Consider the following 60,948-nt stretch of genomic DNA (forward strand, 5'->3'; position numbering starts at 1 on the left):
TGTTTATTTAAAATGGAAATAGAAGTACAGGCCTCCTTTGGTGATGAGCCCTCTTTTTTATGTTGTTTCAGTTACTAGCTGTAACTGGAACAGGTAGTAACTGAAACAACACCCTGTAAGGAGGCTCCTGTAACACAAAATGCCCTATGAGGAGGCAGCTGAAGGACAGTGAGACAAGTGAAACATATCTGGCTATCACTCTGAACTTCTAGCCTCCTAGCCACACCTAAACATCATTTATGAAGATACCTTATCCCTTTTGCTGTGCTTTTGAAGATACCCAGAGACTCAGGAATAGCTCTGTAGATGGGGAATTGTGCCACAGGAAGGGCATCTAGCAGGGGAAAGCAGTTGATGCCATGTTGAAATCAGATTTCTGAACTTTAAGATTGCATCCTAAATAAATATCAGCCTCATTTGTGTATCAGCTTCTCAGTGTTCACACAGCAATAAAAAGTAGTAGAATATTCAGGGTTAATCTCACACCAGAGATAGGAAGCAAAGTACTTATGCACTGTCAAGGATGGAATTATTGCCTCCTGCTGGCTACATGTTATGCCTTTCTTTCTCTTCAATTTTCCTCTGATTTTCTTCAGTTCCTAGTCAGTTGTAAAATGCTAAATCTATTTGTTAAGTCACCAAAGTAGGATTCATCTGCTGATTTATAGCAAGACCTGTCATTGATAAAATGCTTCAAATACAATCTTACTCAGTTCCTCCATAATCTTATCCTCTGAGTCTTTTGCTTCTCGCAGAGTACAGATGCAGAAACAGGTTGTTTTAGCCCTCTGCCTATTCGTTTTATCCCCTGTGTGGATCTTTGCAACTAGTTTCCATTACAGTTCTATTTGTAACTATTCGATTTGGAAGTTTAGTTTCTCCAACTCATATTGAGACATAATTTCTGCAAGAGCCAAATGTATATTGAGATTCTTCACGTGTTCAGGTGAGTAAATGTGCTTTGGAGACACAGGCGCACAAGCACTATGATTATATATAACAACTGTTAGAACCTTGGTTGATGCATTTGTAATTAGATTATCTACACCCAAACCCCAGTGGTGCCATGCTCAATACTTGCCTCCAGGTGGTAAGGTGCTTTTGGTAAGTATTCTTTGGATATGGCCACCAAAGAGGAACACAGCCCAGCTCTCACATCACCAGCTTTTCTCCAAGAATTTCATGGGATGTTATTAAAAGTTCTTACTGAAATCAAAGTCATTCATCGTGTTCTAATCTAGCAAGTTTGCAATCTCATCAAAATAGAAAGGGAAAGGGAGGGGGGAAATTAGGCATAATTCATTCTTGCAAAATTCATGGTGTCTTGGTGATCAGAAATTGTTTTCTTGGTGATCAGAAATTGAATGCTTAATTATTGGTTCTAGAACCTTCCTGGTTTTTGATATCATGTTGATTTGTCAGTAATTGGTCAGTTTTTGAACAACATCTGCCTACTTCCAGTCTCTTGATATCTCACCTGGTCTTCAAGAATTATGAATAAATATAGGCACTGAAATTACATCTGCAGGTTCCTTGAGTACCTTAGGATGCAGTTCATCTGGCCCTGAAGACTTGAATTCATTTGGAGTAAATGTGCTCCTGTACCACCTCATTACCTGTGTTGAGCTGTGACTCCTTCCCTTCATCATTTGATCTATTTTTGCCAAGTCAAGCAGTCTGGCTTGTGAGAGAAGACTGGGGCAAAAATAGGAGCTAAGCAGTTCTGCCTTTTCTCTGTCAGCCACTAACAATTCTTCATCTTCTCCATGCAGCTAGCCTGTCAATGCTTTTTAAATTCCTCTTGCTCCAAATACAGTTTCAAAGGCCATTCTTAGTATTTTGGGGGGTTGGGGTGGGTTTTTTAGCAGCACATCCAAACCTTCAATTATCCTAAGTTTTTTTCCTGCAAACTTTGACTAGTAATTTGTCCCTTGCCATGGGCAGTTTACATTGCCTTCCATTTCCGGTACAGCTGGCCCTCTGTATCCACAGATTCTGTATCTATGGATTTAACCATCCATGGCAAGAAAAAAAAATTGTTTTAATTCCAAAAAGCAGATGTTGATTTTGCCATTTTATGTAAGGGACACTTTTTTTACTAAACCATTGTGTATAATGGAACTTGAGCATCCATGGATTTTGTTATCCACTGGTGGTCCTGCACCCAAGCCCCAGTGGATACCAAGAAGCCCACTGTATATCCATTTTAAAATATGAACTCAGAAAGTTCTTTGTATAGCTTTTTGTCTCCTTCACATAGTTTTGCTATCAATATCAGGCTTTTGAGACTTTCCCACTATGGTGTAATCCTGTCTTCTCAAATATTTGTAACCATAGGATTCCACATACTGCCTCCTTCTTGTATTTAATGAAACTATCATTCCTCTAGTGTGTGGTGCACATTTGACTTTGGGTGGTTTGTCATTCTGTATCACTCTTCAATAGAAACCAATATGACCATTATGTAGAATCATAGAATCATAAAATTGTAGAGTTGGGAGAGACCCCAAGGCCATCTAGTCCAACCCCCTGCCATGCAGGAACTCACAATCAAAGCATCCCTGACAGATGGCTACCCAGCCTCTGCTTAAAGACCTCCAAGGAGGGAGACTCCACTACACTCAGAAGGAGTGTATTCCACTGTTGAACAGCCTTTACTGTCAGGAAGTTCCTCCTAATGTTGAGGTGGAATCTCATGTAGTGTTACCACATCCTGCATAGCCTGCATTATTTGGAGATACAAATATATTGCAATATGTTCTAATAATAACAATTACAGAGACACTAAAAAGCATGAACCTGGAAAGGTCATAATGATCTCCAACTGGACTCCTAATGAGTGGTCACATAGACCTGAGGGCATGTGTAAGGGACCCCTGTAACTTTATGTCTGTGAATATTGTTGCTTCCCAACCCCCTGCCACATGCATTTCCTCTTGAAGATCACAGGACAAAGAAGTTTTTTAGCCTAAAGCAATAGGTCAATCTTTCTGTTAACCCCCATTATACTTTCCCACGTCTGATCCTATCCCAAACTCCCTGGACTTGTCCTAATCTTATTACTGTTTGATTAAATCAATGTCACTGCCATCAACCAAAATTTTTTTTTGTAATTCTGAAGTTAAAACCAGCAACCAGGTGGGGGCCCCATTGTTTCTGGGATTCCTGGCAAATCACCTTAACTGCCTCAAGTCATGTTTGGCCCATAAATATCCCTAGTTGGGCACTCCTGTTTAGGTCTGAGTTGGAATCAGGCAGACATGCTGCCTTGTTTCAGCTGAAACTGCTCAAATTACAATTTCAGTCCCAGGTAGTGACCTGAGTCCAGCCTACTCTACATCCGTTCCCCAGATTGGAGCCTGGCTCCTGGAACTGATAAGCATTGTCCATTGTAATCTTTCATTTGCTATCCACTACTACCTTTTATATCTTAACTTCTGTGTGTGTATAAGTGCCTTGTGTGAATGTTGACATCCCTCTAGTTGTTCAAATGATACAATTGATTTTTTACTTAGTACTCTGGAGTTCTAGTTTTTCAGAACTGATAAACATAGGCTGAAAAATCCCGGCTAGTGTTACTCTGGCCCTCTTACTGCTCCTTACTGAGCTAAATTAATTTCCCCATTGAATTAAATAAGTGGGTGGCCCTCTTGGGCCCCTTGCAATTTCGGTAACAGTACTATGTACCATCACAACTATGGTGCTATATAATAGATGCTGTCCAGATCTCCCCAGATTCCACTTACTGGTAAGCAGTCAATGGGATCAAAGTGTCCCTGTCCATCAAGAAATGGCTGCTTGACGTTCCCATCCCTTCCTGTCATGACATCCACTCCTGTCTGGCATGAGAGGCATCAAAAGGACCTCTGTTGCAAATCCTCCTCATGCTAGAGATCATCCACTTCCTTCTTTGGAGGTTTTTAAACAGAGTCTGGAAGGCCATGTGTTGGGGTTCTTTGATTCTGGGTTCCTGAATAGCAGGGAGTTGGACTGGATGGCCCTTGGGGTCTCTTCCAACTCTCTGGGAACATCAGGCAGCCATTTCTCAATCAACAGGGGAATGGACCACTTGCTCCAAATGCAGTTTCACCAAGTAGATTTACATGACCAAACTGGGATTTGAACCCCGGTCTCCAGAGTGATAGTCCATCACTCAAACCACTACACCATGCTGGTTCTTGTTTGTCAAGACATATAGATGCAGAATTATTTACAGTTTAGAGAAGAAACTAATCAAATATTTTCACCATAACAGCTAATGATCTGCTGTATTTCAAAATAGTTAGACAGTGTACCAAAGAATTGGAAGTACAGGGTTTTTTCTGAATTAATATATATGATAAGTTGTTTTACTGGTATAATGATTGCTAACATCAAACATACCTGAATATTGATGACTTGAGGTGGCATAAAAGAAGTACATATGTTGGACATTTTTTAAAATGACCCTAAATTCTGAGTTGCATAGCTTTAAAAAAGGAAAAGGAAAAGGAAAGTGCAGGAGTTGGAGAGGAAACAACACAAATGTCATTTAATTTACATGACAAAGTGCTGCCATTATTCCAGTATGACAGAATGCCACTAAGGGCAATTTCTGAAAATTATTTAAACAATGTAATGAGTTAAATGTCAGGCCTTAGCTAATTATGTTTATGCTAATTGTTAATTAGCTCTATAATGGAGACAGTCTTAATTAACAATAGTTCCATGTGTATATAAGCAGGAAAAGACTGTGTGCAAAGAAAGAGGAGGGGGGGAGAGAGATGTTGTTACAAAAAAGAATGTTGAAAGTAATTTAATTCCTTGTAATCATAAGTATTTCATGTTAGGCAGCAACATAAAATTTCCTAGACACATTAGAAAAAATGTGATTAGCTAATAATGTAAGAATTTCTTTCTCCATTAGCTGTTCTTTGTCATACTAATAACAAGACCCTTCTTTATTATTGTTAATTTCAGTATGTTATATTTGCTACTTTTTAATCATAGTTTTGATTTGCAAAGCAAGTTTATACTAAAACTATGTGCAGGATTCTTATTATTATTTTATTTCTTAACAGTATTTATACCCCGCCCTTCAGCCCTAAAGGCTCTCTTAGATTAAGGCAGATCAAATACAAAGAAAGCTCAGTAATTCCCTAGCTGTGACAATACGGCAGAAAAAGTAAAGAGAAAGTGTAACTACATTTTGTTGTTGTTGTGTGCCTTCCAGTCGTTTCCAATGTATGGTGATCCTAAAGTGAATCCTTCACAGGGGTTTCTGGGGCTGAGAATATGTGACTTGTCCATAGTCACCCAGTGGGCTTCCATGGCTGAGCAAAGAATCAAACCCTGATCTCTAGAGTTGTACCCAATGCTCAAACCACATTGAAACAGTGTGTGTGATAAATACTACACTACACTGGCTCTCATTACATTTGTACTAAAAGGCTATTTTAGATATGTTAATTACACTAGCATTGAAAGGGGGTGTTTATTAGCTTAATTCTTCTTCAGCATTTAGGGGTTGTTGTGTTTTTTACATTTTACTGTACTTAATGGAATGTAGGTGGAATATTTACTCCCTCCTTGTCTCTGTTTTGAGCTTTTATGAAACACCATCCCTTAAGGTGAATGAGTGAGGTTAGAAAGTACACATACACCGGAAAGATTCAAGAAACAATAGCCTTTCTCTAGAAACACGTATTGAGAGCCAGCCCCCTTCAACAATAATAATAAAAATTAAACTTTTACATATATGGTAAACAGATGTTATTTTTAAGAAATAGCAATGGAACAGAACAATCCTGTTATACTAAACCCAAAATACGTTGAAGAAACAGACAGTCCAGCAGTTGTAGTGCTCAATATCTGTTGCTTTGTTGGGAGAGGAGCACTCCTCTGCTGTTCAGTTTTTCTTAGCCCCTTTCTTCCTCCAATGACTTCCATGAATTCTCAGAATGTAATGAAAGAAGAGAAAGAGAAAGAAATCCTGGAACAAAATGGGGGAAAGGCACTTGGCATTCACAAAACATTCAAAACAACAAACTCATTCTTTTTTGTTATGTGAAAATGGAGAGCAAGCTGGGAAAAACTATCTCTAACTACCTTAAATTGTTCCCCTACATTGGCTAAGGAATTTATTTCTGTGCAGATGTATAGTTGTATTGGCTGTAATTCACACAGTGGGTCTTTCACCCACTGTTTATGAGGGTTATAGCTTTTTCATACCTGTACCACTGAAGATCATGAAAAACTATGGAAGTCTCTTAAAGATGTGGGAATACCACTACATCTGATAGTCCTGATAAGAAATCTATACTGACTACTACAGACAGCCCTCAGTATCCCTGGGGGATCCATTCCAGACGCACCCTGCAGATACCAAAATCCATGGATGGTTGAGTTCTGTTGTCCTCAATGGCAGCACATGCCCATGCCACTATTAGGGACAACAGGAATTCAATGGCAGGGCATGCACCCACATGCCACCATTAGGGACAGCCCCTGTTGTCCCCATTGGTGGTGTGTGCATGCAGCTGAGCTGCTAGGGCAGATAACGCAGGCTTGCCATCCAAAATAGGTTGAATCCATGGATGGGTCCCAATTGGCAAAGGGATCAAAAAGGCTGCATTCTACCACCTGTTCAACTTGTATATAATCAAAAAAGTAGGAAGGAATATCAACAATCTAAGATATGCAAATGATACCATACTGCTAGCAGAAAACATCACAGACTTGGAACAAGTATTAAGGAAGGTCAAAGAAGTAAGTGGAAAGGCAGGCTTACTACTTAACATAAAGAAAACAAAAATAATGACCACGCAGAAGATACATCCTTTCAGCCTAGACAATGAGGAAATCAAAATAGTAAAAGAGTTTCATAACCTTGGATCAAACATTGATCAGAATAGAGAATGCTGCCAAGGAATCAGAAGAAAACTAGGAATGGGGAGGACAGCTTTGATAGAACTAGAAAAGATCCTAAGGAGTAATGATCTGTAACTAAGCACTAAAGTTAAAATTGTATAAGCCATTGTATTCCCCATCAACATGTATGGATGTGAGAGCTGAACAATGAAGAAAGTGGATAAGAAGCAAATCAACTCATTTGACAAGAGGTGCTGGAGAAGAGTATTGCAGATACCTTGGACAGCAAAAAAAGACAAAGAAATGGGTCCTTGAACAGATCAAGCCTGAAAACTCTCTGGAAGCCAAGATGATCAATCTGAGGCTGTCATACTTTGGCCACATCATGACAAGGCATGACTCATTGGAAAAGACAATAATGCTAGAAAAGATAGAGGGCAGAAGGAAGAGATAAAGACTGCACACTAGATGGATAGACTCCATTATGGAAACCATGGGTCTGAATCTGCAGGACCTGAGCAGAACAGTGGAGGACTGCTAGTCTTGGAGATGTTTCATCCACAGGGTTGCCGTGAGTTGGGGTTGACTCAAGGACAGTTAACAACAACAAACCAATGAAGAGTGAATGGTAGTAGTCCTTACCTGGAACAACAGCAGCAACATCAATAACACTTGGAAGAATGTAAATACACCAGTTACTTTCTATTACATCCATTTATTTCTAACAAATGTACTCATAATCTATTCATGTACTAAAATAAAGACTCTCATCGTATAGTTTTTTGTGGGGTTTTCGGGTTATGTGGCCATGTTCTAGAAGAGTTTATTCCTGACGTTTCTCCAGCATCTGTGGCTGGCATCTTCAGAGAATGCTGGCCTGGAAGAGAGTGGGTAATGTGTGTGTGTGCGCGCGCGCGCGTGCGCATGCGCACACACACACACACACACACACACACACACACAATGTGTGACCCTGGGTGAGGAGGAGTGATTCCCATGTTAATCTGTGTATTCTTCTGTTGTTGATGGCCAGGCCTCAGGGTAGGAGGATATCAGGTCAGAATGCACAGGGAAGCCATTGAAATCCACAAACACTTGGACAGCTTCAACAGGAAAGAAGAAACCCTTAAAGTAAATAAAGTTTGGCTACCAGTCCTGAAGAACACCAAAACCAGGACTCAGCAAATGTAAATGAGAAAAATGAGAAATGCAAATGAGAGTCAGAGGCTCTCCCAGTAGACAATGATCACCAATTAGCAGACACTAATCTTCTTTTGCATATCCTCCTACCCTGAGGCCTGGCCATCGACAACAGAACAATACACATATTAACATGGGAATCACTCCTCCTCACCCAGGATCAAACAGTGTGTGTGTGTGTGTGTGTGTGTGTGTGTGTGTGTGTGTGTGTATATATATATACACACACACCCCCAATCCCTTCCAGGTCAGCATTCTCTGAAGATGCCAGCCACAGATGCTGGTGAAACGTCAGGAATAAACTCTTCTAGAACAGGGCCACATAGCCCAAAAAACCCACAAAAAACTATGCATGCCGGCCATGAAAGCCTTCGACTTCACTCTCATTATACTTATTAAAACAAACAATGATGAAATTGATAATTAGGTGTACATTCAATATACATGCATGGTTTTGTTTTTAATTTAATGGAGAGAAATTTCAACCTCGTCTACAGTGATGCTTTGCATAAGAGTAGTGTAACTGTTCCTTGTGAAAATCATGGACTGTTGCAAGGTAACTTGTTCCCAACACATATTCACATGCAAAGGTCATACACTCAGTTGGGGTGAGGGAGTGTTAGGAGAATTTTATTACCTTGTTTTTTTTCCAAATTTAAGTGATCTGTCATGATATCAGCAGTCTATCAACAGTTTATTAGATGAAAAAAATCCTCCAAACCAATCTGAAAAGCAATTGTATCCTTGAGTGAATAATGGTTAAACTGTCTGAAGGTTTCTTCATGGGAGACCATCAACCTAACCTATGTATGATGGTACTAGAGGTAGACCTTTTCATTAATAGCATCCAGTTTCTGACACTGCTTCTATATGCATATATCTCTGGTGCTATATTGCTGTCACTGGGAATCAAACTACATGTCTTAAAAATTATATTTTTAAAAAACTGTATTATGTAAGTAGGTTAATTTTTGATGGAAAGCTTCCCTGCTGAATCTACTTCTCCATATTGGAGCCCTGCACCACTATTCTGCTTAAAATTCAATACCACCACAATTAGTCTTTGATCCCATGGCCATATACAAACACATGAGCATAGAAACAGATTTTAATCTGGAAGGAGGTGTTGAACTGTGCAGCACTGAAACATGTATTTTTAAAAGCTTTATTAACATTTATTAACATCCAGCTCTTAAGCACTAATTTTCCACCTTGTCTTGGGCTTTTCGTTGAATCTGGCTTGCCTTTTGTTCAACAATGTCTTCATTTGTTCATTTTATTACAGTTGGCTATGTCTTCTGCTTGTTTCTGCTTTTATTATATGACTTCCTACCATAATCTTTGGTTGGTTGGCTGGACACATTGAAAAGTTAGGGGAAAGGTGATGCAAACTATGTGGGAATATAAGAATCAATGAAACTAACTTAACATAGAAGGTACTGCATAGATGACTATGACAGAAGAAAGATATGTGGTATATCCACTGGAGATGTAAGCCAGACTCACTCAGTCCCACTCACTGGCAGGTCAGTTCTTTGACAGGCAAAAATAAAGCTGCCTTGGGTAATTTTGGAGGTATGCTGTTTAAATGATGCATGCATCCTAAGAGGCCAGAAGCTGCGCCAAAGCTGCGCTCCAATCCTTAGGACTGGAGTGTGGCATTGGTGCGGCTTCCAGCCTCTTAGGAAGCATGCATCATTTAAACAGCATACCTCCAAAGTGACTCAAGACAGCTTTATTTTGGCCTGTCTGTTCAGGCCCAGAGTTTCTAAGAAAACTCTTTTGCAGTTGTTTCACTGGAGGGAAGCAAGCTAGTTTAAGGAGGCCCAGGACAGGCTGTGAGTTACACACAGCTTTATCCCCCCCAACCCTCCACTGACTGCCTCCACTCATCATGTTTGCTAGCTGAGATGGCTGCCTCAGTGGCTAAAGGTAGGTTGGTCCTAGCTAGAACAAAGGAGTAAGGGAAAACGAGGGGGAATTAAGATATATTAGCTATACAGCCATGTAATAGGAAACCAGTAAAGTAAACCATATGGAATCTCCTGATTTTGAAACCACTGTGATGCATGTCAGAGCTATAGCTGAACATGGGTATTATAAGTAGCTTTTCTAAGCAAGAAAATTGTAGCCTCTCATTCTGATTTAATCTTTCCATTACAGATCTTAATTACCTGGCGATGTATTCTAACGAAATCTATAAATAACGCAAGGTGGTATGCTATGTAGTGGTGAGGATGGAGGTAGGGAACAGGACAGTGAAGTCTCCCTACCCCCAATTGAATTGCCTTGGATGAGCTGTATAATAGGAATAAAATAAAATTAGATTTACCCAATCCATAACTAACATCTTCTTCACTAACAAATGTAAATTTAGAAGGCAATGCTTTGTCAACAAAAAGATACAAATGCATCAGCTTTGTAGGGCTTCATTAATTCAGTACTTTAAGATCTTATTAAACACCATTATTTTCTTGAAAGAATAAGGTCTGTTTTATGTGCTCTACCAGGCTGCCATAATGAAGGTGCCAGGCAAATCTTCCAGGGGAGGGCATTTCCAGACAAGGCCCTGTCTCTTGTAACAACTCCCCATATCACATTTGGCAAGGAGAACTGGATGAAACCTAATTTATTTATTCATTCATTTCATTTCATTTTTATGCCATCTTTCTCCCAAAAAGGAGACCCAAGGCAACTCACAAAACCTTAGGCTCTGGGTAAGCAGATATAATTATCTGGGAAGGAGGGGATAGTGTGATTTATTTTATTGTGTAACATGGTTTTATATTGATGTAAGGCACCTCGATCTATATTGAAGAGGTGGGATAGAAATTTATTATTATTATTATTATTATTATTATTATTATTATTATGTTTCAGATATGTGCAGAAATTCAGAGGTCCATGTACTAATGTGAACTTTCTACTAAAGAGGAATCTGGAAAAAAAAGTATAATGAACAGAAAGAGAGATCTTGGGAAGAAGAGGGAGGTATCTCACATGGTAGGACTAGCTCCTATACACTTATCTGGCCATGAACTTGCTGAGAAATCCCTCAAAGCTGGTATATAACATTGCACATGGAAAGAAATATCAAAAACTCCATAAATTGTCAGAAATATGGCAAAGGTGCCATCTGTGCCCATTAGGCCTCTATATCAAGTAATCAAGTAATCTTTGACCACAGCCACTATCAAACATATCTTGGATTCCAACCATCGAAAGAATTACTGGAAGCTTTGAAGCAGATTTGCCCATCCTAAGTGTAAGCCAAGTAGTAAAAGAGGCCTGAATAAGAGTGGCTTGGAGTTAACAGAAGATGTTGGCTGAAAAAGTGGTTTTGGGAATCAGCCCGGGAATCTTTGTGAACAAAAATATGAGTACAAAGACACCGTGAGCCTCCACTGCTTTCTCATCTGAAGGATGTAGACTCTCTATGCTCTGCTTGCAACATTCCAGCACTCAGGCAAAAGAAAAGAGCATTTTACATACACAGAGGCCTGTTACAGACAGCCAAAATAAAGCTGCTTCGAGTCACAGTGGAGGTATGGTATTTCAATGATACATGCGTCCTAAGAGTCCAGAAGCCACACCAAAGCCACACTCCAGGCTGGAGCGTGGCTTTGGTGCGACTTCTGGACTCAGGACGCATGCATCATTGAAACACCATACCTCCACTGTGACTCGAAGCAGCTTTATTTTGGCTGTCTGTAACAGGCCAGAGAGACATTCAGGATCTCCCTCCCTCTACCACTTAGTATGTTTTGTGAGTACAGTACATGAGAAGATAAGTTTTTTAAAAAAAATTTTGTCAATAAACCATAGCAGCAAATCAATATAGTCAGAATAGAAAACAAAAAATAGAAGGAAAATTAAAAACAACATATATACACACACAAACAACAACACAGTTGACTAAGCATCACAAACATTGATTTTAAATTTGCCTCTGTTCAAAAATGATCACACACTATCTCTTTAATTGCATGGTTAAATTTTTAAAAATGAGTCCCAACATGTTGGTTGATGCAACAGAAGTGTACACTACTAATATTGTTCCGTTATTGATGAAATAAAAGGAGACCAAACCTCAGCAAGCATATTTTTAGTTATCCTCTAGTCATTCAATTGTACAAGTGAGTTTTTCTGCAAGAGCAACTCCCCCCACACAGCCCAACAAGCAGCATAGAATCATAGAATTGTAGAGTTGGAAGAGACCACAAGGGCCATCCAGTCCAACCCCCTGCCATGCAGGAAATCTAAACCAAAGCATCCCCAACGGATGGCCATCCAGCCTCTGCTTAAGGACCTCCAAGGAAGGAGACTCCACTACACTCTGAAGGAGGGAGTGTGTGCTACTGTTGAACAGCCCTTACTGTCAAGAAGTTCCTCCTAATGTTGAGGTGGAATCTCTTTTCCTGGAGCTTGCATCCATTGTTCTGGGTCCTGTTCTCTGGAACAGCAGAAAACAAGCTTGCTCCCTCCTCAATATGACATCCCTTCAAATATTTAAACAGGGCTATCATATCACCTCTTAACCTTCTCTTCTCCAGGCTAAACATCCCCAGCTCCCTGAGTCGTTCCTCATAGGGCATGGTTTCCAGACCTTTCACCATTTTAGTCACCCTCCTTTGGACACGCTCTAGTTTCTCAATGTACTTTTTGAATTGTAGTGCCCAGAACTGGACACAATATTCCAGTCTCATTCAGCCAGGTGTCCCCCATCCTATATCTGTACATGTTGTTTTTCCGCCCTAAGTACAGGACCTTAACATTTCTCCGTATTGAATTTCATTTTGTTAGCTTTGGTCCAGCTTTCTAGTCTATTCAGGTCCTCTTGAATTTTGATCCTGTTCTCTGGAGTATTAGCTATTCCTCCTAATTTGGTGTCATGAGTATGCCCCCAATTCTGTCATCCAAGTCTTTGATAAAGATGTTGAATATCAGAATGAAAGATCTTACAATATTTTCCATGTTCTTGCCATTTCTAACTGTGCAGACCCCGCAATATAGTGATAAGCTCTTTATGTGAAACATTTGCATTTCTCCTCTTAAAAATGGTTAATAATAATAAAGCCCTCTGGGATGCTGTTCTTGATGAGTTATTTTATTCTAAAAAAATCAATTACTATATTCTCAAAAGCTTCCGCTTTCAGGCAATACAGCCACATATTGTGGTGTCCAGAAGTGGACACAATATTCCAGTCTCGTTCAGCCAGGTGTCCCCCAATCTGTGCATTTTGGCCCTATTTCACCACAATTCCACCAACAATACTGTGAAATATTGCTATTTATTTTGTGAAATTTAATTGGTGTCTTCAATAAACATTCCCTAAAAAAGAGTGATATTGATTTATAAGGTGGAATGGCACATCTTTTGGCTCACTGTACCTCTGGAATAGAAATATTGAAGTATAGCTTTTATGTTGTTGTTTGTATCCCTCTCTTTTCCCAGTACTGGGATGCAGAGGAGCTTCACAACATTAAAAATATGTACAATTAAAAACATAGAAAAAACTAGATTAAAAAGGAATTAATTTATTACAATATTAAAACAGATAGTTATTAAAAGAATAAAACACATTTTAAAAAGATAAAGCTATAAATACAGTGGAGCCTCCACATACGCTGCCTTTTTATAGGCGGCTTTGAGCATAGGCACTCAAAGCCGCCGGCGCGCACGGGGCGGAAGGGGCGGCGCATCCCATTCAATTGAATGGGCGTGCGCACCCGTTGTGCCTCGCGTGCCGCCGCGCCGCTGCGCACAAGCCCCATTGGAAACAATGGGGCTCGAGCATAGGCGGATTTTTTTATACGCGAAGGGATCCGGAACGGATCCCTCGCGTATAATAAGGTTCCACTGTATATAAAAAACCTACATCAAATATTCTTGTACCATTTCTTCTACCATATGTTTCTTCAATGACATATGATATTAGATACCAATCCTTTCATTATTGAAGAGAAGGAGATACATGCGGTCTCAAACTTAGTAAACACCTAGTCTATACAATTATGCCCAAATTCTGCCTTGTCCAATGTAACTATCATGACAGAGCTCCATCATTTCAGTTATGTCTGATAATGCCCCTGCCCCCCAAAAAATCTATTTTTAAGCCTGGTAGCATCCCAGCTGAAGATTTTCCATTGTGTTGGAGATCAGGGTACAGGGAAGTGACACCTGCAGCACTCTCCCAATCACAGGATACAGTAGAGTTTATCACATGGGAAGAATTACTCTTAATTTCAAATGAAAGGAAAGTGGGGCCAGAACGCATTCACGTGAATTCACTAGTTCAGCAAATTTACGTGAATTTGAATTGCGTTCGAACTGACTTCCGATTGCCCGAAAATAGCTTGCCATTGCCCGAAATTGCGTGTGGTAGTCTATCACGCAATAACGTTAAACCCCATGATTGCGTTCGGACTGACTTACCATTGCCCAAAATTGTGTGTGGTAGTCTATCATGCAATAACGTGAAACCCCATCATTGAGTTCAGATTACCATTGGATTATACTTCGAATTTCCCTTGTCTGATAAACTCCATTGAGAACAGACAGAGGAAGAGACCCCTAAAGGTCCTGTGTGCCACAACTGTTTGCCTCAATGTGTTCTATGACTAGGATAGCACTGAAGATACCCAGTGCTCTGATCCTCTGTACCTCAGAAAGCCTTTGGGTGGGGTGCTACAGGCTGAAAAGGTGGGTGGGGAGTCATATTCAGTTGTTAATGGCTATAAATGTGAATTCCTAGTAGTTACATCATAAATCCAGTTTATAATCACGTAACTATAAACAGGAGGGCAGCCATAATCAATAAAAGAACAAATTTGTGCTTTTTTAAACCACTCCCCTTTGAATATCAGATAGTTTTATCAAAATCTGTTCCAGTAACAATTGGGTTATTTACTTAAAAATAAGCCCTTAATTCTATACAATCTATCTGCCAAGGTTCCAAAGATGTGCTGGTACCTCCAAAGGTTATAGGGAGGCCTATGGGGCAAGTGCTCAAAAACTGTGAAACTGAAAGGAGGAATCTGCCAAGTGATTCAAGATCCCCAGAACATATTGGAACATGTTGGAACATATTGTGCTGCAAGCACTGAAGTATCATGCATCTGACCTGGTCCTTGACCCTGTGGGACTTAAAACTTTGAGAATAAACCACATGCATGACAGCCTTGTTATCACACCAAAAAAGTACCAATTTGTTGGTGAATTTATCTTCTCAGAGATGAACTGCTGGAATAGCAACATTCTATCCCCAGAATGGGGAACAGCTCCAGAAATGTGAGGTGCTTAGTCACACCTGAATTTACCCAAGCCAGTGACCAAGGTTCAGAACACTACTGGTTCTGTCAATATAGGTCAAAGCCATGCACCCAGGTGCATCTCAATAGAATCTGCCTGCAACAATACGTTCCTTCTCCAAAACGACTACCCATTATAGTTACAATTGGAAAATATGCCCAAGTCTTCCTTGATTCCCTTAGTGAAACTAATGTGGTGGTGTGGGGCAGTAGCCCCTATTGTGGCATCACATAGGCAGTGGGCCGAATACCCATCGAGGCACCACTACGCTGCATGTGAAATTTAAAAGACTGTCAAGGACCTAGAATTCATGCAAGGTACCTTTCTACTTACTGCTCATTGTGATTGTACTGAAGCTTATCGTCAGGAAGGTGAGAAATCCACTGTGTGGTGTTCACTTCTATCCCCAGGAAAGTGAGTTGAGGTGACTGTCCTTCAGACATTTTATGCACCAGAGGGACACCCAGTTTGGCTGCAAGATCCTGAAAGGCCTATAGGGTATCCTTGCAAGCCATAAAGTCCCTTCATAAAGTCATGTAGTCACTATCTTAGGTATACCATGTGTATAAGGTATGCAAATCCCTTCATAAAGTCATGCAGGTAGCACTATCTTGCCTATGATACATGGCTAACCAGGTAGTGACTGCTACTATGTTAATGGATATTAGTGCTCTTGTCTCCCTTCTGATTACTTGGTTGCCCCTGCTGGCAAGACCATTAGTGCCTCCCCATCCACCGCTTACCTCTGAAACATGAGGTGTTGGGACGCTGCCCAGAACAAGTGCTGCAAAGATGGTTGTACTTGCAGACCTGTGTTTTGCACTTTTATTGTAGCCCAGCAGACTGCCAAAGCCTTTTTCTCAGATGAGGCAGGCTTCATATAAGTCTTTTTTGTCTGGTTGCCCACCAGCACAAAGCTGCTTTCACAACAAATGTAAGGGGAAGCCCATGTCCCAACCATAATGTTGGACTACAATTCAGATTGCTTGCAATTCCAGGGAATAGCCGAGGTCAAGGCCACTCTCATATGCAACTGTTCATCATACTGGAGCCAGACAGACCCCCTGCAGGTAGTATAGACCCCAAGGATAATATCCTGATTCTTAATCAAGTCCCAGAACTAATGGAGTTGAACCTCCATGATATAACCTGGGTATAACCTGAATAATCACTGAAGACTATTGTTGTGGCTTGTTTTCAATTTTTGGTTTTGATTTGGCTTTGTTGCTTGGTTTTTGTAAATATATACATGCACACATAAAGAAAGGTGGTAAGCAGAGAAAAGAACAAGAATAAAGACTGTATCCATTGTTAGTCTTTTCTTTATCATTGTATTCACAAAACTTTTAGTTTAGAGACATATGCGTTTTCTGATAAGAACTTGATAAGATCAAAGAGAGAATTTTCTGTGTGTTCTATGACTAGAGTTGCAATGCTTTAATGGAAAGTAAGGCGTACTGAATACAGGGGATATTTTGTATGACTAAATATGCTTATAACCAGACTGTAGGCCTAATTTAAGCTTCCTTTGTCATTATTGCTGATTTTCTTCCGTTTTAATTTTCCTTCACCACTTAGAAATGTATCAAAGTATCCCAGACAGATGACCATCCAGCCTCTGTTTAAAGACCTCTAAGGAAGGAGGCTCCACTACACTCCGAGGAAGGAGTTTGTTCCACTGTCGAACAGCCCTTACTGTCAGATGAAGTTTCCTTCTTTGGAGATTTTTATACAGAGACTGGATGGTCATTAAGTATGTCAGGGATGCTTTGATTGTGTATTCCTTCATGGCAGGGGGTTGGACTGGATGGCCCTTATGGTCACTTCCAACTCTATGATTCTATGATTTTATGAATATAGCCAGAGTTTTAGCAGTGCTTCACCTGATGTGACCAGTGACACCTGGACCAGAGTTGGGCATGCCGAATTTTAAAAGTAAGTCATGCTATACAAGTCATGCCAGACTAATCCCAAGTCATACCAGGCCAATCTTATCTGGATATTTTTGACAGAGTTACAAGCTTGGTAGATGAAGGGCATGCTGTGGATATACCCTATTTGATTTCAGTAAGGCCTTTAACAAAGTCCCCCAATATATTTTTACAAAAAAGCTAATACAGTTTGGGCTAAACAATGTGACAATTAGGTGGATTTGTAGTTGGCTGACTGATCTAACCAAAGGGTATTCACCAATGTCTCCTCTTCATCTTGGAGGGACATGACTAGCAGGTTGCCACAGGCTTCTGTCCTGGACCCAGGGCTATTCGACACCTTTACTGATGATATGGATGATGGAACATGGGGCATGCTTATCAAATCTGCAGATGTTACCAAATTAAGAGGCGGGCAGGATCAGAAGTCAAAATGGTTTTAACAGATTAGAAAGCTGGGCCAATACTAACAATTGAATTTTAACAGAGGGAAATGCAAGGTACCACAATTAGGTAGAAAAAATGAAATGTACAAATACAGCTTGATGACAGTACATGTGAAGGGGATCTGGGAGTCTTAGTAGAGCTTAAGCTGAACATGAGTCAACAGTATGTTGCAACAGCCCAAAAAGCCAATGTGATTTCTAGGCTGCATCAATAGAAGCATAGTGTCTAGAAGGGAAGTAATAGTACCACTGTATTCTGCTTTGGTCTGACCTCATCTGGAATACTGTGTCCAGTTCGGATCACTATGATTCAAAAAGGATGTTGTCAAGCTGGAGCGTGTCCAGAGGAGGGCAAGCAAAATGGTGAAAGATCTATAAGTCATGACCTATGAGGAGCAGCTTAGGGTACATTTAGCCAGAGGAAGAGAAGGTAAAGAGGCGATATGATTGCCCCGTTTAAACATTTGAAGGGATGTCATTTTGAGGATAGAGCAAGCTTATTTTCTGCTGCTCCAGAGACTAGGACATGGAGCAATGGATGCAAACTACAAGAAAAGAGATTCCACCTAAACAGTAGGAAGAACCTCTTGAATGTAAGAGCTGTTTGGCAATAGAATATGCTGCCTCTGGATGACCATCTGTTGGGAGTGCTTGCATGGCAGGAGGTTGTACTGGATGGCCCTTGTGGCCCCCTTCTAACTCCATGATTCTATATTTCTATGATTCTATTATTCATTCATGCTGATAGATATAAAGGGGGGCAATAATTTATTCTTGTTACTGTTGGGAGGGGAAGGAATTAATTTGTTGTGTAATGGCCTGTTAATTAAACTCATTAGTGTTTTTTTCCCAAAGCTTGGAAGTAATAAGTTACAAATAACATGGCTGCCTGTAACTAATTGATGAGTCATGAAGTTACATCTCCAAAACAACATAATGAAGGACAGTCACATTACTGTGATGTTGTAACAAGTAATTATTTCTAACATCTTTCAAAGATTTCTTTGAAGGACATTTTAGAGCCAATTTGAATGGAATCAAGAGTTTTTCTCTCAACAGATAACAAAAAGTCATAGAAAAGTAATGGACAGCAACAGAAACGATGCAGCAAGTTACATTGTTTTCCAACATTGTAACAAGTAACAGTAACAGATTACCTGTCAAATCTGTAACAATAACAGGAATGGGTTACTTTTGTTGCAGCACCAGAACAGAAAGGGTCTGCTAAATCAAATCATCTACCAAAATGTTTAGACAGAAAGATAGTTTAGACCATTTGGAACATTTAGACAGAAAGATTCCAGTTGAAAAGCCTATGTTACCCTAGTCATTCTCAGTGCAAAGGGGCAGCTATAAGTCCCAAGGAGTAGGAAAAGAATTGGCCTTAATTAGTCGAATGTACTAAATGTGCTTTTGCTCCACATTTATGTTGTTAAGAAAACATATGTGCCAGAAAGCCATTTCTTTCCAGTGTTGGTTCCTTTCCAAAGTGTTCAGTTATTGTTTCATTGAGGCACTGTAATCCCTGATTGATGCCTTCCATTCACATGTTGACCTTGTCATTGTTTTTGCAAGTACTTGTAATTGTTACAGTGGGGAATGCTTGGCTTTAATTATCTGTGCTAAACCTCTTACTCTGTGGTTACACTCTGCTGATTGTATTGGATACACTACAATATTTATTTGCCAAAGAAGAAGAAATGGGGCAATGGCAAGTCAGTCTAAGGACTCTCACATGGGGAAGTAATAGTGGATATTACAGGTTCCTAAAATACTGTAATAGCTTTCAGTATTTCAACCCACCCTAGTAATCAGTAGATGTTTGGGTTCAGTACAGATCGCTTGCTATTATATCAAGCAATCTTTTCATCTGGGAATATATCTGTTAAGGTGAAAACATTTAACTGTAAGAAGTACAGAATATCAATACCACAGGCTCTAGACAGTTTAGATTGTAGCAGCATTTTGACTTCCTGCATATTGCACATTTACTTCTTATACATCCATGTGTTGTTGTTGTTGTTGTTGTTGTTGTCATTGTTGTTGTTGTTAGTGCTCGGTTGCCACAGATACCCATAATGAGCACTATCCAGAAGGAAGGTCTCCAGTAAAATCCCTGATGAAATAAATGGAGACTATTGTGTCACTGCTGCCATTGTTTCCCCACATGCTTTGCACAAAAGAATTTACACCAGGATTGTGTCCAGTGCATGAGACTACACTGAGCTTCCCTATATGACGACAAGTCACAACAGAAAGTTTTCATGAGCAGGGCATGCCTATAAGACAAAGAAGGAGTTGTATGTGAAAGGCATTCACATGGATCAAGAATACTGTTCATAACAATTTGAGAAACATTTGGGTAAAAAGGCTCAAAGCATTTGGAGCAAAGCATTTGGAGGGGAAGGCAGGGTGGATAGGTATGGATGTCAAAAAATAGCAGGGAAGACTTTCTCTCCCACAATATCACCACGCAGCATCTCCTAGTGAAATTTATTGGCACTAGGTTCATATGTATATGATACACAAGTGAAAGCACATCTTCCTGTGATACAGCATTAAGTTATATGGACATTCGTATCATTAGATGGGGGCATGGCCACTGCATGAGAAGGCTTCAAATTGAGATTAGCCAAGTGGATAGAGGATAAATTTACCAAATGTCCTAACAGCTAAAGAAGCCCTCAGGTTCAGAATCTTTCTGCCTCTGTATATTTCAGCCTCTGCTAAAAAAAAAAATTAGCTTACTTGCTAATTAGCTTACTTGCTGTTCACCGCTATGATCTTTGGAATAGCGGTATATAAATAAAACATATTATTATTATTATTATTATTATTATTATCATAAAATAAAGACAAAAATGGGATGGGGGTCAGGCCTTTCACTTCATATCTGCTTATAGCCCCACAGTTTGTCTCAGCTCAAGAGTGAATTCAATGGACTCTTAGTCTGAGTGTGAATTGTGCAATTTATGTCCTTATTGGGGAATGAGAGTCATCCTAGCATAGTATAACTGAAAATGAACATGTGCACGCACACACACGCACACACACACACACACACCCCACATACAGAGAGAGAGAGAGAGAGAGAGACTTTCCCCTGCACTCATACTTCTCACTGTCTCATAGCCCAGCATCCTGGTCCCTCATGTTCAGAAGAAGAGGTCCCTGCGTTAATAGTTCAGGGGAAAGGATTTGGCTAAAGAAAGACCTCTCAGGATGTCCACTTCCCTTAAGATTTGGCCCCCCAGGATGGCCTCTGAGACCTGGCCTCTTGCACACAGAGAAGAGTGCATTCTTATCCATAGACTGGTATCTGATATTCAGTCATAAAGATGCCACTATGCCATAGCCACCCACACAACATTGAAGCCTGAGAATGCTAAGACTGGTCAGGACTCTTTAAAGCTCTGTTCCACATGGAGACAGAGGTGTTTATCACATGGAGGTTTTTGGAACTTTTTGCAGCTCAGATCCGACATGACTGCCGGTCCAACAATGCGAATTCACATCATAACATGAATGTGTTATGAGAAGCGATTCCTTTCTATGGGAGATCCTTCCGTGGCACTTCCGCAGTGATCCCAAAGTGACTCCCCATTTTGATGAATTTGGAAAGAAGCGAATTCACCAAAATCTGCTTCTAAGCTCACTTCAATTTCACTTTGAATTGGTCTGGTGTGGAAGATCACTCCGATGTCACCCCCTTGGCCCCCTGCGTCCTGCTCCTTCATCCTCTCCTCCTTCATGCCATCTCGCCCCCTCTGCCACCCTGCGACCTATCCCATCATCCCCTGCCTGCTCCTACATACCGATCTGCTCCCCTCCTTCACTCTGCCACATATCCCATCATCCCCTGCCTGCTCCTTCATCCCGATCATGGCCCCAGTGACCCCCTGCAATTTATCCCATCATCCCCTGCTTGTTCCTGCATCCTGATCCTGGCCCCCGTGACCCCCTGTGATGTATCCCATCATCCCCTGACTGCTCCTGCATCCCGATCCTGGCCCCAGTGACCCCCGGTGGCCTATCCCATCATCCCCTGCCTGCTCCTTCATCCTGATCCTGGCCCAAGTGACCCCCTGTGACCTATCCCATCATCCCCTGCCTGCTCCTTAACATCCTGATTCTGGCCCCAGTGACCCCCTGCAACCTATCCCATCATCCTCTGGATGCTCCATCATCCCAATCCTGGCCCCAGTGACCCCCTGCGACTTATTCCATCATCCCCTGCCTGCTCCTTCATCCCGATCCTGGCCCCAGTGACCCCCTGTGACCTATTCCATCAACCCCTGACTGCTCCTTCACCCTGATGAGAGATGACAGCTAAGGAAGGGGCAGGGAAGGAGGATAGCATCCAGAGCCACTATGAGCATGCATAAGGGTGCGGATTCGAATCGTTGAAGTGCGCACTTTGCTGGACAAGGGGGCAATCTCCCCTTTATCGCCCGAACAATGCTCCAGGGCTTTTTTCTCCAGGTACTTCACGGTACCGAAGGCGGATGGGGGCATCAGACCCATCTTGGACTTGAGGGAGTTGAACTTTTTCCTTGAATACCGCTGGTTCCAGATGGTAACCTTGGCTTCTATTCTGCCGCTTCTCCACCAGGGCCTGTGGTTCGCGACGGTCGACTTGAAGGATGCCTACTTCCACATCAGAATTCGGGAGTCCCACTGGAGATTCCTCGCCTTCGCCGTCGGCTCCACCGCGTACCACTACAACATGCTCCCCTTTGGCCTTGCCACGGCTCCGAGGGTCTTCATGAAGTGCATGGCACCAGTGGTGGCATACCTTCATCAGAAGGGCTACAGAGTCTTCCCTTACCTGGATGACTGGTTGTTTGCCGCCGACTCACAGCAGGAGCTCCGAGAGGCAGTCTCATTCGCCTTGCACCTTTGGGACTCCCTCGGACTGGTCGTCAACGAAGAGAAGTCCCACTTCACTCCGACCAGACAGGCCAAGTTCATCGGAGCTGTGGAGAGGCCAAAGGGAAGGACGTTGTAGTGGTAGAAGTCGGAGCCGACGGTGAAGGCTAGGAATCTGCGATGACTCTCCCGGATCCCCACATGGAAATATGTGTCTTTCAAGTCGATGGTTGCAAACCACAGGCCCTGGTGTAACAAGGGCAAAATAGAAGCAAGGGTTACCATGCAAAATTGACGATAAGCCAAATAAGAGTTCAAGGCTCTCAAGTCCAAAATTGGCCTAATGCCACCATCAGACTTGGGGACGGTAAAATATCTGGAAAAGAAGCATCTAGGAGCCTCAGAAGGATTAATGGGCAAGATCATGCCCTTTACAAGCAAGGTGCATACTTTGTCCAGAAGGGTGTCTGAGGAGAAGGTGGAAACAACAGCTCCAGTCGGGGGGAGCTCTTTGAACTTGAGGGCATAACCCCTACAGACGATGTCAAGTACCCACGAGTCGGATGTTATACTGGCCCAGGTGTTAAAGAAGGGTCTTAAGATCTCCAGGAAGAAATGGAGGGGGGTGACGGAGTACGCAGCACCCCTTCAAGATCTCTTTTTGGCCTGGTCGGTGTCCTGCTTGCGGTAGTTTTTGCGGTACCAAGGCGGGCCCGAACGACGGCCAGAAGAGGAAGAAGACTGAGATGAATAACGTTGTCTCTGCTGGTCTGGGCGCTGGTAGGGCCGGTCCTGTTGGAAGTACCTCTGGCCATACCAATGGTGCTGGCCACCAAACCTCCTGCGGAGTGGGGGTGGACATACCATGCTTCTTCCTCGCCGTCTTCAACCGCTCATCTGTCTCGCGATTGAACAGCCCGGCCTTATCGAAGGACATGTCCTCTATAGTCGACTTAGCATTTTGGTTCAAGTCAGAGGATCGAAGCCATGCATGCCTCCTGAGAGCTATAGCAGCTGCCATAGACTTGGTCAAGCAATCTGTTGAGTGGCGGGCCGACTGCCAATGGAATGGGCTTCATCTCAAATCTCAGTCAGCACACCTTGGGTCTCATTGGGGACGTCCGGGATCAAGGGCAAAATCCTTTCCATAAGGCACTGTATGTACGCCCCCATACAGGCGTTATAGTTGGCCACTTTGATTCCAGTGCTGATGAGAAGTAAGCCTTCTTATCCAGCCCATCAATTTTCTTTGCCTCGCGATCAACTGGAGAGGAAGAAGCCTTGGGGGTAACGGACTGCTGTGAGCCCTCCACTATGGTCAAATTCTGCTTTGGATGGCCGAAGAACCAGGAAGGTTGGGAAGGCGTGATCCTATAAAGGGCCTCAATCTTCCTATTGCTGGAGGCAGTGGAGGCTGGCACATCCCAAGAACGTTTCACAAGCTTTTCCAGCGAAGGGGGCATCGGAATGGACAGCGGTGTCGGGACCTTCCCATAGATCCACTTTTCGAGGAGGTCTGAAGGCTCGTCTTCTGCCTGCATGATCTGAAGATCAAGAGCATTCCCCATCTTGATAACATGTTTGGCGAAGGTTCGGACATCGTCCGTCGGGGAAGCAGAACCAGGCTGGGAGAACTCCTGAGAAGAAGTCTGGTGCCCTGCATCATAAGAAGAGCCCAAATCATGGCGATAGAGCCATGAAGAGAACCCTCACGTTCGGAATCTGAAAGATTGATGACATCCAAATCACGAGGCTGGGCTGAGACCGTGACTGAAGCCGAGGTCCGTAACAGAACTGAGATTTCATGAGACGTCAGGGTTGGTTTGTGAGGCCTGGACAAGGGCTTGGCCGGAACAGAGCAAGTAAGGCCTAGGCGCCGCCACACCAAATCATGGCTCACCAACATATAATATCTGTCTGCCTCACTGTCACAAAAGAAATCCAGCTCAACCTGGGGAAGTTACCGCAGGGGCTAGTGGACTTCAGCCTGATGAATGATGGTGCGTGCAACAGGAATTGGAGAACGGAGGTCCTCAGATGAATCAGAATGGGACACCTGCGGCAGAACCTCTATGATATCCACGGCAAGATAGCAAAAAGATGTCAGCAGGTAGGCAACAGACACTGAGGTAGTCGTGTGTCGAGCTCGAAGGGGCTCGGTGTCGACGGCCTTTGAGGGAGTCTTCCATACCGAGGCATGGGACGGAGGCGCGGGCTTGGAGGAAGGCCAGTCCCTAGAAGAGGTGCAATGTCTGGAAGTGGAATGGGATTCGGAAGATTCCATCCGAGGATGCTTAGAGGCCGAATGAGAGCCCTCTGGTGATACCGTGCGCACCCTCTTGGAGTGGGAAGCATGAGAAGATGAGGATTTAGAGCTAGAACCCTTCAGGGAACTCGAATCCTTATGGGTCAAGACAGATTTCTTAGAGCTGGAGTCCTTGTGTTTAGATTTGTCCTTCTTAGAGGACTTCGACTTCTCCATGGCTCTCTCAGACCCTACGTCCCCCTCGGGGAGAATGGCGCTTGGCTCAGTGGTGGACCTCTGGGCCATAGGAATCAAAGTCACCAGGACCGAATCAGGAGATATAGGGTCAGGGAGCGGGCGTAAATACCTTCTGGTACAAGGCGGCCCTCAAGCGCGACTCCCGGTTCTTCCTTGCCTGCGGTGTCAGAGACTTACACGGCGCGCAGGATTTCAGGTTGGGGGCCTCTCCGAGGCACAAGAGACAGGAAGAGTGCGGGTCTTGTCTGAGGATTTTGCCGCTGCACACATAGCATTTCTTAAACAGTGGGGCATCGTAGTAGAATCCGTCAACAAATCCATAGTCAAACAGGCCAAGTCAGGTGGATGTCAAGATCGATGAATTGTAAAAAAAAACAGTCCGAGTCAAAACAGTGATCCAATAGCTAGATGAGCGAAGTTCCCTGAAGCAGCTAACACGGCGGAAAAAAAGGAACTGGGGAAAGAGTGGGAAACCAGGGATGGGCGGAGCTACCACCAAAAAGTTGCTAAAAGTTGCAAATTAACTTTGCCCAGTGATTCCAGAAGTTTCCGAACAGCACTGCGCAGGTGCAGTACAACCCATTTGTATGATTCGCAGAGACCACGAAGAAGAAATACACACACACACACACACACACACACTGTGTGACCCTGGGTAGGGAGGAGTATAAGAATCTGTGTATTATTCTCTTGTTGACGGCAGAGGCCTCTGGGTGGGAGGATATGCAAAGAGGATTAGTGTCTGTTTAATTAGTGATCATTGTCTGCTGGGAAATCCCTTGATCCTGGATTGTTTCTCATTTGCATTTGCTGAGTCCTGATTTTGCTGTTTTTCAGGACTAGTAACCAAACTTTGTTCACTTAAGCGTTTCTTCTCCTGTTGAAGTGGATTTCAATGGCTTCCCTGTGCATTCTGACCCAATAGTTATTGGCATGGTCCAGAATTTCAATGTTTTCAAACAACATTTTGTGCCCAGGATGTTTATAACGTCTTCTGCTACTGCTGATTTTTCTGGCTGACCCAGTCTGCAGTGTCTCTCACGTTCCTTGATTCGTGCTTGAACACTGCGTTTGGTGGTTCCTATGTAGACTTGTCTGCAGCTGCATGGTATGCGATAATCTCCCACAGCTGTGAGAGGGTCTCTCTTGTCCTTCTCTGAGCACAGCATTTGCTGGATTTTCTTGGTTGGTTTGTAAACCATTTGGAGGTTATGTTACCTCACCAGTTTCACTATTCTGTCTGTGACCTCTTTAACCACCTTCCCTTTGGGTGGTTGCTTGTCTTCACTCCTCTAGGTTTTTCTGGGTCTGGCAGCCCTGTCGAACAGTAAGGGCTGTCCGACAGTGGAACACACTCCCTCGGAGTGTAGTGGAATCTCCCTGCTTGGAGGTCTTTAAACAGAGGCTGGATGGCCATCTGTCGTGGGTGCTTTGATTTGGATTTCCTGCATGGCAGGCGGTTGGACTGGATGGCCCTTGCGGTCTCTTCCAATTCTATGATTCTGATGTCTGAACTGGAACAACCATTAGCCTGTAGAGCCCGGTCTAGATGCTTCAATTCATCTTCTTGGAACTGTAGTTTATTGTGGCACCACAGCTCTCTGACAGTGAAGGCTAAATGTTGCACAAAACTACAGTTCCCAAAATTCCCTAACATTGAGTCAGGGTAGTTAAAGTAGTCTCAAAATAGAATATTTCTGCAGTGTGTTTTGGACCTGTGTCATAATTCAAAAAGGATGTTGAGAAACTGGAGCATGTCTAAAGGAGGGTGAATAAAATTGTGAAAGGTCTTGAAACCATGCCCTATGAAGAACGGCTTAGGGAGTTGGGGATGTTTAGCCTGGAGAAAAGAAGGTTAAGAGCTGATATGATAGTCCTGTTTAAATATTTGAAGGGATGTCATATTGAGGAGGGAGCACGCTTGTTTTCTGATGCTCCAGAGAACAGGACCTGGAACAATGGATGCAAACTACAGGAAAAGAGATTCCACCTCAACATTAGGAGGAGCTTCCTGACAGTAAGGGCTGTTCAGCAGTGAAACACACTCCTTCCTCGGAGAGTGATGGAGTCTCCCTCCTTGGAGATCTTTAAACAGAGGATGGCCATCTGTTGGATATGCTTTGATTGAGAGTTCCTGCATGGCAGGGGGTTGTACTGGATGGCCCTTGTGGTTTCTTCCAACTCATGTAGGTTGGAAGGTTATAGATTACGTATATTAATGGTCATATATGGGACACTGAAGGTTATATATTGTTTTAATGGGACACTTAAGGTTATAGATTATATTAATGATCATATATGGGACACTGAAGGTTATAGATTATATTAATGTATTAATGAGACACGGGGATACATAGGATCCTATGTATTGGAAGGGTCTCTCTCTTAAGGGTCCTATAGTCCGAACCTAGAGAAGCGCATGGCAACCATGATGTGGAGAGAAGCCCCAAGCCTTGTTTCCATTTGAAAAGGTTCCATGCCTGCCTTGGGTTCCGTGTTCCGCTCTAGAATGCAGCTGAGGCCAGTGTGGCCGTTGGACGCCAGTCAGTGCCCTTCTGGACAGCGGCTTGACCAGTTCGTGGAGGGCATCTTGACCTGTGGCCATTCGGGTTCTCGGTGCCGCCATGGCGCGCGGAGAGAATTTTCTCAAGGTGAGTGGTCCCACTGGCCAGAGACGGCCTTGGGAAGAGATCAAGTGGGCGGCTGGAGGGAGGGAGGGAGGCCAGAGGTGACCACTGGGGTCCTGGCTTTGGCCGGCCATCCTTTCCTTGGCTCTCATTCATCTCCTCCGCAGGCTGTCAGGAAGTCCATCGGGAAGACCATCAGGAAGACTGTCAAGTTCTTCTCGTGTAATATACGGCCGAAAGATGAGGAGGACGAGGACGTCCCCAGGCGTCTTCGAAGGTAAGTTCCCCCTTCCTTCCTTCCATCCCTCCCTTCCTCTTTCTTTCCTCATTTCCCTCCCTACTTCCTTCCTTCCTCCCTCCTTCCCTCCCTTCCTTCCTTCCTTCCTTCCTTCCTTCCTTCCTTCTTTCCTTCTCTTCCTTCTTTCCTTCCTCCCTTCTCCTCTTCCTTCCTTCTCCTCTTTCTTCCTACCTCCCTTCTCCCCTTCCTTTCTTCCTTCCTTCCTTCCTTCCTTCCTTCCTTCCTTGCTTCCCTCCCATCTTTCCTGCCTCCCTTCTCCTCTTCCTTCCTTCCTTCCTCCCTTTTCCTTCCTTCTTTCCTTCCTTCCTCCCTTCTCCTCTTCCTTCCTTCTCCCCTTCCTTCCATTCTTCCTTCCTTATTTCCTTCCTTCATACCTTCTCCTCTTCCTTCCTTCCTTCCCTCCCATCTTTCCTTCCTTCCTTCCTTCCTTCCTTCCTTCCTTCCTTCCTTCCTGCCTCCCTTCTCCTCTTCCTTCCTTCCTTCCTTCCTTCCTTCCCTCCTGTCTTTCCTGCCTCCCTTCTCCTATTCCTTCCTTCTCCTCTTCCTTCCTTCCTTCCCTCCCTCCCTCCCTTCACACACACACACACACACACACAGACACATATATATCTCTGAATGAAAGAAGTGGTCACCCATAATAGGAATAAACTCTTCCAAAACATGGCCACAGAGCCCCCAAAACCCACCAGAGTGCCACGTTGCTGGACAGGAGAGACGGTCAGCGGCACTGGAGCAGTCATGTTTCATGACCTTTTCCCGTCCCCATTGCAGACGCAAGAAGATGCAATCAACCCACTTCGAGGAGGAAGTGGTGGAAGATATCGCCGCGTTGTCCGCAGACATCCATCCCTCTCCGTCGGAGGAGCTGACCGCGGACATCGATCCCTCTCTGTTGGAGGAGTTGACCGCAGATGTCCATCCCCCTCTGTGGGAGGAGTTGACCGCGAACATCGATCCCTCTCTGTTGGAGGAGTTGACCGCAGATGTCCATCCCCCTCTGTGGGAGGAGTTGACCGCAGACATCGATCCCTCTCTGTTGGAGGAGCTGACCGTGGACGTCTATCCCCCTCTGTTGGATAAGTTGACCATGGATGTCCATCAGTTTCCATCGCGGGAACTGACCGCAGATGTCCAGCAGTCTCCATTACAGGGTTTGACCGCGGGCAGCCATCCCACTTCGTCGCAGATAGTGGTCGTCGCACAGGTCCACCGTGCTTTTTTGGTAAGGAGAGCCTGAGAAGTGTCCACGACCTTTGGCCAGGCCCTGACGCTTCCTCTCGAGGGTGGCCAGGCATCCTCCTTTCCCAGGGCATGTCCTACATTTCGACTTGAATTCCAAAATGTCCTCCATTACAAACAAAAAGGGTGACGGTGGTTTGGCTTCCATTTTGTAACGTCCTACGTTTTTTCCGCGAACGTACCGCGTTTGCTGATCCGACGCGGCTTGACTGTCATTCCCAGAATACTGGGAGTCGCAGTCCAGTGATATCTCATCTGCACACGTTCCGGTGTCATAACATCGCCGGTTTCCACTCTGCATTCGCTTGTGCGCTTGGGTGCCATTTGCACATCGGCGCAGAAGAGTCCATACTCATTCCTCCTTTTTTCTTTTGAAAGGATTCCCCCGAAACAGAGGAGGCCAAAGAGGAGGAGGAGGCGAAGGAAGACAACGAAGGGGATTGGAGGTAATAAATAAACAAACGCTACCTTTCTTTCCGACTCCATCGGGGGACGCTGTGCTTGAGAGTTCCTGCATGGCAGAATGGGGTTGGACTGGAGGTCTCTTCCAACTCTGTGGTTCTGTGATTGCAAGGGGGCATGTGGGCCATGGGTGGGTCATGGGTAGGCCATGGGTGAGCTATAAGTGGCCAAGGAGGAACCATAGGTGGGCCATGGAGGAGCCATGGGTGGGCCATGGAGGAGATATAGGTGGGCCATGGAAGAGCCATAGGTGGGCTTCCGTTCAGACTTTTGTACTGCCTCTCCCCCCAGCGTTGTCCAGAAAGAACAGTTGGCAAAGGACCTCGCTGAGGAGAAGCCTGCCATCCTATGGGTAAGTTAATAGGGGCGGCAGACATTTGGGAGTCTCCCTTGTCCCCTTTCTTAGGGAAAGAGATTTGGGATCCGGGCCCCATGTACCCTTTTTCATGTTCCCCCCTCCTTCGGCCTTCTCTCACAGGACCTAGACTACGATATCTGGCGGGTGGAAGACGAATGTCGCCCGCACTCGGTTTCGCGCAGGTAAGTTCTTCTCACCTGGCAGGAGGGATGGCTGTTGTAACCCTGGAGTAGTGGCTGGGCGCTTATGGAAGCCCATGGCCTTCCATAGGGACGCCCTTGTGGTACCCTCAGTCTGGAGCAGCCTTCTGGACCCAGAAGGATGCTCTCAAAGGGTCACATTCATTAATAATAATAATAGTAATAGTAATAGTAATAATAATAATAATTTTATTTGTACCCCACTTTTCTGTTGCCAAACAAACATTTCCTGCGTCCATTTCAGATCTCTGAAGCCAGTAAGCGCTGAGAAGGAAGGAGCACTTCAGAGAAATGGCGCGAACAAGATTCACTCTTTAAGGGTAAGGAATTTAATAGTTATTTTATACACACACACTGTAGGTCCTCCAGCGCAACTCTGCGGTTAACGTCCAACAGACACTGACCATAGAGTTGCACTGGAGGAGCTACAAATCCCTAGTAGAGCGTCCTCTCTAGGAATCTCTAGGTCTTTCAGTGCCACCTTTAGTTAAAGTTGACCATAGAGTTGTGCCGGAGGACCTTGATATTCCTAGAGAGAACATATTAATCAAGTCCGCGAATATCAAAGCTGCAAATATGGAGGGATGAGTGTGTGTGCCACTTACTTTTAGGATTCCTATGACTGCGCCACGGACGACGAGAAGCATAGAGAGAAGCAGGAACATCGCCCTCAGTCCAGTTTGGGCAGGTACTCTGGGGGCAATTAGCATCAACAACAAGGGAGGGATGGCTGTTGTAAACCTGGAGTAATGTCCGGGCGCTTCTGGAAGGAGCGCACTCCTCCAAAGTCTGTAGGGATGACTTTGTGGTGCCCTCAGTGTGCTCTCTGGAGCATCCTTCTGGCCCCAGAGGGATGCTCTCAAGGGGTCACATTTCATGAACTTTAATAATAATAGTAATAATAATAATTATTATTATAATAACTTTATCCCCCAAACTTTTCTTGCTGCCATTTCAGATTGCCGGAGCCGCCAAGCCCCTGCACTGAGGAGGAGGACATCACTCCAAGGATTGGCAGTGCAAAGATGCGCTCTTTCTCGGTAAGGAATTATATATATATATATATATATATATATATATATGCGCGCGCGCACACACACGCACACACACACACACACACAGAGTGGGACCTTGTTATCCGCCAAGGTTTGGTTCCAGGATAACAAAATCCATGGACACTCAAGTCCTGGCACACTCCTATGGTCAGTGTCTGTCGGACGTTGGCCACAGAGGTGCGCTGGAGGACCTAGAGATGCCTAGAGAGGCATCCTCTCAGGCGAAAACATGCTGCTTTTGCTCTGTGCGCAGAAAGAGAGTTGATGGCTTCCACCTCTCTCCTCCCCGTGCCATTTGTTTTTAGGCTACCAAAGACTGGGCTGCACATAATGAGAAGCGTGGGGCGGCGAAGGATGAATTTCGGCCCCAGTCTGCGTTTGCCAGGTACAAAAAGGAGGCATGGCGGCTGTTAATGCGCCATGCGTCGGAGGAACGCCTGGGTGCTTCCTATGGAAGGAGCGCACTCTTCCGCAGCCCATAGCCTTCCATAGGGATGCCATTGTGATACCCTCAGTGGGCTCTCTGGAGCAGCCTTATGGATGCTCCCAAGGGGTCTCATGCGCTCTTCCTGCCGCCATTTCAGACTCCAGAACCCGCCAAGCCTTTGCACTGAGGAGGAAGAGGGTGCCTTCCTGAAGTTCGGGATCAACCAGATCAACTTGAATCCGGTAAGGAAAAAATCTGGCTGACCCATGGAAGAGTGACCAACATGGACATGGATCCATGCGGTCAATGCAGCGAAAAAGGATCCCAAAACGTCCGTCCTACGTTTTGGCCTCCTGACCAGGAGGAACAGAGCACATGAACGGCGCCTCTTCCATCACAATAGAGTCAATGCGCACCCATTGTTCATCAATCTGTTGTGTAGATGGCATTATTTGTTTGTTTGTTTGTTTGTTTGTTTACCTAATTTCCTCAATCTTTTCTTCTCCCCCTAAATAGAAGAAGACATCTCTCCATAACCTATGCAGAAGGTTCAGCCATCTTGGCCCTTCAGCGGCGGAAAAGATCGCCGACGCCGTGGCCGAAAACCACCTGGAGCTCGTTCTGAACCATTACCTGGAGTCGCCGTTAAGGTAGGCGCATGGGTTCATATATTCCCCCACGCATCCCTTGGTGCATGTTTTCTATCTACGGCACTGGAAGGATGCGCAAAGACTCCATTTTTCTCTCAACAGCGCCTGCGAGAAGATGATGCGTGGCGTCCTCTTCTCCTCGCTCTGCAACCTGGAGCATGCGTTATTCTTTCTGCTGCACAAGGTTAACGACTCGTCTCAGAAAGCACGACAGAAGGAAGACTACATCGTCAGGAAGGTAACCGGGGGGGGAGGTCTTTCCTTCCGACCCGCGCATCTGGTCCTTTGGGAGAGTTGTCCTCCGACTGACGCCAGGGTCACCATCTCAACGCAGGCAAAGGCGCTCAAGGCGCTGGGGCTCCTTGTGACGGACTTGGTTAACGACAAGACACTCAGGCTCTGGATGTCGTTAGTGTCCAACACATTGCTGTATGCCGTGGTGCTTTTTGGATCCAGGCTCCATGACAAGGACCACCAGAAGCTGAAGGACCACATGTCCATGGAGTAAGTTGCGCTACGAGGCTGGGAGATGAATGGCGAAGTGCGCCGGATATGGCTGCATGGATCTTTCCGTCCTTCTCTGTCCTGGTGTCCAGATAGATGGACCTCTCCCTCCTTCTCTGTCCTGATGTCCAGATAGATGGACCTCTCCCTCCTTCTCTTTCCTGATGTCCAGATAGATGGGCCTCTCCCTCCTTCTCTGTCCTGATGTCCAGATAGATGGACCTCTCCATCGTTTTCTTTTCTCTGCAGCGAGCTAATTGACATCATCAAGGTCTTGCTGGCAAGGTCCATGCCGGAAATGAGCTCTGTGATCCAGACCATGCTTGACGGCTCCCAATGTGGTGAGTATGGTCCCCTCTGCCTCCTTTCTCCATCTCTAAGGGGCAGATGTCTGGACACAGCATCATTCCAGAAACATCTCTGCTTTGCCTGTTCTTTTCCCAGGGATGCTGTGACAACGCTCCGGCCACAACTAAGCGCCGATTGACCTTTAAGGACTATTAACCCGGGCAGAAGAGGATGGCGGCCCAATGTTACTACTACTCTGCAGGGAGCCCCAGAAGGAACTCAATGGTGCTGGACACCCAAGGAGGAGGAGGGGGAGGAAGAGGAAGAGACCTGGAAGTAGTAGAGCCACAGTAGGGGCAATGACCTGTCCACCTCCTGGTCCCAAATCCTTCCCTGGGCCTTGTCCTCTTTGCTGACCATTGGACGACTGGCCTGAGGTGTCAGAATCCACCTTCAGGCAATCATTCAGGGTGTATTCTGCCATGAGGTTTGTAGAGATAGATAGATAGATAGATAGATAGATAGATAGATAGATAGATAGATAGATAGATAGATATAGATAGTGCTAACCCCATATCACTGAGGCTGAGAGAGGAATGAGTAGCTTGTTTAACTCTAAAGCAATCTAGTGAGTATTTGGCCTGGTACATACCTCCCCATCAGGGCGGGCTGCAGACGTCCGTTTTTCCCCCCAAAAGAACCTGGAAAAACTGGGTTCTTTTTCTGATGCTGCTCAGATGTCAGGAGTGCACCATTGATGCACTCGTGATGTAAGCGACGCACATAGACATCTGTATGGTGTATGTCGCTTACATCATCATGGCAGTGTCCATGTGGACGGGACACCACCATGATGCCACCACCATGCTAGGGTTCCAGAGCGTGCAGATGCTGTGAGCTCTGGAACCCTAGTATTGGCGGCGGCATGCCACTTTTAGTCCGTCTGTCCCAGGCCTTTGTCTGAAATGACATTTGAACCTGTGCCTTACCTCTCAACCTCTTAGCCACCAGTGAATCTCTGACCCATTAGCAAGATGATGAGCATGTGAACATTTTCCTCTTTAGTATGAGGTCTCCACTAAACAAAATGGTGTCAGAGAGGCAGTTTTTCCTTATCAGATCCGTCCCTGCTATATAGTTGCTGCCCATATCACTTGTTGAGGGTGACCAAATCCAGCTCATCCAGTTTTGCCATTACTGACCATGGTTTTGGTGTTCTATGGGAGGAGATGCACACATGTAGCACTATGTGTAAAGTGTCCTGCTGGCCAATGAACAGGGGCTTCCTTACACTGTCACACCACCCATACATACATCTCAGAAAGAAAAACCACTTAAAATGAAAAACGGGAATAGGCATTGTACCGTGCATGTTTGGAGTATGTCTGTATTTTTCTACTAATGTGAGTCATTTTTTGTTTAAGTGAATTCATTGCTCCAGTAAAAGCTAGCCTTGTTTCCCTTGCCCTTATTTTAATTCTGAAAACAATAAAATGTCTGTTTACTAAATCTTACTTTACTATTTTCTTCCCTTTTCCTTTATCAAATGAAAATGTTATTTATGTGCAAGTAGAATAACCAGTTTTATAAACCCTTTTCCTCAAGATTTTATTATAAAAGATGCTATGGTATTTATGTATCGTGGTAGTGACAAGATTCTCAGGGTTGAAAAACGAGAGGCTACAAATTCTGCTTTGACTGTAGAGGAGGGGTGCAAGGAGATACAGAATGGTGGCCAATGAGGCCCAATCCATGAAGGCAGCTCTACTATCCCTCAGTGTTTCCAGGAGAGGCAGTTGCCCTCTGCCAATCACCAAACTGTATGAAAGGACTGCCAGCTGTCATCTTTCATTCCATCTTCCTATATTTTCTCAGCATTTCTTCTGTTAGAAATAAGACAAGATGGAAAGGCTGCAGAATATCTTTTATATGGTTATGCTAGGTGCCATCCATTCAGGGACGTACCTAGGATTTTAGGAAGGAGGGGGTCCAGACTAAGTGCCACCATTATAATGGGGCTTGGGTGCAGCGGCACAGCAGCACACACCATTCATTTTTCTAATGGAAGGGGGGGTCCGGACCTCAAGAACCCCCCCCCCTTGGCTACGTCCCTGATCCATTTGGAAACTCTTTTGTCGACGTCCCTATAAAACCCAGAGCTTTACCTGCACACCTTTTTCCATATAGTGGATTTTGTAGCCATTTTTCAAATGGCTCTTGTTGTTGCAATCAGAATGATGAGAGAGTGAGCAAAGCTTAGTTCAGCCAATGCATCTCATGAATTTCAGAATGGCCTGCCATTATTTCTTTTTTCTTTTTTTGGCATTACTCTGTCTCCCAATCTGAGCAACTTTATTCGAGACACCAGCATAATGCCTATGGCAAACAAGTCTCAATGGTGATGGGTCTTCATTCGCCCACAGATAGCATTAGGCCAGCAAATAAGGCAAAACCATTGAGCTGCAGATGCTAATGGAGAATGGGATGTTGAAAGAAAACAAGAGAGAAAGTGGAGGAGGAGCAAAGGAGAGATTATAGTCCTATAACTCAGCATAGCAATATACAAGCAACTAAAATTAATTAGTTAGCAGAGGACAAATGGGCCTAAATCAGACATTAGAAATGGGAATAGAAAGCCAGCATGGTGTAGTGGTTTGAGTGTTGGACTACAACTCTGGAGACTAGGGTTCAATTCCCAGCTTGGCTATGAAACCCACTAGATGATCTTGAGCATGCCATGTGCTCTTAGCTTCAGGGGAGGGCACTGGCAAACCTCCTCTACACAAATCTTGCCAAGAAAACCCATGATAGGTTCACCCTAAGATCACTATAAGTCAGAAACAACTTGAAGGCACACAATAACAGCATACACAAAAACCAATTGTGGAACACTTCAAGCTTCCTAGGCCTTCCATCTGAGGAGTTTATCACACAGGAGGAATTACTCTTAATTTTGAATGAAAAGAAAGTGGGGCCAGAACGCATTCACGTAAAGTCACTAGTTTAGAGAAATTACACGAATGCTCACTGCATTCAAACTGGTTGCCCATTGCCCAAAGATAGCATGCCATTGCCCAAATTTGCTCGTGGCAGTCTATCACGCAATAATGTGAAACCCCATGGTTGCGCTCAGACTGACTTCCCATTGGCCGAATTTGTGTGTGGCGGTCTATCATGCAATAACGTTAAACCCCATGATTGCATTCAGATTGCCATTGGATTATACTTCCAATTTCCCTTGTCTGATAATGTTGGGATATAGCAACTTCGCATGCTAAGCCTTTCTAGTACTATATCTCTATGATGCTTTTAGGCCAAGACCTTTTCTAGGAATGCATGTCAATGGTAGTTTTATTGCTATTAACAACCCCTCCTCACTTCCCCTCCTCATTTCCTGTTTACCATGAGGACACCTAATTACCTTTGTTCTTGGGGTGAAGAAGCAGCAGAGATGAGACTCCATTACTAAACTTGCTTACTAACTAATCAGCATGCCTATGCCTGGAGCTGAGAAGATGCTAGGAGAGCATCTTTCTTAAGATGCATGGAGTCTACCTTTTCTACCTCATTTTTCTTGCAACATGAAGCTAGACCTGTGTATCTCTTCATACACATGATTTTGTAAGTAAACTTATTTTCTTTTTCACTTTTAACCAAGTGAGTGTGTGTTTTTATTGGGGACACGTGGCTGGGAGAGGAGTGAGTTAGATAAAGTTTTATTCCTGCTTGCACCATCATCATCATTTTTCTGCTGAGTAAGCTTTGCTAGTGAGATTAAACAGCCTTGCTTACTTTCTGAGTTTCTAACGATCCTCAAGAAAGAACTACATTTCCCAACAGATAAACTCCTGAAACCTCAGAACAGCAGTCCTTGAACAAAAGAACTACAAAGGAAGATTGGAGAGAGAAACAGCAGAACTGGAGTTCATCCACAGACTTCAGTCCATCAGCAGAGGGTTGAACAAAAACAATGGTTTCCTGGGGCACTATCTCAGACACACAGCCCATCCTCCTAAGGTGTCCTTGACCAGTTCATCACATCTCCTTTCTGGTTCCCAATACTCATTAATATGATTATCTATTCTCCTTGGCTTTAGGCAACATTCCTCCTTTTGCCTTTGTCCCCAAACAGCCATCTAAAATGGAACTTGCCACCTAATCTCCAGACCCACAAGGTTTTGAATTTCAATTGACATTTTCACAAACAATCAGTTTTTTATAGCTATGTCTCTGGATCCTCCACTCCACCCCATGCATCTGAGGAAGTAGGGTCGAGTCTACAAAAGCTCATGCTACCAGCTTTTTTCTTTCAGTTATTCTCAAAGGTGCTACAAGATAGCTTTGCACACAGTATATCTCTACGTGTGGGTTCTCCATCCCACCTTTAACAGAATCATCTTTTCTAACTGTACTGTTTTTAATGGGTTGACTGCCTTTCAGTGTCCTCAAAACTCAAACTCAGTGTTCAAGACAAAACTATTTATTGAATCTATGGCCCAGTACATACCTCCCCGAAAGTCTGGGCTGGAGGCATACGGTTTTCCTGCGGAGGGACACCGCACCATCCAAACTGTGTGGTATCCCTCCGCCCCAAAAAGAGCCTGGAAAAACCAGGTTCTTCTTGGGATGCCGTGCGCACCATTGGCACATTCATGACATAAGCAATGTGCAGCGACATCTATACGCTGTGCATCACTTCTGTCATGATGGTGCCCCCCCATATAGATGGGAGGCCACCATAACGCTGGTGCCCGCATGTCCTAGGGTTCTGGAGCGTGCGGTTGTTGCGCACTCCGGAACCCTAGAATTGGCCAGAGGACGGCACTTCCTGCTCATCTGTCCCAAGCCATAAATAGATATGTTACAGGGTATTTGATCCTTAAGGCACCTGGAGGAAAATAGGCATCTGTTATCAAAGGATGCTTATGAATCCTCTCAGGGGCAATTTCTCCATTCCCTGTCTTCACGCAGGCACATGTATGTGTGGGTGGTACTAGAATACCTTAGCAGGAGTGACAGGACTATAAGTACCTCGTCTTTCCCATCCAGGCTTCCCTCTCACCTTGAAACACATTACTAACGGATGTGATCACCAGAGATGTAAAGTGAGTGGAAGAAAGCGTCATAGGAATCTTATACAGATCGTTTGTGCAACCTAGTGGTCCTTTTCACAGTCAACTTAAGTGAACGCATGTAGGGGAAGATATGGTGGGAATCAGAATTCTGTTGAGCCTGCGAGGAGTCTTTCTGTGTAGACACTGCTTCTCAGGTGCCCTGGATTGTGTCTTTAAAGAATAGTGCCCAAAGGCACTATTGGTCCATGACATATTATTTAAACTATCATGCAAAAGACATCATTTTCGCAAGTTGATTCCCTATGCAGTTTGTCTGTGCAGACACACACACATACAGAGAATGACTTTATATAATAGGATCCATGCTATTTTCTTGCTGTGCTAATTTAAAACTAGGCTGTGATGACCATAGTGATAAAGAAACCTGCCATCTTGGTTAAATCCAAACTCAACATAATCAAATTTGTGGATAAAATTTATTTTAACAATTGCCTGCTGATGTCTCCCATTCAGGCTTACTTCTCTGCACTTTTGGTTTTGTTTCCTAGGGATTTTAGAGGCACAGCAGATTCTCCAGAGATATTTAATTGCTGATCTATTTGCAAATAAAGTGTCCAGATACATATTTGGGTTCAACTAGAGCTGTTTAAATAAGGACTGGAAGGCCCAATGTGAGCTCTGGGACCTGGGGCCTACCAGCCCCCTCCTCAGTCAGCCAAAGGGAACAACACTTCAGCCTCAACTGCAAGCCATATTTTACGTAGGCCTGTTACAGACAGCCAAAATAAAGCTGCTTCGAGTCACAGTGGAGGTATGATGTTTCAATGATGCATGCATCCTAAGAGTCCAGAAGCCACACCAAAGCCACGCTCCAGTCCTTAGGGCTGGAGCATGGCTTTGGTGTGACTTCTGGACTCTTAGGACTCATGCATCATTGAAACATCATACCTCCACTGTGACTCGAAGCAGCTTTATTTTGGCTGTCTGTAACAGGCCATTGCTTCCCAGATTGCTTTCAAGCCTCTAGTACAACCCACATACTTCTCACAAGCTTTGTTGTCTGGGGGGGGGGGGGGGGGTGAACTTTTTAACTGCCTCTGTGCCACTGAAAATTGGTAGCTCAGTAGAAATGTGATCAGTGATAGAAGCATGGAGAGCCACAGAACAGAATGGAGGAACATAGATGTCCCCTGCTCTGAAGGGATGCCACCTTTTTTACAAGTTGGATTTTCTCATTCTTTATTTGAAATGCAAACAGTGAAAATGTTAATAGGGTAGGAAATAAAATTCTTGATATTTCCACAGTAGGACTGGATGTGCAGAACAGCATTAGTCACAATAGGTTTACATTGGATTATATTCTGTGGTGAGTGTGGAATTTAATATTATCTTTATTGTATAAAAAGACTAAACATCAACAGCTTGGAACTTTGAATGAAAGGATAAGTAATCCAGGATTTTCATTTACAACTTAATTACTAGATATTGTATTTTACAGATGTTATGCACTCAGAAAATACATAGATTGAACATTTGGATATAAAAACTCAGGCCATTTCCTTTCTTTCTTTCTTTCTTTCTTTCTTTCTTTCTTTTCTGAAAGAATTGGATACAAAAATTTCTGCAATCCATCATGCATTTTTACTTTACTACATATAAAAAGGGGTCATGCCTTGAAAGGTAACAAAGCAAAGGCCAAGTGGGTGTCTTTGTGGTCCCTCTGTCTCTCTCACCGTCCCCTTCTGCCACCAAGATGTGCACAGCCAGAACTGAGCCTCTGCCCATGTTCTCAGAGCAATGGGAAATTGATGCCAGGACAGGGATTCCTTCCCATTTTGAGGTTCCAAGCCAGGCCCATCTCCTACAATCATAAAATTGTAATAATAATAATAATAATAATAATAATAATAATAATTTTATATCCCCAACAGATAGCAATCCAGCCTCTGCTTAAAGACCTCCAAAGAAGGAAACTTCACCAGACTCTGAGGAAGTGTGTTCCACTGTCGTAAAGCCCTTACCGTCAGGAAGTTCCTCCTAATGTTGAGGTGGAATCTCTTTTCCTGGAGCTTGCATCCATTGTTCTGGGTCCTGTTCTCTGGAGCAGCAGAAAACAAGTTTTTTTGGGGGGAGCTATGTAGCCATGTTCCAGAAGAGTTTGTTCCTGCAGTTTTGCCCACATCTGTGGCTGGCATCTCCAGAGAATGCTGCTGACATAGAACTGAAATCCAAAAGCACTTGGACAATGGTTTGCCATCTTCTCCAGAAACTGTGGGCTCTCCATCTTTTCCAGGTATGCCATCCTTCCCAGTGGTCCTATTGGACCCATGGCTACCGGTTGCCCAGCATCTTGCTCTACCACAGAGCCATCAGAGTGGATGATGGCAAACCATTGCCCAGGTGCTTGTGGATTTCATTTCCATGCCAGCATTCTCTGAAGATGCCAGCCACAGATGCTGGCAAAACGTCAGGAACTCTTCTAGAACATGGCCACATAGCCCGAAAAACCCACAAAAAACTATATAGCTTACTTTATTGTTACATCTAGGTTCTGCAAAATAACTAATCAGTAAAGAAAACTATACTTTGGTACAGATGTCCCTAAAAGCTGACCTCCCATGTATGCAATGAAGAGAGAAAGCACATCTTGGAAGCACAGCAAAAAAAAGTGTGACTGTGTGGGTCAGGAAATCTTTGGTTAGCCCCACTGTGATACTGTGGAAGTTCAGACATGCAATCCAAGCACAAAGTTCATGAAGAGTTCCCGAAACTTTATTAGGATCACAAGCAGAAAACACTCCAACCACATTTTTGTCAAATCTAAAATTGCAAAGTCCAGGACATAGATTATAACCCCCTGCTAACAGGGGGGTCCTGGGCGCTACGATGGTGAGGGTCCAGAATTCAAGCCCAGGAGGGCCAACAGGGGAAGCCAAGGCTCCTCAACCTGAAGACTTCTCTGCCAGGTCCCAGGTAACCAGGCTTCCCTCCAAAACACTCCTCTTCTACTCCCTGAAGTAGGCGTTTCAGCCTTGGACTAGGACTCTGGATTCAAATCCTGGCCTGGTCATGTAAACCCACTAGGTGACCTTGGGCAAATCACACTCTCTCAGCCTCTCCAGAGGAGGCAGTGGCAAACCATCTCTGAACAAATCTTGCCAAGAAAACCCCAGGATAAGCTCGCTTTAGGAGCTCCACGAAGTGGAAAATGACTTGAAGGAACAACAATAACAACAACAACAACAACAGTTTTCTGTTTCTCAACTCTTAGCAGTCTCTGGCAAACGGGAGAGTGTCCCTTAAATTCTTTCCTCCCCCAAGTGTTGTTGTTTTTTAACTTCTACAGAGTTTGTAGGCCTTCCCCTCCCTCTTGGATGACACTATTTTTTGGATGACGCTATTTGGACACTGAGGTCCAAAACAAACACCCTGCAGACATAATCCCGTTTGAGACCACTTTAACCTCCCTGGCTCGATGCTAGGGAATTCTGGGAACTGTAGCTTTAGTGAGCCTCCTCTGTCAGAGAGCTCTGGTGCCACAATCAACTACCATTCCCAGGATTCCCTAGCACTGAGTCCTTGCAGTGAAAGCAGTCTCAAGCTGGATTTTTTTCTGCAGTGTGTCTTGGACCATAAACTGAATTTGCTATATGGTGATGGCTCCTGCACTTGGATGATCTGTCAAACCCAAATCCCCAGACGAGGTTTCCTTGAAAGATCAGAGACCAGGTGGGGACACTAGGGGTCTGTCATTGTGTCCCTTCCAATTATTACCGGTTTTACGGGGATCTTCTCACAGGGTTTTGTTCGCAAGCTTTGTTCAGAGGAAGTCTGCCTTTGCCTTCCCCTGAGGAGGCTGAGAGAGTGTGACTTGCCCAAGGTCACCCAGTGGGCTCCATGCCCGAGCCAGGGTTCGAACCCTGGTCTTGGTCCAACGCCCAGACCGCCCCACCACAAGGGATCCTGGAGGAGAGGTAGCGAAGGACCGTAGTTGCTTTACACCGGAGTCGGGAATCTCTCCAGTCGCTTGGATTTTACAAAGATTCGCTAAGATTTTCAGACTCCCCCAAAGAAATATGGCAAAGGCAATGGAGCCTCACATAAAAGAAGGGGCTTGTCATGAGGAAAAAAACAAGAAGGTGTAACTAGGGAAATTATCAAAGGCTGGATCCGCGGTGTGCAGTAATAATGCGGTTTGATACCGCTTTAACTGCTGCGGATCAATGCTCCGCTCTGGGGCCACAACAAACTACAGTCCCCATAATTCCATAGCATCGAACCACAGCAGTTAAAGCGGTGTCAATCTGGATTATTTATCTTCTGCGGATCCAGACAAAGTGTAGTGTAGAATAATAGTAATACACACAACACCAATAGTCCTACATTGTATTTTCTATGTCTATAAAATTAATCTAGGGTTAATTTAAAACAAAACTCAAAACGCTTGGGTTCCCTGATTTAGTACCTTTGTCCTCCTGCCTTGTGTTCAAGTTCTTCGCTGGGGAGTTTCTAAGGGAAGACCTGACCCTCACGTCTGGAAAAAGAGTTATCCCTTCACCTCCCGCTCCGGATTTTAGCATCCGTGTGGACCGACAACCTTAAAACCGGGATTAGATTCGGTGCCCTTTGATCTGGCCAGAGCCTCGATTTGCCCATCAGGGGAAATGGGTGGAATTGGGAGGCGCCCATCTGTGCAACAGGCAGGGCTTCCCTGTCCTAAACAGTTTATTTCGTTGGCACCTTGGTGAAAGGAAGGCAGCCTGGTTCTTCACTTCTTTTTTGTTGCATGTCTATGCCGCCGTCTCTCCCGGGGGACCCCCAAAAGTGGCTCACAGAGAAAGCATTTTTTGTTTTTATCTCAATAAAATCCAAAGCATACAATCACCTACAATATAAAACCAGGTTCTCTGATGATGCCAGCCTTGCTGGCGAAAGGTTAGGAATAAACTCCTCTAGAACATGGCCACGGAGCCCGGAAAACCCACAAAAACTGTAATATAAAATCACATTAAAAATATACGAAAGTTAAAATGCATGGCTAAAACAGGCACACACACTCCATCAAAACCATCCTGGTGTGATGGTATATCAAATGTCTGCTGAAATAGAAATATATTTTTGCTAGCCATTCAGAGGCAAGCAGGAAAAGAGGCCAGCCTGGAAGGGAGTTCCAGAGGCTGGGAGCAGCCACCGAGGGTGCCTTCTCTCTTGTCCTCACCAAGGGACAGAGAGAAAGCCTTCCCCCGGAAAGAATTTAGCGCTCTGGTGAGGTTCATATGGGGAGATCAGATAATCTGGATCTAAACCGTTATAGGGCTTTATAGACCAGCGCTTTGAATTGTGCTGGGGAAACAAACCAGTGAAGCTGTTTCGACAAGGGAGTGTGACATGCTCCTTATAACTGGCCCTGGTCAGTATTTAGTGTTTTGGACCTGCTGAAGTTTCTGGACAGATGCCAAAGTTGGGCCCAGGTCAAGCAGGTTACATTAGTCCAAACCGGGATGTGATCAAGCGTCTGGAAAACATGCCCTATAGGAAAGACTTAGGGGGCTGGGGATGTTTAGCCTGGAGAAGAGAAGGTTAAGAGGTGATATGATAGCCCTGTTGAAGGGATGTCATATTGAGGAGGGAGCAAGCTTGTTTTCTGCTGCTCCAGAGACTAGGACCCAGAACAATGGATGCAAGCTGCAGGAAAATAGATTCCAGCTCAACATTAGGAGGAACCTCCTGACAGTAAGGGCTGTTAGACAGTGGAAACCTCACTCCCTCGGAGTGAAGTGGAGTCTCCTTCCTTAAAGGCTGGATGGCCATCTGTCAGGGATGCTTTAATGGAGAATTCCTGCATGGCAGGAATGGGGTTGGACTGGATGGCCCTTGTGGTCTCTTCCAACTCTACCATTGTGTCACTGTAGCCAGATCTGAATGGGGCGCAGCTGGCACATTAGTTTAAACTATGCAAATACACTACTGAAAGCTGGGCATCCAGGCTCAGAGGTGAGTCCAGGAGAACCCACAAACTGCAAGCCTGAGATTTCAAGTGGAGTGTAACCCCATCCAACACAGGCAAGGTCCCTAGTCCCTGATCTGCCTAGGACTGGCCAGTCTTGCCTGGATGAAGTCTCAATTGCTTTGCCTTCGTTACAAAAGACGTGGGGATCAGGGAGGCAAAGGGGGGAGAAGGGGGGTTGGGGGTGTCCTGCCTTCCTGAGGGGAGTCCCATCAGGACACACACACACACACACACACACACACAAACCCCTTGAGAAGGGACCGTTTGGTTTGGCCTCCCCGATCCTCACTTCTTTTGTTTTAGGACAAGAAAAAAAGCCGACATTTCTCTCTCTTTCCACATTCCTGTTCTTTTGCACCGAAATCAATCCAAGTGAGGTCCATGCACTGTGTGTGTGTGTGTGTGTTGTGTGTGTTGTGTGTGTTGTGTGTGTGTGTGAAAAAGAGAGACCCGGATCGGGTGCAAAGAGGGGCGATTTTTGCCCCCCCCCCCTCGATTTCTGATCCTCTCTCTCTGTCTCTGTGTGCCTTGTCTCTTCCAGTCGCTTGTCTATTTTGCCCCTTCACGGCTTCCTCGTCCTTCGATGAGATTGCTCCTTTCTCATTACCAACCTTAATAGACCTTTCAGACCTAATTCCGGGGGGGCTCCCAGATATTATCTGACCCGTATAATTAATTAATTATAGCCCCAATATTATAGATTATTAAAAATAGCATAACTAATAGTGTCATAGCTCAAAGCTGTCGCCTTTAATAGTCAACATTGTCTCGGTCCTCCCTTATCAGGCCGGGACACCCGGTGAGAATATTGATTCTGGTAATTTTCGCCATCATCTGCCATCCTGACGGGCCTTTGTCAGATTTCCTCCCGAGTCGGAGCTCATTTGGAAGGAAGCCGGGAAGAAGAAGCGCGCGGGGTCAGCGCCGCCACCGCCGCCACGTTTGCCGTTTGCGAGAGGCTGCAGCCAAATAGAGAAGGAGGGGGACAGAGAGGGAGAGTTGGGGAGGGAAACCCACAGGATCTCTATCATCATCATCATCATCATCATCATCATCATCATCATCATCGTCATCATTCTACTTTCTTTTCCTTTCCCTTCTCTCCCCTTTTCTTTGAGTCTTTTGTTGTTTCTCAAGATCTGGCCCTCTTTCTCTGCAGCCAACGAAGGAAGGAAGGAAGGAAGGAAGGAAGGAAGGAAGGAAGGAAGGGGGTCCTTTCCCGTCGTCCCCCCCCCCCCCATCTGTCCAGCTCCAACCCGGAGCATCTGATACCCCCCATCGGCCTCCTTCCCGATCGGGCCGCCTTGAGACCTTTGTAGGTGAACCCAAAGGATCCTCGAGGTTCATGCCCTCCCAGGGATGAAGCTGAGTCCCCCCACACACACACTTCGGAGCCCCCCCCCCCAGGCTGCCTGCAATCCTCTGCCCCGGAGGAGCACCTCTTTGGGAGGAAGCCCCACTGAACGCCAAGAGGGCCCTACGGGGCTTCAAGGAGCACAGAAACCCAGGAGGCCATCCAGTCCCACCCTCTTCTGCCATGCAGGGACTCATAGAGTTGGAAGTGACCACAAGGGCCAACCAGTCTATCTTGGCTTCTTTTGTTTTTGTTATATGTTAATATGGTAATAAAAATGCTTATCAATAAGGTTATCGTAGAAATCATAGAATCATAGAGTTGGAATTGACCATAAGGGCCATCCAATCCAACCCCATTCTGCCATGCAGGAACTCTCAATCCAAGCATCCCCGACAAATGGCCATCCAGCCTCTGCTTAAAGGCCTCCAAGGAAGGAGACTCCATCACTTTCCGAGGGAGTGTGTGCCACTGTTGAACAGCCCTTACTGTCAGGAAGTTCCTCCTAATATTGAGGTGGAATCTCTTTTCCTGCAGCTTGCATCCATTGTTCTGGGTCATATTCTCTGGAGCAGCAGAAAACAAGCTTGCTCCCTCCTCAATATGATATCCCTTCAGGTATATAAACAGGGCTATCATATCACCTCTTAGCCTTCTCTTCTCCAGGCTAAACATCCCCAGCTCCAAGTCGTTCCTTATAGGACATGGTTTTCCAAGGGGGCGTCGGAGAAAGTGGTGGAGAGCAAGCCAGCGAGAGCCTTTCCCCGAAGCAGAGTAGCCCTTGACCCTCTGCCCCTCGACAGCTCCATCCCCAGCCTCCATCCCTCTTCTGCCTCCCTCTGGTCAGGAAATGCGCGAGAAAGGGAGGAAAGACCTCCGTTTTTTAATAGATCCTCCGAGGATTTCCCCCAGGAGCCTTCTTGCACCTTCTAATTATGATTCATGCGCGTGATAATATTAATTTAATAATCAGGGAGCTGTGCAGGAAGCATTAACCTCAATTAAGCTCATTACCGGACCAACCTGGAAATCCCCGGGGCTTCTCAATCTTCCACCGGGAGGAGGAGGAGGAGGAGGAGGAGGAGGAGAAGGGGGCAGTCTGGTGACAAGACACGGGGGAAGGGGGGTCGGATCGGATCTGGAGGAATTATCCGCTTTGGCACCGCTTGAACTCTTTGTCTGGGAATTCCATAGCCTTGAGACAAAAAAAGAGTTAAAGCGGTGCCAAACCAGGTTATTTCTCCAGTGTGGATGCAGCCTAGGAATTGTAGTTTATTGAGGCATGAAAATTTTATTTTATTTTATTTTATTTTATTTTATTGGAGCCATGGCAGCTAAAGTGGTGCCGAGCGGGATTAATTCTGCGGTATGGACACCGCCTAGGAGTCAGTTTTCAGAAGACGAGCTTCTGGCTGCCTTGCAATGCTTCTGGGGGGGTCTTTTTGCCCCGACGTGGCGAGCGGAGGGGACCTCTTCCAGGCGTTCCTTGAAGCCGCTTGGCTTCTAGTTAATGTGTCCCCCCCCGGGAATGTGCGATTCCCCCCCAGGAACCCCGACGTGGCCCACGCGGGAAGGGGAAGCAGGAGCTCCTCCTCCGGCCGTGACCTTCCTCCGCTCTGTGCTCCAGTTTGCCCTCCTCCAAGGGGGAATGGGGGGATCAGAGGCCCCCCTCCCTTGTAAATCCACTCGAGTGACCTTCCCAAGAGAACAAGGGCTGCTAAACTGTTTTACCACCACGATAAATGTCCTTAATTACCCGGCGATGCTCCAGGGCCATGATGGATGATGGAGCCAAGGGAGGGAAAGGCTCCTAGGGGGGTGGGGCAGACTGGGCTAGGGGCAGATCTCATTCAAAGGGGAGCTTGGGGGTCAGGAGCCCCGAGGAGATCAAAGCTAAGAGGGAACCCTAGACGGGAGACATACAATCCTAGAATCCTAGAGTTGGAGGAGACCACGCCATCCAGTCCAACCCTATTCTGCCATGCAGGAACTCTCCGTCAAAGCATCCCCTTTGACAGATGGCCTTCTAACCTCTGCTTTAAAACCTCTAAGGAGGAGACCCCGCTTGTTCCATCCCCATGGCTGCCCTTCTCTCTCCCCCCCCCCCCATCTAGGAAGCTAAGCCCAGGTGGCAGGGCCCCCGATTGGGATCCCCGGGTCGGAAATGGACTTCTTGGACAAGATTTGGAGGCTCTCCCCTTGGAGTAACGGGCCGAGGAGGGGGCAAGGAGGGCCAGGCTTCCCGGGGACCCCGTCACAAGAGAGAGAGAGAGAGAGAGAGAGAGAGAGAGAGAGAGAGAAGTGGAGATGGCAGATGGATGGCAATGTCGCAAACGAGCCTCTAATTGACAATCAATTGTGATTAGGAGCCAGGGAGGGGTACCCCTCTGTTTCACTGCTTTAACTCTTTTTTGGCTCAAGGCTATGGAATTCTGGGAGTTGGCGTATGTTGTGAAGCCCGGCCCCACAACATACGCCAACTCCCAGAATTCCATAGCCTTGAGCCAAAAAAGAGTTAAAGCAGTGCCAAACTGGTTCATTTCTTCAGTGTGGATGCAGCCAAGAAGGCTGCTTTCCGGACAAAGCCTCGTCTGCCCCTCCAGCCTTCCTCCTCCTCCTCCTCCTCTTCCTCCTCCTGCCTTGGTCCCAATGGGCTGCTCCTGTCCGAGCCGGACCCAAATGACAGCTGATTGCTTTCCCCATTATGCCTTCCCTAGTTTTAATTTCTCCTTTCCAAAGGATCATTGCTCGCGGTAATTGCCAAGGACCTGCCCTTGGATGTGTCACCAAGCCTCCGTGGCAGGGGATGGAGGGAAGGAGGGAAAAAAGAAGAAGAAGAAAAGAAATAAAGGAATAATTTATTTTTTAAAAAACCTTAATTCTTCGTTAATTCCTTCTCTTGGCTCCCTTTTTTGACAGATCGTGCAACCAGGACAGAATTAATTTCGTTTAAACGATCAAACCGGAGAAAGTTGCGGCAGACAGAGGGGCATAAAGCCCAATGCCCTGTTCTTTTTTTTCTAATTTATATTTTAGATAAAAATTCTTTTAAAATACAATAAAATCGTGGCTAGAAAAATGCGGATAATGTCTTGCTCTCCGGGGATTGATCCGACGCTTTGTTCCATGATGATTTGTATTGCATTCACCTCTGTTGTTACCCGCCTCGATCCGCAAAAGGGAAGAGGCGGGATATAAAGAAAGGCTTTATGATTCAAATAAAAAATACTTGATGATGATGATGATGATGATGATGATGATGATGATGATGATGATGCTAATTCGAGAACGTTGCTACGAATTGGGCATTGTGGGCCGCTAGTGGGGGAAAAGCCCTTTGAAGGGGGGGAGCGAGCGCTTCTGGCCCGAGCAGGCCACGAGAGAAGGGCCTTCCTCCTCTTCCTCCTCTTCCTCTTTTTTCTCCTCCTCCTCCTCCTCCTCTTCTTCCTCCCTTTCTTCCTTCTCTTCTTCTTCTTCCTCCCCTTCCTCCTTTTCCTTCTCTTTTTCTTCTTCTTCCCTCTCTTCTTCCTCTTCCTCCTCTCCCACCTCTTCCTTCTCTTCCTCCTCTCCCTCTTCTTCCTCCTTTCATCAGGATCAAGGGGGGCTGGTATGGGGAGACCTCCCTTGGCTGGCGGTGACTCTGGAGGGGTCCACCTGAGAGTCCCAGGAGGGCCAAGGGAGTTGGAGGTGCCAACAGGGGGCAGGAGCTTCCTTTGCGCCCCTCCCTCCTTCCCACCCCATAGGGCTCCTGAGCTGCCTTCCTGTCAATCAAGGAGGGGGGTGACAAAGCCCCCTGCTCCCCCCCCCCCAGACATACTCCATGAGAAGGGTTCCCTTGCAGCCCGTGGCAATAGAAATCGGAGGCAGAAAGGAGACAGTTGGGGGGGGCTGGCTTCCAGGGAGGGAGGGGAGGGGGCGAGGGGTCTCCTTTCCCTCCCTCCCTCCCTCCCTCTCCTGCCTCCCTCCCCTTCACTGGCGGAGTCATGAACCTCGTGAGCCGCGACCGGGCTCAGGTGGGTGACGTCTCTATTCCAGCCCCGGCGGAGGAGGAGGAGGAGGCGGCGGTGGCGGCTTGCCTTCCTCCGGAGCGCCTCTCCGGCTGCGGCTCGGGCTCGGGCTGCGTCCGTCGGGGGGGCGGCATGGAGGGCCAGGCCGAGCAGCGCCTCCCGCCCGGCGGCGACCTCCCTCCGGGCTTCCCTTGCCCTCTCGGCCGGGAGCGGCCCGGAGCAGAGGGCGCCAGCCCCAGCAGCAGCGCCAGCAGCACCACTCCGGGGGGCCCCGAGGGGGCGGGCGCCGCTTTGCCCGTGGCCCTGGTGCACCGGACCACCTCCTTCTCGGTGCTGGACATCCTGGACCCCAACAAGTTCAACAGCCGGAGCCGCCGAGCCTGCGCCCTCCTCTACAAGGCAGCCAGCGCCGTCGTGGCCGGAGAGGAAGGCGGACGCTACACGCGGGTGGGCCCCGAGGAGGAGCAGGACGAGCAGCAGGAGCAGGAGGACCGGGACGGGGCGGACGTCGAGGAGGAAGAGGAGGCATCGGAGGCCAAGGCCCTGGCCCAGGAGCTCCAGAGCGGCGCCCGGAGGAGGAAGAGTAAGTACCGGCTTCCTTGGCCCCGACGGCTCTTTCTGGCCCTGGGAAAGCGGAGGAGGAGGAGGAGGAGGAGAAGGAGAAGGAAGAGGGGGCTAAAACCTCCCGAAGGAGCCGCCGACCGGGGCTACTCAGTCCCGGGAAGAAAGGCCCTTCCTCCTCGGTTCTTGTTAGACTGAGTAAATTGTGATTTCTATGTAGAGAGACCTTGTAGACCCTTTGAGACTCATTGAAAGAAAGAAATGGGCAGCAGGAGCTTTCCTAGACTTCAGTCCACTTCCTCAGATGCAGTTGGATATGATAATAATGATAATGATAATAATAATGTAGAGAGATCTTGTAGCACCTTTGAGATTCACTGAAAGAAAGAAGTTGGCAGCATGAGCTTTCCTAGACCACAGTCCACTTCCTCAGATGCAGTTGGATATAATAATAATATTAATAATGATAATGTAGAGAAAGAAATGGGCAGCAGCAGCTATCCTAGGCTTCAGTCTACATCCTCAGATACAGTTGGAGATAATAATGATAATGATAATAATGTAGAGAGATCTTGTGGCACCTTTGGGACTCACTGAAAGAAAGAAGCTGGCAACAGGAGCTTCCCTCCTTCCTCAGATGCACAGATACGTACTGATTCTCCAACTAACCCTGCTATAGCTTGGGATTTCTGTGTGGATCGGATCGTCAGGACCTTTTCTGGGCCTCCGGAGAGTCCCGCTGCCCCCTTGCCGTCCCCTGCGCCTCCCTCCCGGCCTCCGTCGGCTCCTTCCTCCCGGCGACAGGTTCAATTTTCTCTCCCTCCTTCAGCTTTCTTTCTCTCTTTTTTTCTTTCTTAAGGACAAATCAGACTAATTGTGACAAAACGCTGGTTATCTCTGGAAAAACAATTAAATCCCTTCGATTACATTTAAAGTAAAATGTGCTTAGCAGCGTAAAGAGGCTGCTGGGTTGCGGGGGAGGGATGGCCAGGGTCCCGGAGAGGCGCGCCGGGCCCAGGCGGTCGATATCCTATTATCGAGTGGCGCATATCTCTTTCAAGCACCTGGCCAACTCCCGCCTAACGTCTAAATTATAGGGTCAAAATTCGGATAATTACTCGATTAAAACCTATTACACTTATTAGGGCTGCCGATCGACCGGGGAGGGCGTTCGACCCGGCGCTAGATTGCTTTGGCCTCCCCCCCCCCAAAGACCCCCCCAAAGGCCCCCCAGTCCCAGCAAGGGACGCCGGACGGAGATGGGAACTTCCCACCTCCGATTTCTCCTCCAGCTTCTCCTGGGAGGCCCTGGCAGCAGAGCAGGGACCCCAAGGCTAGAGGTGCCCCCCGCCGAAGGCTGGCCCAAGCCACCCCTGCGCTGCATCTGATCCTCTTAGAGCCACAGAAGCATAGGGTCCTAGAGTAGGAAGGGACCCCCAAGGGCCATCCAGGCCATACAAGAACTCACAGCCAAAGCATCCCGGACAGATGGCCATCCAGCCTCTGTTGAAAGACCTCCAAGGAAGGAGACCCCTCTGCACTCCCAGGGGTCAAACAGCCCTTACTGTCCGGACGTTCCTCCTAACGTTGAGGTGGAATCTCTTTTCCTGCAGCTTGCATCCATTGCTCCATGTCCTCTTCTCTGGAGCAGCAGAAAACAAGCTCCATCCTCAATATGACATCCCTTCAAATACTTAAAACAGGGCCATCTCTTCGCCTTCTCTTCTCCAGGCTAAACATGCCCAGCTCCCTAAGTCTCCAACTCCCTAGGTTTCCAGGCCTTTCCCCATTGTGCCCTCCCTGCTCTGGACGGGGTCGTCCCTCCAGCTGCCCCGCCAGAGCTGCCCCGCGCGGCCCCCGCTTCCTCCCGGCCCCAGCCGCAGAAGGCACCCGCTTTGAGAGCAGCCTCCACGGCTGGCTGCCCGGCTCTCTGGAGAATGTCTCGGGCCAAGAGCCGCAGAAGGGGGCTCGCTTGAGGGAGGCCTGGACGGCGGAACTGCCAGCCCGCGTCTCCTTCCCGCAAACTCTCCAATCCCTCCAGCCAGGAGACGGCTTTCGCCGATCAAATGGAACCAAGGTATCTGAGGAAGGAGACTGAAGGCTAGGAATAGGAAAGATCCTGCTGCCCATTTCTTTCTTGCAGTCACTCTTAAAGGGGCTACAAGATCTCTCTACATCATCATCATCATCATCATCATTATTATTATTATTATTATTATTATTATTATTATTTCCGACTGCACCTGAGGAAGTAGACTTTCGTCTAGGAAAGCTTCTGATGCCAACTTCTCTCTTTTGGTCAGTCTCAAAGGTGCTACATGATCTCTCTCTACATTATTATTATTATTATTATTATTATCCTCATTGTCATCATCATTATTATACCTAACTGTATCTGAGGAAGTACACTGAGGCCTAGGAAAGTTCCTGCGGCCAACTTCTCTCTCAATGAGTCTCAAAGGTGCTACAAGACCTCTCAATGTTATCACCATCATTATCATCATCATCATCATCATCATCATCATCATCTCCCACTGTATCTGAGGAAGTAGACTTTTGTTTAAGAAAGCTCCTGCTGCCAACTTCTCTCCTTCAGTGAATCTCACAGGTGCCACACGATCTCTCTCTCCATCCCAAACGTAGCCAAGTTCACTTGATCCGGCAATCGGCCTTTCTAACCCCGCTCTTCTCTTTCGGCCCCTTTCCTTTCCTAGCGCAAGCGGTGGAGTTTGGGGTGCTACTATTCCTTTGGGTCGGAGGGGCCGATCTTTCCAAGCCGGGCTTTTTTTGCTTTTTGCTGATGCAGAAAACGGTGGGCCTGGCTTAGGCTCGGGGCCGGAGGAGGAATCGGGTTTAGCCTTGGTTACAGTTTGGAGGAAGTAATGGTTGTAAGAGCCCCCTTCGTTTTATTTTACAGACAGAAAGAGACGGGGGGGAAAAGGTCTGTCCGGGACCCCATGTTTCCGCTGTCAGCTCGGCACCCGATTGTGTGTGTGTTGTGTGTGTTGTGTGTGTGTGCTTTGCAGTCGCCTGTCCATGAAATTTACAGGGTTTCTCGTAAGCAAGGAATCCTCCGAGGCGGTTTTGCCAGTTCCTTCCCCTGGAAGGGTTTATTTGGCGGCTTCCCATCCGAGTACTAACCAGCGCTGAGCCGGCTTAGCTTAGCTTCCAAGAGCCGAGGCGATCTGGTCCTTCGAGGGTCTTTTCGGCTTCCTCGCCTGGGCCTTGCTCCCGGCGGAGGTGCCCAAGAGGCCCGAGGGAAACTTCTCAGGGAGTTGGGGCCCCTTCGGAGGATCCGCCTTCGGCCAACCAACCCATAGAAGCCCCTTCTTTGTCCCCAAAGACTTTCTCGCTTTCTTCCCAAGCGGGCTTTCTCTTCTTCCTGGGGCGGGAGATTTTTTCCCCAGAGTTTGTGTGTATGTATGAGAGAGAGGAAATTAGACGGACAGAATGAGAGAGAGAGAGAGAGAGAGAGAGAGAGAGAGAGAGAGAGAGAGAGAGAGAGAGATGGAAGTAGAGAGAATGAGAGAGAGAGAGGGAGAGAGGGAGATGAAAATAGAGAGATTGGTTAAATCTCTAGGGCCAAAGGGCCCGGTCGGGATCTTCGACGGCAAGAGCTTCAGTCCTTGGGACCCGATGTTGGGGATGCTTAGGTTTCTCTTGGAAAGGGCCAACTGGACCTCCTTTGGTGGCCTCCTTGGGAACTCCTCCGAGCCTCTTTGCAGCCGGGGCTCCCCTCCAAGAAGTCTCCCGAGAACCAAGCTGCCTGGGAAAAGCGGGAAGGAGGCTGGCGCTTGGAAGCGGGGAAGGCAGGCAGGCACCTGGCCCGGACCCCCAGCGCCTCTCTTTCCAAAGAGACCCAGGCGTCCAGGCCCTAAGTTGCAACCAAAGACATTCCTTCAAACCCTTCCACGGCCCAGATCTCTAGAGAAGGCGGTGTATGGAGTGTGGTGGCGTTTCCCTCCTTGGAGGTCTTTAAGCAGAGGCTGGATGGCCATCCGTCGCTTGGGGATGCTTTAATTGAGAGTTCCTGCATGGCAGAAGGGGGTTGGACTGGAGGGCCCTTCTTGGGGTCTCCTCCAACTCTAGGATTCTCTGATTCTACAAGTCCTTCTCCCTTGTCCCTGGCCCTCCTCCGCAATAACCCTGGTTGAGCGGAGGCCGTCGCGAGAGAAGCCCTGGGGAGGCTCAAGAGGGCCCCCCCCCCCCCATGGCCTCTCCTTCCTCCCAAGAGGCCGCCAAGGGAGATGAGCCCAGGGGCACCAGGCGCCTTCCCCCTTCGCCAGGGCCCTTTCAGCCCTCTTCGGCCCAGGAGGCATTTCCAAAGGGCGCCACGGACGGACACTTCCAGGTCCTTTGTCTTGGAGTTGGCCTTCCTTTTCCCGGAGTGTCCTCCCTTTGACAAAGACCGGTTAGGAGGGCCCAGGCCGGCAGGAGCAGAGGCGGAGAAGGCTGGGGCTGCGGCGAGGAGCCTAGAGGGACTCGAAATTGATCTGGCCAAACTCCTAGGGAGCCCAGCCCCCTCGAGAAATGATGATGATAATCATCATCATCATCATCATCATCATCATCAATATTTATACCCCACTCTTCAGCCCAAAGGCGATCAGAGCGGCTTACAAATTATAAGAGCAGAGGGACGTATCCCTTTTTGTACCGATGGGGCTTAAGACTGTTCCCGGCTCCTCTTGGACGGCAAGGAGGGCCTGAGTTTGCCCCGGTCCTCGGAGGGAGGGAGGGGAGTGCTGGAGTCCCCATCCCCCCACCCTGCCGGCCAGGCTTCACCCCCTCCGCCCCCTCCATCCCCCGGGGTCCCTGATCCCCCTCCGTACAAGAGGGAAGGGCCCGACTTTACTCGGCCATCCCCAGGTGGTCTTTGCGGGCCTCTTGGGAGTCCGACGGGAAGGAGGGAGGGTTCTCGGGGTCCAGAGGGAGCTGGGACATGGTTCGGAGGATACCCGGCGCCCTCTTCATGCGCTCCCGCTTCTCTTTTGCTTAGGGCCCGGGGAGCTCTACCAGAGCGAAGAGGCCCAGCTCGACGGGAGCCACCGAAGGAGCCCCAGCGCGGAGAACGGAGCCCTGGACGAAGAGGAGGAGGAGGAGGACGAGGAGGAGGAGGAGGAAGAGGAAGAGGAGCTGGGCGGTGAAGAGAACGAAGGCGGCGGCCTTGGGGGCCCCGTCGAGGCGAGCTGTGGCCCCAGCGCGGAGGGAATCGGGGCCCCAGTGCCTCCCCCGCCCCCTCCTCCTGCTCCGGTTCCCCCTCCATCCCATCCACAAGGGCCTTCCCCTCCGGGCTCCCAGGCGCCGTCGTCCGGCAAGGCCAAGCGGAAGCGCCCGGGCTCGGACTCTAAGTCGGGCAAGCCCCGCCGGGCGCGGACGGCCTTCACCTACGAGCAGCTGGTGGCCCTGGAGAACAAGTTCAAGGCCACGCGGTACCTCTCCGTCTGCGAGCGCCTCAACCTGGCCCTCTCGCTCAGCCTCACCGAGACCCAGGTCAAGATCTGGTTCCAGAACCGGCGCACCAAGTGGAAGAAGCAGAACCCCGGCGCCGACACCAGCGCCCCGACGGCAGGAGCAGGAGCAGGCGGAGGCGGAGGCGGAGGGGGAGGAGGCATCGGGGGCATCGGGGCCGGGGGGCTCTCGGGGGCGCTCAGTCCGCTCAGCCACTCGCCCCCGATGGGCAGCCACGGCCTGGCCATGCATGGACCCCCGGGGCCCTATGGAGGACACCCCGCCGGGGGCCTCGTCTGCGCCGCCCAGCTCCCCTTCCTCCCCGGCCCCGCCGTCCTCTCCCCTTTTGTCCTTGGATCCCAAACCTACGGCGCCCCGGCCTTCTACGCGCCCCACCTCTGAAGCCAACCCTCCTCCTCCTAGGACCCTCTCCCCCTCCGCTGCTGCCTTGGCCTGCCAAGCAGGAGACTGGCGGTCCCCCGACGGCACCCACCTGGACCCCCTCGTTTCTCTGGAGCTGCTCACAGACTAGTTCAGGAGGAGCCGTCGGCATGAAAGGCCCACCGATTGCCGAAGGGAAAGCTGGGAAGGACGCCCCGTCTAAGCTGCTTTGAGCAAGGTTTGGCCCTCGCTTGCGGAGAACCGGCATCGTTGGGGTTTTGGGGTCTTTTTTATGTGGGACCCTCAGAGGGAAAACCGAGGGATGCAACGTCGGCTGCGTGGAGAGTGGAGTTTGGCACCGTTTTTTAGTGTCTTGTCTGAATGCTATGGAATTCTGGGAATTGGAGTCTGTTGTGGGGCCCAGAGCTCCGCTCTGGGCCCCACAACAGACTCCAATTCCCAGAATTCCATAGCATTCAGACAAGACACTAAAAAGCGGTGCCAAACCGCATTATTTCTACACTCTCCATGCAGCCCTCCCTCTTCGGTCTCTTTTGTAAATAGTCCGGCGGCTGTCGAGCCTTTCTCTCTCGGTGGTCCTTGCTTTCCTTGCGACCCCCCTCCTCCCTTGACCCCCGATGACTCTCAGGGCAAAAGAAGAAACGTGTCCCTTTGGTGGCATTCGTTGCAAAAAAGAAAAAAAAGTCAAATACGGACTTCACTTTCGTGATGCCACTTTTTTTTTTAAAAGACATTTCAGCCTAGGTTTGTTTCGTTTTGTAAAAAAAATAATAATTAAATTAAAAGGGAAAAAAAGAGAAAGAAACAACGGGTTTTTTAAAAAATCAAATCCGAACGAGTGGGAACGTCTTAAATGAAATTCGTTCAAAAAGCAGTAAAAAAGAAAGAGGCAACCTTTTTAAACAAACCAACCAACAAACCATCGATCCCCTATGTATATTTCTGGTTGTTATTTAAGAAAAGAAATTACTTTTTAATGTGTGTATAAAGGACGAAAGGAACGCGACTCTAAAGGATATAGAAAGCACTTTGCTGGAAACCTACACCAATAAATAATAATAATTAAAAACAAACAAAAAAAGCGAGTCGGCATTGCTTTGTCCGAATGGCCGTTTCTGAAAGCTTTAAAAAGCCGAAGATCTGCGGGAGAGATTTTCACTGTCTTTTAAAAATATATATTTTATACAGGTTTTAAATGGTTTTATTCGTGAGCCGCCTTGGGTCGCATTTGTGGGGGAAAGGCGTCACAGAAATGAAACTAGATAGATGATAGATAGATAGATAGATAGATAGATAGATAGATAGATAGATAGATGAAATGAGATAGAAAGGTAGATGAAATGTGTGCGTATGTAAGAGAAAGAGTGAGAGATGAAATGAGACAGATAGACAAATAGATAGATATAGACAGATGAAATGTGTGTGAGAGAGATATATAAAATGAGACAGACAGATAGAAAGATAGATAGATAGACAGACAGACAGATAGATGAAATGTGTGTGTGTGAGAGAGATAAAATTAGATAGATAGATAGATAGATAGATAGATGACGTGTGTGAGAGAGGATGAAAGCTATACAAATGAAATGTGTGTGTGTGAGAGAGATGAAATTAGATAGATAGAATGAGAGAGAGAGATGAAAAGAGATAGATTAAAAGAGATAGAAAGATAGATAAATGTGTTTGTGTGCGTGAGAGAGAGGAGATGAAATGAGATAGAGACACAGACAGACAGATATAGATATATGAAATGTGTGTGAGAGAGAGATGAAATGAGATAGATAGATAGATGAAATGTGTGCAAGAGAGAGAAGATATATATATATCTTCCATATATATATATATATATATATGGAGAGAGAGATGAAATTGTGTGTATGTGTGTGAGAGAGACATGAGAGATAGAAAGATAGATAGAAAGATAAAATTGTATGTATGTGTGAGAGATGAAATTTGATAGAATGAGAGAAAGAGATGAAAATAGATAGCTAGATAGATGAAATGAGATAAAAAGATAGATGAAATGTGTGTGTGTGTGTAAAAGAGAGAGAGATGAAATGAGATAGACAGACAAAAACAGATAGATATATGGAATGTGTGTGAGTGTGAGAGAGAGATGAAATGAGATAGATAGATAGATAGATAGATAGATAGATAGATAGATAGATAGATAGATAGATAGATAGACAGACAGTGTGTGAGAGAGATGAAAGATAGATAGAGAGATAGATAGATAGATCGAGAAATAGAGAGAGAGAGATGAAATTGTGTGTATGCGTGAGAGAGATAAAATTAGACAGATAGAATAAGAGAGAGATTAAATTAGATAGACAAACGGATGGATGGATAGATAAATGGATGGATAAATGGATGGATGGATAGCCCCGGCAACGATCCAGCCCGAGGGAAGGGCGTTTGGATTGAAAACGGGAGCGGGGAGGAGGAGGAGGAAGGTCCGCTTTAGGGCCCGTTTATTGCCGCGGGGAGTTTTTCCAAAGAGAGGAAAACGGGCCGGACGTATAATAGAGATCAAGCCCAGAACTCCTCCTGGTTTATTAATACGAGTTTGAAAAAAGACTGATTCCAAGTTGGTATTGTCTAGCTGCATCCACACTGGAGAAATAACCCGGTTTGGCACCGCTTTAACTCTTTGTCTGGCTCTTTGCTATGGAATTCTGGGAGTTGGAGTTTGTTGTGGGCCCAGAGCGGAGCGGAGCTCCGCTCTGGGCCCCACAACATACTCCAACTCCCAGAATTCCATAGCAAAAAGCCAGGGCAGTTAAAGAGGTGCCAAACCGAGTTATTTCTCCAATGTGGATGCAGCCGGATCCAGCCATGCAAAAATGGAGGACATGACCAAAGAATAGCTGCCAAAACCAAAAACCAGGTCGTGCTTCTTCGCGATGCGAGCGCATTTGGCCATTCCTCCTGGAGAGGAAGTTGAAGTGGAGGACACGTCCTGGAAAAGGAGGACATCTGGCCACCCTGGCCTAGGAGGACTGCCTTGGTCAAAGGAGGTGGCCCTCCATATCCACGGATTTCTTTTTATCCTCCGATTCCACCATCCACGGCTTGGGGGAAAAACCTTTTTATAGATAATTTCCAAAAACATTTTTATTATGATTATTTGGGGGATTTTAAACAAGAAACCTCATTTTAGGCTGCCTTTGTATTGAGTGGGACTTGATTATCCACAGTTTGGGGGTATCCGCGGGGTCCCTGAAACAAAAGCACCAAAACACCGATAGAAACAGCAATTCGCCTCCTAGACTTTTGTTGACAGCTCTATTGCACATGTTGCCTTTCATTCGTATTTTTCTGATGCACTGATCTCCCTTGAAACGCCTGGTTGCTTTGCAATGTGCCTCTAGAACCCTGTACCTCTAGAACAATGCAGCTCTAGAACCCTGAGCAAAACATAAGGCTTGATATTGTACTTTACCAGCAAGAAACCATTGACTGAAACTACATTAAATTGAAACTATTCCTTCCGTTTGACTATTGTGCAGAAATTTAGAGGGGGGAAACCCTTCCAAGTTGCACCGTGTCCTCAAGAAGCCCCTTCCTTAACAGACTGGCTCTTATGAGAAAGAAAGGCACTGGGTGCGAGTCTTACCTGCGGCTCCCCCCAAAAAGGACTTTTAAAGCAGTGATGTCCAAACTCTGGCCCTCCAGGTGTTTTGGACTTCATCTCCCAGAAGCCCCAGCCACCCTGGCCAGTAGCCTAGGATTCTGGGAGCTGAAGTCCAAAACACCTGGAGGGCCAGAGTTTGGACATCACTGTTTTAGAGGGATCCAATCCTCTCCCTTCGATTCCCAGCGAAGGCAGGCTGCCAAGTAGAGACATTTCTCCGAAGGGGACAGCAAACAGGGACGTAGCCAAGGGGGGGGGGTCTTCCATTAGAAAAATGAATGGTGCGTGCTGCTGTGCTGCCGCAGCCAAGCCCCATTATAATGGTGGCACTTAGTCTGGACCCCCCCTTCCTAAAATCCTAGCTACGTCCCTGCAAACGGGGTGCTTTTTAGTCCTGCACAAAATGGAGGACATTTGGAAATCCCTCCTGGACAGAAGGATGGAGTGTACCTCCGCCTGACACTGCTGCATCCACACTGGAGGAAGAACCCGCTTTGAGACCACTTCCACTGCTGCCACGGCTCCACACTATGGAAATTCTGGGAGCTGCAGTTTCTCGTGGCACCCGAAGGAAGGGAAATTTCAGCCTCCTGTCCGGGAGGAATTCCGAAATGTCCTCCATTTTTGAGCAGGACTAAGAAACTCATTGCTGTTCCCCTTCAAGACATTTCTCTGCTTGGCAAGGGAGAGGATGGGTCCCTCTGAAGTTGCCGAAGTTGTTGAAGTTGTCTTTTAGGCAAAACTCGCACCCAGAGCTTTGCTTCTCGGAGGGGGAAAGGAGAGGCAAGGCAATCTCTTAAGCAAAGGGCTGCTTCAGGACACGATGCAAACTGGAAGGGCCTTTTCTCTCCCTTTACTTCCCCCCCCCCTTTTTCCCAAACTTCACAACTCCCAGTGGGATGGGATTCTGCGAGATGAAATAATAATAATAATAATAATAATAATAATAATAATAATAATAAAGTGCAAAACCTTTGAAGGGTCAAGTTTGGCAACCGCAGATTTAGCACAGTGGGCAAAGAAATGAAAGCAACCATTGAAATGTCAAGAGTTTGGGGCTTGCAAAAAGCACTCCTTGAAGCCTCTATCTTGCTCCAGATATTGCAAGCCAACACAGCTTTTGAGCAAAGATCAGGAAGATACCTTTGAACACAGAATAAAGTCTGTAATACAGCTGTAAACAAACCTGTAAACAATGCAGTTCTAGGAGGGTTGTGCAGGTTCTGTCTCCTTGCC

At 46.4% G+C, this 60,948-nt stretch overlaps 3 protein-coding genes across 3 annotated transcripts; all 3 read left to right on the forward strand.

The window, feature by feature from the left end:
* Positions 1 to 27,369: 27,369 nt before the first annotated feature.
* Positions 27,370 to 29,272, forward strand: LOC149319028 (uncharacterized). Its single transcript, XM_089508371.1, has 3 exons — positions 27,370 to 27,761; positions 27,905 to 28,014; positions 28,807 to 29,272. Exons 1-3 carry the CDS (start codon positions 27,735 to 27,737, stop codon positions 29,270 to 29,272), a joined length of 603 nt encoding a protein of 200 aa, XP_089364497.1. The 5' UTR covers positions 27,370 to 27,734.
* A 1,446-nt stretch (positions 29,273 to 30,718) lies between these two features.
* On the forward strand, positions 30,719 to 33,385 carry LOC149319029 (uncharacterized). The gene is made up of 8 exons (XM_089508372.1): positions 30,719 to 30,982; positions 31,253 to 31,334; positions 31,655 to 31,734; positions 31,934 to 32,018; positions 32,293 to 32,426; positions 32,529 to 32,930; positions 33,180 to 33,271; positions 33,375 to 33,385. Exons 2-8 carry the CDS (start codon positions 31,320 to 31,322, stop codon positions 33,383 to 33,385), a joined length of 819 nt encoding a protein of 272 aa, XP_089364498.1. The 5' UTR covers positions 30,719 to 30,982; positions 31,253 to 31,319.
* A 16,255-nt stretch (positions 33,386 to 49,640) lies between these two features.
* On the forward strand, positions 49,641 to 56,078 carry NKX1-1 (NK1 homeobox 1). The gene is made up of 2 exons (XM_089508374.1): positions 49,641 to 50,247; positions 55,225 to 56,078. The coding sequence occupies exons 1-2, from the start codon at positions 49,641 to 49,643 to the stop codon at positions 56,076 to 56,078; spliced, it is 1,461 nt and encodes a 486-aa protein (XP_089364500.1).
* The last annotated feature ends 4,870 nt before the right edge of the window (positions 56,079 to 60,948 follow it).

The sequence above is a fragment of the Sceloporus occidentalis genome, unplaced genomic scaffold, assembly GCF_023333645.1.
Source record: "Sceloporus occidentalis isolate IW3139 unplaced genomic scaffold, rSceOcc1.0.p SCAF_2, whole genome shotgun sequence".
Classification (NCBI taxonomy): domain Eukaryota; kingdom Metazoa; phylum Chordata; class Lepidosauria; order Squamata; family Phrynosomatidae; genus Sceloporus; species Sceloporus occidentalis.

Coding starts and splice junctions, on each gene's coding strand:
- LOC149319029 (XM_089508372.1), top strand. Junction 31,735..31,933: donor CCCCAGTCTGCGTTTGCCAG/GTACAAAAAGGA, acceptor CCGCCATTTCAG/ACTCCAGAACCCGCCAAGCC. Junction 32,931..33,179: donor AAGGACCACATGTCCATGGA/GTAAGTTGCGCT, acceptor TTTTCTCTGCAG/CGAGCTAATTGACATCATCA.
- LOC149319028 (XM_089508371.1), top strand. CDS start 27,735: ATGGCGCGCGGAGAGAATTTTCTCAAG. Junction 27,762..27,904: donor GCGGAGAGAATTTTCTCAAG/GTGAGTGGTCCC, acceptor TCTCCTCCGCAG/GCTGTCAGGAAGTCCATCGG. Junction 28,015..28,806: donor GTCCCCAGGCGTCTTCGAAG/GTAAGTTCCCCC, acceptor TCCCCATTGCAG/ACGCAAGAAGATGCAATCAA.
- NKX1-1 (XM_089508374.1), top strand. CDS start 49,641: ATGAACCTCGTGAGCCGCGACCGGGCTCAGGTGGGTGACGTCTCTATT. Junction 50,248..55,224: donor CGGCGCCCGGAGGAGGAAGA/GTAAGTACCGGC, acceptor TCTTTTGCTTAG/GGCCCGGGGAGCTCTACCAG.